General features: G+C 34.4%; 5 protein-coding genes across 7 annotated transcripts in view; 2 read left to right on the top strand and 3 right to left on the bottom strand.

Annotated features, from left to right (window-relative positions):
- Positions 1–567, top strand: part of LOC122291801 (protein SMAX1-LIKE 6-like) — a 5,797-nt gene extending 5,230 nt beyond the window's left edge. For both annotated transcript variants that reach the window (XM_043099781.1, XM_043099782.1), the window contains exon 3: positions 1–567. This exon is cut by the window's left edge and continues 1,551 nt beyond it. In XM_043099781.1, coding sequence (XP_042955715.1) covers positions 1–348 — 348 coding nt within the window. In that variant the 3' untranslated portion in view covers positions 349–567.
- A 26,165-nt stretch (positions 568–26,732) lies between these two features.
- LOC122291896 (zinc finger CCCH domain-containing protein 66) lies at positions 26,733–30,084 on the top strand. The gene is made up of 2 exons (XM_043099934.1): positions 26,733–26,992; positions 27,493–30,084. The coding sequence occupies exon 2, from the start codon at positions 27,531–27,533 to the stop codon at positions 29,634–29,636; it is 2,106 nt and encodes a 701-aa protein (XP_042955868.1). The 5' UTR covers positions 26,733–26,992; positions 27,493–27,530; the 3' UTR covers positions 29,637–30,084.
- A 2,318-nt stretch (positions 30,085–32,402) lies between these two features.
- Positions 32,403–34,224, bottom strand: LOC122291288. 2 transcript variants are annotated; one of them, XM_043098957.1, is made up of 2 exons: positions 32,949–34,224; positions 32,403–32,858 (listed from the first exon to the last, which is right to left on the bottom strand). In XM_043098957.1, the coding sequence occupies exons 1-2, from the start codon at positions 33,955–33,957 to the stop codon at positions 32,485–32,487; spliced, it is 1,383 nt and encodes a 460-aa protein (XP_042954891.1). In that variant the 5' UTR covers positions 33,958–34,224; the 3' UTR covers positions 32,403–32,484. The 2 variants fall into 2 exon arrangements, with proteins under 2 accessions (XP_042954891.1, XP_042954892.1); XM_043098958.1 differs by having other exon boundaries at positions 32,403–32,837; positions 32,949–34,176.
- Positions 34,225–38,923: 4,699 nt separating this feature from the next.
- Positions 38,924–41,354, bottom strand: LOC122290752 (omega-3 fatty acid desaturase, endoplasmic reticulum-like). Its single transcript, XM_043098375.1, has 8 exons — positions 40,840–41,354; positions 40,609–40,698; positions 40,460–40,526; positions 40,233–40,325; positions 39,937–40,122; positions 39,766–39,846; positions 39,477–39,614; positions 38,924–39,388 (listed from the first exon to the last, which is right to left on the bottom strand). Exons 1-8 carry the CDS (start codon positions 41,130–41,132, stop codon positions 39,197–39,199), a joined length of 1,140 nt encoding a protein of 379 aa, XP_042954309.1. The 5' UTR covers positions 41,133–41,354; the 3' UTR covers positions 38,924–39,196.
- A 15,118-nt stretch (positions 41,355–56,472) lies between these two features.
- LOC122292344 (U-box domain-containing protein 44-like) lies at positions 56,473–61,946 on the bottom strand. Its single transcript, XM_043100642.1, has 5 exons — positions 61,228–61,946; positions 60,302–61,117; positions 59,348–59,654; positions 58,634–59,095; positions 56,473–57,863 (listed from the first exon to the last, which is right to left on the bottom strand). Exons 1-5 carry the CDS (start codon positions 61,693–61,695, stop codon positions 56,770–56,772), a joined length of 3,147 nt encoding a protein of 1,048 aa, XP_042956576.1. The 5' UTR covers positions 61,696–61,946; the 3' UTR covers positions 56,473–56,769.
- Between the last annotated feature and the right edge of the window lie 898 nt (positions 61,947–62,844).

The following is a 62,844-nucleotide window of genomic DNA, read 5'->3' as shown; positions in this document are numbered from 1 at the left end:
GATCAAGTGGATGAAAATGTGGACTTTAAATCATTTAATTTTGATGCACTTGCTGGAAAAATAGTGAAGGATATTAGCCTAAAATGCCAGAGGAGTCTTGGGACTAAGGTTGTACTGGAGATTGATTACGAGGCTATGGTGCAAATGCTCGCAGCTGCTTGGTTATCAGACAGAAATAGAGCAGTGGAGGAATGGGTTGAGCAGGTTCTCTGCAGGAGCTTGGCTGAAGCCCGGCAGAAGTACCACCTCACTGCTCAGTCTGCTCTGAAACTAGTTACTTGTGAAGGCACTTTTGTGGAAGAGCAAGCTCCCGGAGCATGTCTTCCTGCAAGAATTAATTTGAATTAATTTTTTGCTCACCATGCTTCATGTAAGTATGTGTATACTGTAGCTCTTAGCATATAGCTTTCGGCCTTGGAAAAGCCTTTGTTTAGCTATTATCAAAATCCAAAGTAAATTTATCAGGCGACCTCTGTGCTGTACACTATCATCATATATATGTCAGCAGTAAAGGGAATGTAAACCTTAAAACTTTCTTCTTGTTCTACAAACAATCCAGTTGGTCCATCTCTCTCTCTCTCTCTCTCTCTCTCTCTCTCTCTCTCTCTTCCCTATAAAGTCAGATTTATCTAAACAAAAAAACACATTTGCGAGTGATGTATGAAAAAGTCAAATCTCAGATATTCATATAGATGAACTGGAGGCCTAAAAACCAAGCAAATAGCTGAAAGCAATGATTTCCATGGCTTCTTTTGTCCCAAATGCGAGAAATAGAAATTGCAATAGCCTGTGATCCTACAACATCGCCTGTGGCTACCATACAAGTTAAATAAAAATAAATTTGAAGTAAATAGAGTAATGGAGAAATCTCACCACGCCTTAAAACAGGATGTGATTGTATGTATTTATATTACTTTCTATTTCTTTACAAAGGAATAATTACAAGGTGAAATGTTGTAAACATGACTACTGTCACGCAAGTATTGATTACAAGACTGATTTCATAATGCTGCTATCATGCTAGAGTTTATGACAAGGATTTGGTTGAGTTGTAGTCTTGATCCTCGGTTGTGTTCGAGGAGAAATCTCAGCCACTGCATCCTCTGTTTTATCATCCCCCTCAAATTGAGCATAGTGGAGATGCACAATTTGTCACGCAAAGATTCTAAGGCAGGTCGTAGTTGTGGCTTTGTAAATATATCTGCAATCTGAAATTTTGTCGGGATGTGTTTGGTGACAAGTATGCCAAGAGAGACACATTTGCAAATGTAATGGTAATCAACTTCAATGTGCTTACTACGTGCATGAAAGACTGGATTTACTGTCATGAAAAGAGAACTCATGTTATCACAGAATAATGTTGAAACTTGAGGCAAAGGAACATGAAGGTCACGCAAGATGAATATAATCCATGTTATCTCAGCTGCTGAATATGCTGCTGCTTGAGCAAGTGCTCAATATTCAGCTTTAAAACTAGAGCGGGAGACTGTTAGTTTTTTCTTTACACACCAAGAGATAAGATTTCTTCCTAAATATGTGCAATAACCAGTTGTTGATCGTCGTGTAAGATTACAAACAACCCAATCGGAATCCGAGAACCCATAAAGATCTAGTGAACTGGAAGCTTGAATGTGAATACCCAGATGGATTGTACCTTTGACATAACATAAAATCCTTCTTACCAAAGCAAAGTGACATTCAATAGGTGCATGCATAAACTGTGACACGAAGTTCACACTATAGGAGAGGTTTGGGCATGTCAAAATCAGATATTGAATAGCACCTACTAAAGATCTGTATGCATGAGGATCAGGTTGCAGTGGAGAGTTTGGATCAAGTGTTGTCTTAGTACACATAGGAGTCTTGATAGGTTTAGACTCATGCATGCCACTGTGTTCTAATACATCCATTGCATATGTGGTTTGATGAAGAAATAAACCAGTTGGTATTGAGGAGACTTGTATCCAAATAATGAAGGGATCCAAGGTCTTTCATGGCAAACTCATGATGAAGGCTGGAGATGAATTCCTGAATAAGACTTGAAGAAGAGCCTGTGAGTATGATGTCATCAACATAAAGTAATAAGGCCAAAGTTCCTTTATCCGAATGATGAACAAACAAACTAGGATCAGTTGAGCTGCACTGGAAACTAGAGTGTAAAAGATGAGAACTAAACATGTCAAACCAAGCCCTTGGAGCTTGTTTGAGGCCATAAATGGCTTTGTTCAAATGGCAAACAGAATCTAGACAACTAGGATCTTTGAATCCAAGAGGTTGTTCCATGAAAACTTCTTCAGTTAGAGAGCCATGCAAAAAAAAGCATTCTTAACATCAAGTTGTCTAATATCCCACCCTTTAACTGTGGTAAGAGAGAGTACTAATTGAATTGTTCCTGGCTTTACAACAGGGGAGTAAGTTTCTGTGAAATCAACTCCTTGTAATTAATGGTACTCTTTAGCAACAAGCCTTACTTTGAGACGTTCTACTGTGCCGTCAGCTTTTAGTTTTACTTTGTACACCCATCGAGATCCAAAAACATTCATTGAAGATGTACGAGACACCAAATTCCATGTGTTTTGTTGAGTTAAAGCATGTAGTTAATCATGCATGGCCTTTCTTTGGCCAGAGTGAGATAGAGCGTTTTAAGAGACCGTGTTTCTTTTGGTACTGAATCATAAAAATGCAAAAGAGCATATTTAGGATTGGGTTTTTGAACCCCTACCTTACTGCGTGTGACCATGGGACGAATAGCCACTTGAGGAGTAGCCACTTGGTTCTTTTGGTACTGAATCATAAAAATGCAAAAGAGCATAGTTAGGATTGGGTTTTTGAACCCCTACCTTACTGCGTGTGACCATGGGACGAATAGCCACTTGAGGACCTGCTAAACTGGTGCTTGTAGGTGCGTTACTGTCAATAGAATTTAAGTTTGGGTCATCACAAGGCTCAATATGGGACTCATTGAAGAATGAGTATGGAAGAGAAGGAGGTTGTGAAACCAAGAGATCATTGATCTCATGACCAGTAAGCTCCTTCATAGCAATGGGTTTTGTCAAAGGCACATTTGGAGTTGGAGGATTCTCATTGTTTGCTGACTGTGTTGAAACTAACAGGAGACTCAGGTTCTGCTTGGCCACTGAGATTTCTCAGATGAGAATTTTGAATTTTAAGATTAAATATTAAAATATTATATTTTAATATTATTATTATTTTGGGATTTGAAAAAGTTAAGAAAAAATTGTATTGTTTATTATATTTTGTATGTAGATTTGAAAAAATTGTAATGATGAGATGAGAATTTTGTGTTAGAGATGAAAAATCTTGATAGCCAAACAGTAGTACCTTAGTGTGAGGAGGATTGAAATATGAATAAAATTCACGAAAGGTAGTGGGCTGTGATCCAGTTGAGAAGATAGGTGTGTTGCTGGATTGTTTGTAAGGTAAAAAATATTCATCAAATACCACATGTCGTGATATATAAAATCTTTTTGTGAAAGGAGAGTAACATCGGTAGCCTTTGTGCCTATCGCTGTAACCCATAAACACACAGGATAAGGACTTTGTTGTAATTCTAGGGTTTCTGCAAGAACACCAAATATCTCAACAAAATACCAAGATTGATTCAAGAAATATAAAACAGAAAACACAATCAGGTTATAAATAAGAAAATAGAACGAATATACCAAGAACACAAGGATTTAACATGGTTCGATCCTTTCGGATCTACATCTACAGGAGGAACTAGCCAAAGATCATCTTATTAGAACTTCCAATCGCAACAAAGGAACATGTTACAAGATTCAGGTCATAAAATGACCTTAACTCCCTCTCAATCTTCACTGATTTCAAGTTTCTCTCATAAACCCTAATTTCTTTCTTAGCCTCTTTCTCTTATACGGCTGTCTCTCTCTTCTCTCTACAGTGGCCATCACTTGGCCTTTTATACTACTAACTCATAACATGACAGAACCCTAATGCATATGATCTAAACACGTGGCCATGTAATAACCACCGGATTACAAGAATAGAATAATAAGATACAAATTACAAATATGTCTTTCTATATACAAATTATTGACATAGAACACTACAATCTCCACCTTGTCATCAATTTAACTTCAAGGTTCCCCATCTCTGGCCAGATCCCACCTTTTAGTCCCTAGTCAGCTCTCCTCCATGTTGATCAAGTCTAGGCAATGCCTGAACTTTGATCTTGGCAATGGTTTGGTCATCATGTCTGCTAGGTTTTCTTCAGTTGGCATTTTCTCCACTTTGATTGTGCCACCTACAACCACATCTGTAACAAAGTGAAGTCTAATGTTAATATGTTTTGATCTTTCATGAAAAACTTGATTTTTAGTGAGATGTATAGTGCTTTGATTATCACAGTAGACTGTGATATTACCCTCAAATAAACCTAATTCATTTGTTATACCTCTCAACCATAAAGCCTCCTTTATAGCCTCTATCATGGCTATGTATTCAGCCTCAGTTGTTGACAAAGTTACAACTGATTGTAAATTAGATTTCCCCTCACAGCACCACCAAAAGTAGTGAATACATAGCCAGTCAGGGACTTCCTTGTATCCAAGTTTCCAGCAAAATCATAATCTACAAAACCACAGATTTCTTGACCACTTAACACATTGCCACCAAAACTTAACCCTAAACTAGAGGAGCCTATTAAGTACTGAAACACCCACTTCAATGCTTGTCAGTGGGGTTTCCCATGAACCTAGTAACTAGACTAACAGCATAGGTAAGGTCTGGTCTTGAACAGACCATTGCATACATGATACTACCTACCATACTTGCATATGGTATTTTTATCATAAATTCCCTTTCATCATCAGTTTTAAGAGACTGATTTACAAAAAGTTTAAAATGCTGTCCAATTGAGGTACTCACAGATTTAGCTAAATCTATGCTAAATCTTTTAAGTACCCTTTGTAGATATGTTTTTTGTGATAAGTAGAGTAATTTCCTTTTTCTATCTCTAATTATCTCCATACCTAAGATTTTCTTAGCAGGTCCAAGGTCTTTCATTTGAAAAAAAGATTTTAAAATTTCTTTTATATGCTCAATTTTACACTTATATTTACAAGCAATGAGCATGTTATCCACATATAATAAAAGGTAAACAATGACATAATCAGAAACTTTAAAATATACACAGCTATCATAATTGCATCTTTTAAAACCATTCTCAACTATATGTGTATCAAATCTTTTATACCATTGTCTTGGGGATTGTTTTAGTCCATACAAAGATTTTTTCAACAAACACACATGGTTCTTATTGGATTCATTTATAAAGCCTTCAGGAGGCTGCATGTACAGAGCTTCTTCTAATTCACCATGTAGAAAAGCAGTTTTAACATCCAACTGTTCTAAAAACAATGTCATGATAAGCAGTGTAGGCTAACAACAATCTGATAGAACTGTGTTTTACTACAGGAGAGAAAATTTCATTGAAATCTATACCTTCTCTTTATGTAAAACCCTTTGCCACTAACCTAGCTTTGTACCAAGGTTTTTCTACCCCAGTTATACCCTATTTTTTCTTGAATATCCATTTAGACCCTATGATTTTAACTTTTTCAGGTTTTAACACAATTTCCCAAGTTTTATTCTTATAAAGAGATTCCATTTCTTCTTACATTGTAAGAAGCCAATTACTAGATTCTTTACTATGCATTGCTTCTTTATAATACATTGGTTCAGGATCTTCAATGTCTTGTGCTACAGAGAGATCATAGGCTATTATATCAACATGTGCAAATCTCAATGGTGGTCTTATAACCCTTCTTGATCTATCCCTTACAAGGTTATAAGAGTTAGTGGTTTTCCCTTCGTCACTTTCTAATCTAGACGTTGAGTCATCTCCAGACTATATAAATGTTTCTTGAGGTGGTGAGTCCAAGGACACCACCTCAAGGTGAGTCCAAGGACACCACCTCAACCTAAACCTTTTCTGGGATAGTGGCAGATTGAGTCTCAACTGAATCCAGTTGAGATCTGGTCATTTGTGACTCATTAAAAGTCACATATCTACTTATTATACACTTTTGTTTTCCAGGTTCCTCTATCCATAGCTTATAACCTTTTACTCCCTTTTACTCCTTCAGGATACTTAATAAAAATGCATTTTACAGTCCTAGGTTCCAGTTTGTCAGTTTTAACGTGTGTATAAGCAACACAGCCAAATACCCTCAGGTTACTGTAGTCTGAGGGTTTCCCAATCCATAATTATTGTGGAGTTTTACAATTAATGGTAGTGGATTGACTCCTATTTATCAAATAAACAGTAGTACTAACTGCCTCTGCCCAAAAAATTTTAAGTAATTTTGCATTGGACAACATGTACCTAACCCTCTCAACAATTGTTCTATTCATCCTTTCAGTTAGGCCATTGTTGCCCAGATGACTAACACAAGAGGGGGGTGAATTGAGTTGTATTAAAAAAATAACAATTATAAATCAGATATATAATATAAACTATAAACAAAATATGAAAGAACAATAAATATAAAGAGTAAGGGTAAGAGAGAAGCAAACTTAGTATGTTAACGAGGTTCGGCCCCACTGCCTACATCCTCGCCTCAAGCTACCCCTTGAGGATTTTCAAATTCACTATTCAACCTCCTTCAGGTGGAGATAGAAACCTATTACACATTTGAACAACACCGCTACAAAGGATCCGTGTAGAACACCCTCTACACTTGCAATCACCTTACACGTGGTGATTCAACTATTCCCCGTGTAGAATACTTTCTACACGCACAAGGGTTATACATATATTTTTTCTGATACAAGAGTTGATAGTGGGTAGGTTATCAGAAAACACTCCTCAATGAGTGAAATAAAAATAATACAGCGCAAACTATATCTCTCAAAATGAACAAGGATTAAGGCTCAATGCTTAGAGAAGAGAAAATGAAAGTTTTGAATGAATATTGTATGCTCTTGGTGTTGTGAATGTGAAGCTCTCAAATGATCTATTTATAGGTATATGAGACTTTATATTCAAATTAAAAAAGATTCACATGTCAAAGCGACATCATTCACTTTTTCAAAAAATTCAAATAAAAGGTTATTCTTTTTCAATTGTCAAAGACAACATGATTCATTTTTCAAAAACTTCAAACCTAATCTTTTACTTTTTGCATATGACAAAATGAGCACACTTTACTTTTCAAAAAAATCAAACCTAATCTTTTACTTTTTGCATATGACAAAATGAGCACACTTTACTTTTCAAATATTTCAAACCTAATCTTTTACTTTTTGCATATGACAAAATGAGCACACTTTACTTTTCAAATATTTCAAACAAAATTATCTACCTTTTGCATAAGTCAAAAAAAGCATCAATTACTTTTGAAAATATTCAAATAAAACATGCACATGTGAAATATGACAATCAATCATCTTTCATATTTTCAAAGTTCAACCCTTTAATCAAGGCATGCATATGTAAAAGATGACAATCAATCATTTTTCAAAATTTTCAAATTTAATTTTCAAAAATATTCATGCACATGTGGAAAATGTATTTTAATGCTTTATGATAAAATATTAATTTTGAGCCTTAATCCTAATTTCGAATTTTTAAGAGATTTACAACATTACTCTATAATTTTAATGTGAACTTGTTCCTTTCTTGCTCATGCTTGTTTTCTTGATGTGCTTGACTCCATTGTGTAGTCAACTTGAACTTGAAACTTTTTTATTCTTTGAATTCATTTGTTATCATCAAAATCTATATGTAGATATATAATTACACAAACTTGAAATCTTGAGTTCAACAATCTCCCTGTTGGACTTTTTGCTCCTTTGGTTAGTCCCACATGGGTGGGAAATGGGAAGGAGCAAGCTCTCAAGGCTTATAAATAAAAGGCTTAGCCTCTTATTTTAAGTGCACCAGTCAAATGCTTAGCTAGTAACTTTTGACTCTAGTTAAATTTCTCTGTTGTCCATTTTTGTAAAATGGGAAGAGGTGTGAGTTAAAGTTTTTCTAGTGGATAAAACTTTGTGGGTGTGTTTGGGGTGAGGAGAGAAATTATGTGATTGTAATAATTTTTCACATAGTGTATTTTCTTCTCTGGGTCTGGTGGTTTTTCTCCTGTTTTGGAGTTTCCACGTAAATTTCTTGTGTTGTTATTATTTCTCTATTTTTCTTATTACTCTTACAAATGGTAGATCCTAAGGGGTGAATTTGGAGGTCCAAATTCCTAACACTCCCCCTTTTTGATAATGATAAATACTTGATAGAACCTAAAACCTGTATTAATACTTAAGCTCCCCATGAGAATGTGCGTTAGTTTTTTAAGCAAAAGTATAAATATAATTCCAAGTATATATAACAAATTTAGCAATTCAAGCAATGTTAATGTTCTAGTCTAACACTTCTCCCCCTTTTGGCATCATTAAAAAGGATCTGCAACAAGTAAATGGATTGAAGAAAACGGTGCGTTAGTAGACACTGTAGATAGTTGAAAAAAAATTAGATTCGTTCGTGACCCGACATGTGTGGCTGGAGATTTGAAAAAAATCGCCTGATGTTGTTGACAAACGAGATTGAAGGTTCCGAGTTTATAAAAAAATGTCATTTTCACCGATCGGTAAAAAAAAATCACATTGCTCTTTAACTTGGATGATAGTTTGTCGTGTTCTTTATGCTATCTCTATAAAATCAGTCCTAAAGTTCATCCAATCCGCATTAAGTTTTCTTCTCATCTCTATAACTCATCTGCATTCTTTCAACATTCTCGTTTTAAGCCTTCTATTCTTTTCTCAATGGCTCATTCTTCTAACATTTCTCTAAATCCATTCATGAGACATTCTGCACCTCAACCTCCTGTTCTTTCAGCAGCTGCCATTGGTGCCATGTTGCAACAAGAAAATAATAATTTGGCTAATAAGTCAAATTCTGATGCTATCTATGACTTTGTGAGTCTTGGGACTCGCTACTCTTCCTCTATTGTTGCTTTTTTCCAGCGGCTACAAACCAAAAATCATGAAGTTGAAAAGCTCAAAGAACAAATTGTTGTATTTCAACGAATTGTTCAAGAGTCTCACATAAGGGAATGAATCATTCGGCAGAAGAATAAGCAGTTGAAATCATTATTAGATTCTTCATTCCGCTTGCCGGTTCCCATGGATAAGAATGACATATTGTATGAAGAGAATGAGCGTCTTAAACATGAGGTTAAGAATCTCAAGTTTATGTAAAAGTATTTAAAAAATCTATCTCTATTTTTATTGACTCTGGTCTATCTTTTAAGAGATATTCATAGCATTCATCATACCTATTTCTCTTCTGATCATACATAATTTATCTTTTGGTAAAGGCTTTGTGAAAATGTCTACTAACTGATCGTGTGTGTTTGTGAACTCTAGTACTATATTGCCTTTCTGCACATGATCTCGAAGAATGTTGTATTGGGTTCTTTGAAAGATTTATAGCACTTGTATTATCACATTTGATTGGAATGTGATTATACATGAGTTTAAAATCTTCAAGTTGTTGCTTCATGCAGAGAACTTGAGCACAACAATTACCCGCAGCAACATATTCTGCCTCAGCAGTAGATAGTGCAACAGAATTTTATTTTTTACTAAACCAGAAAACTAGTGCATGACCTAAGAAATGACATGCTCCACTAGTGCTTTTTCGATCTATTTTACAGCCAGCATAATCTGCATCTGTGTAACTAATTAGATCGAAAGATGTGTGCTTAGGGTACCATAACCCTAGGTTAATTGTACCACTAAGATATTTAAGAATGCGCTTAACTGCAATTAAATGTGATTCTTTTGGAGATGATTGAAAGTGTACACATAAGCACACACTAAACATAATATCTGGTCTACTAGCTGTTAAATATAATAAGCTACCAATCATACCTCGATCTTCCCTTTCGACTTGTCTCCAAATGTCACGTGTTCTTCTTCTTTAGATCTAAGATCAAAAAATTTAGTCTTGTCTCCCGTCATGTGTCTTGAACATCCACTATCTAAAAACTACTTGTTTTTGCTTGTGGATGACTTCATACATACCTATAAAAACAATTAAAATGATTTTTATTGGTACCTAAGTTCTTTGGGTCCTTTATTTATTAGTATTAAAAAAAACAAGATTTTTAGATACCCATATGACCCTAACAGTCATTGTATGATTTCTTCTAATAGGAAAAATATGATAATTATGACTATTTCTATTACAGAAATTATAAATAGCATGTGACATATATGAAGAACTTGAATGATTATAATAATATCTTTTTTTGACAAAATTATTTTTATGAAAAAAAATTTGATTATTGATCTTTGATGTAGAATGATTATCAAACAAATTTTTATAAGGTTTGTATTTTTGTTTTGGCATATATCACAAATCTGCCTTATCAAAAACACATCTTTAACTACCAAGAAGTTTTTCAAAATTTCTTTTTCCATTCGTAAAGTTTTCAACAATATTTTTTAAATCGGTTTTCTTCTTATTCAATTCAAGATTTTCATCTTTCAAAATGATACTTTCTTTTCTTAAAATATCAATTTGATTTGTTAAAGAAAAATTTTTCTTTTTCAAAGCAGTATATTTGATACCAAATTTTTCAAATTCCTCATAAATCTCTTCTAAAACATTTTGCAATTCTTCATATGAAGGATCTTCAATATTATCGAGATTTGTTACCTCAATGTCATCTTTAGCTATAAGACAAAGATTTGCTGATTCTCCATTGCTTGCTTCACTATCTGAGCTACTAGAATCATCATCCCATGTACCTTTCATTACTTTTTTGCCCTTATTTCGATCTTTCTTTAACAGAGGACAATCTGACTTGATATGACCAGGTTTATTACATTTATAACAAATTAAAGTGTCATTTCTACCTGAATCTTTCTTGGAAAACTTTTTGAAGGATTTCCTCGGAGGAGTTTTATTTTTCTTGAGGTCTCTAGCTTCAAGAATCGCTGTCACTTTTGATTTCCAGCGTTTTGTTAGAGAGTTGAGAATTTTTCTTACTATTTCCACATTGGAATAAACTTTACCAAGAGCTGTCAAGCTATTTATGATGTTAATAAAACGAGTGTGCATACTAGAAATAGATTCATCATCATTCATCTTAAACATTCCATATTTATGAGTAAGAATATAAATTTTTGATTCTTTGACTTGCGAAGTTCCTTCATAAGTAACTTCCAAGTTATCCCAAATTTCTTTTGCCGTAGCACAAATCATTATTCTATTAAACTCATTTTTATTGAGAGTATTAAATAATAAATTCATAGCAGTTAAATTCAAAGTATAAAGTCTATCATCTTCATGATCAAACTCTTATTCTTCCTTTTTGACATTTACTCAATCAAGCACTTTTGTTGGAATATAAGGTCCATTTACAATGCATTTCCAGATTTCTCGACCTTGAGTCTGAAGGAATATTCTCATTCTAACTTTCCAGAATGAGTAATTATCTCCACAAAAGAGTGGAGGCCGACTGCTAGATTGACCTTCACCAAATGAAGCTGAAATGTTAGCCATAAGATTTTAACTCAAAATGAAGCTGAAAAGATAGTTAAAAGCTAACATTTCAGCTTCATTTGTTGAAGGTCAATCTAGCAGTCGGCCTCCACTCTTTTGTGGAGATAATTACTCATTCTGGAAAGTTAGAATGAGAATATTCCTTCAGGCTCAAGGTCGAGAAATCTGGAAATGTATTGTAAATGGACCTTATATTCCAACAAAAGTGCTTGATGGAGTAAATGTCGAAAAGGAAAAAGAAGAGTTTGATCGTGAAGACGATAGACTTTATACTTTGAATTTAACTGCTATGAATTTATTATTTAATGCTCTCAATGGAAATGAATTTAATAGAATAATGACTTGTGCTACGGCAAAAGAAATTTGGGATAACTTGGAAGTTACTTATGAAGGAATTTCGCAAGTCAAGAAATCAAAAATTTATATTCTTACTCATGAATATGAAATGTTTAAGATGAATGATGATGAATCTATTTCTAGTATGCACACTCGTTTTACTAACATCATAAACAGCTTGACAGCTCTTGTCAAAGTTTATTCCAAGGTAGAGATAGTAAGAAAAATTCTCAACTCTCTACCAAAACGCTGGGAATCAAAAGTGACAGCTATTCTTTAAGTTAGAGACCTCAAGAAGTTCGAAGTGAATGAACTTATCGGGTCACTTATCACCCATGAGTACACATTGAAAAGAGGAGAAGAAGAAGGAAAGCCAAAGAAGAGCTTGGCACTTAAAGCTGTTCCTCATGAAAGTGAAAGTGATGAAGATGAGAAAAATGAAGACAAAGATGAAGAAGTTGCGATGATAATAAGAAGAATTCAGAGGCTCTTAAAGAAAAATAAAATTCCTCCGAGGAAATCTTTCAAAAAGTTTTCCAAGAAAGATTCAGGTAAAAATGACACTTTAATTTGTTATAAATGTAATAAGCCTGGTCATATCAACCCAGATTGTTCTCTGCTAAAGAAAGATCGAAACAAGGGCAAGAAAGCAATGAAAGTTACATGGGATGATAATTCAAGTAGCTCAGATAGTGAAGCAAGCAATGGAGAATCAGCAAATCTTTGTCTTATGGGTAAAAATGACATTGAGGTAACAAATCTTGATAATATTGAAGATCCTTCATATGAAGAATTGCAAAATATTTTAGAAGAGGTTTATGAGGAATTTGAAAAATTGGGTATCAAATATACTGCTTTGAAAAAGAAAAATTTTTCTTTAACAAATGAAATTGTTATTTTAAGAAAAGAAAATATCATTTTGAAAGATGAAAATCTTGAATTGAATAAGAAGAAAACCGATTTAGAAAATATTGTTGAAAACTTTACGAATGGAAAAGGAATTTTGAAAAACTTCTTGGTAGTCAAAGATGTGTTTTTGACAAGGCAAACTTGGGATATATGCCAAAACAAAAATACAAACCTTATAAAAAATTTTTTGATAATCCTTCTATATCAAAGATCAATAATCAAAATTTTTTTCATAAAAATAATTTTGTCAAAAAAAGATATTATTATAATCATTCAAGTTCTTCATATATGTCACATGCTATTTGTAATTTCTGTAATAGAAATAGTCATAATTATCATACTTGTCCTATTAGAAGAAATCATACAATGACTGTTAGGGCCATATGGGTACCTAAAAATTTTATTTTTTCTAATACTAATAAATAAAGGACCCAAAGAATTTGGGTACCAAGAAAAATCATTTTAATTGTTTTTATAGGTATGCATGAAGTCATCCACAAGTAAAAACAAGTGATTTTTAGATAGTGGATGTTCAAGACACATGACGGGAGACAAGACTAAGTTCTTTGATCTTAGATCTAAAGAATAAGGACACGTGACATTTGGAGACAACTCGAAAGGAAAGATCGTGAGAATAGGTAAAATTGGTAATGAATCTTCTCTGATAATTGAAGATGTTCTACTTGTTGAAAGTCTAAAACATAATTTTTTGAGTATAAGTTAATTATGTAATAAAGGATTTACAGTTACTTTCAAAATAGATAAGTGCATTATTTTATTAGCAAGCTTCTATCGTAACTCAGATATTTGCATGTTAAGATGATCAATCTCACTCACCCTCGCCATTAACCTCCGAGACATGATCGTAACAGAGGCAGCATATTGACTACTGAGCATTCTTGATTCTGCAATAATCTCAGAATCAGCCTTACTAGAAAAACGGTTCTCTGCTCCTATCATGGTATTGACGGCTTCAGGAGAGAAGATTGATGATTGATGCGTCAAGGGTTCCTAATTCAAGTCTGGAACATCAGTAGAAGAGAATTGCTCAGCCATTCTATCGTTGTGGAAAAACAGAACTCAGATCAAGAAGCGATGTATTTTTTTGGCATCCGATAGATGAAAATGCTCATTTTTTTATAGAAACTCATAGCCTTCAATCACGTTTGTCAACAACATCACGCGATTGTTTAAATCTCCAGTCGCACTAAATTCATAGAGTTAGGCCTTGAGATTTTACAGCATTTGTCGGGTCACGTACGACTCCTTTTTCAACTATCTACAGTGACTATTAAATGCATCGTTTTCTTCAGTCTATTTACTTGCTACCGATCCTTTTTAATGATGCCAAAAGGGGGAGAAGTTTTAGATTAGAACATTAACATTGTTTAAATTGCTAAACTTGTTATATATACTTGGAATTATATTTGTACTTTTGCTTGAAAAACTAATGCATATTTTCAGGGGGAGCTTAAGTATTAATACAGGTTTCAAGTTCTATCAAGTATTTGTCATCATAAAAAATGGGGAGATTATTGAACCCAAGGTTTCAAGTTTCATGTGATTATAAATGTACACATGGATTTTGATAATAACAAATGAATTCAAAGAATAAAGGAGTTTCAAGCTCAAGTTGTCCACACAATGAAGTCAAGCACATCAAAGAACCAAGCATGAGCCAGAAGGAAATAAGTTCACATTAAAGTCATAGAGTAATGTTGTAAATCTCTTAAAATTCGAAATTAGGATTAATGCTCAAAATTAATATTTTATCATAAAGCATTAAAATACATTTTTCACATGTGCATGAATATTTTTGAAAATTAAAATTTAAAAATTTTAAAAGATGATTGATTATCATCTTTTACATGTGCATGCCTTGATTAAAGGGTTGAACTTTGAAAATATTAAAGATGATTGATTGTCATCTTTCACATGTGCATGTTTTATTTGAATTTTTTCAAAAGTAATTGATACTTTTTTTGACTTATACAAAAGGTAGATGATTTTGTTTGAAAATTTTGAAAAGTAAAGTATGCTCCTTTTGTCATATACAAAAAGTAAAAGATTAGGTTTGAATTTTTTGAAAAGAAAAGTGTGCTCCTTTTGTCATATGTAAAAAGTAAAAGATTAGGTTTGAATTTTTTGAAAAGGAAAGTGTGCTCCTTTTGTCATATGCCAAAAGTAAAATATTAGGTTTGATTTTTTTGAAAAAGTGAATGATGTTGTCTTTGACAATTGAAAAAGAAGAACCTTTTATTTGAATTTTTTGAAAAAGTGAATGATGTTGTTTTTGACATGTGAATCTTTTTAAATTTGAATATGAAGTCTCATATGCATATAAATAGATCATTTGAGAGTTTCACATTTACAACACCAAGAGCATACAACATTCATTCAAAACTTTCATTCTCTCTTTTCTAAACATTGCACCTTAATCCTTGTTCATTTTGAGAGATATAGTTTGAGCTGTATTGTTCTTATTTCACTCATTGAGGAGTGTTTTCTGATAACTTACCCACTATCAGCCCTTGTATCAGAAAAAGGGTGTGTATAACCCTTGTGTATGTAGAAAGTATTTTACACAGGGAATAGTTGAATCACCACGTGTAAGGTGATTGCAAGTGTAGAGGGTGTTCTACACGGATCCTTTGTAGCGGTGTTGTTCAAAGGTGTAATAGGTTTCTATCTCCACCTAAAGGAGGTTGAATAGTAAATTTGGGAATTCTCAAAGGATAGTTTGAGGTGAGGACGTAGGCAGTGGAGCCGAACCTCGTTAACATACTGAGTTTGCTTCTCTCTTACCCTTACTCTTTATATTTATTGTTATTTCATATTTTGTTTATATTTTATATTATATATTTGATTTATAATTGTTATTTTTTAATACAACTCAATTCACTCCCCCTCTTGTGTTAGTCATCTGGGCAACAAAATTATTGACACAAAACACTACAGACTTGTTATCAAATTTGTTTTTCTTAGAATCTCAGATGTAAGGAAAGCAACGTGAACCAAATATTCTTCAGGAAGAGTAATCGCGATGCATTCCATATAAGTGATAAAAAGGAAAGTCCTATTGAAGTGTTGTTGTGGGAGTACGATTAAGAAGAAAAACTGATATAGTAAATGCTTCAACCCAAAATAGTTTGGGAACATTTGCATGAATTAACATGGTAATGCCTAATTCTCGGATCACACGATGTCTCATTTCAACCATTCCATTTTGCTCAGGTGTGTAAGGACATGAAAGTTGGTGAACAATTCTAGAATTTAGTAGATGATTTTTGAAATGCTGGTTTTCAAATTCTCCAACCCCATTAGTTTGAAGTTTCTTAATCACTCCATTAAATTGTCTCTTGACAAATATCTCAAAAAGAATAAAGTGATCAAAGAAATCAGACTTTTGTTTCAATGGAATTAACCACACAAACTTAGTAAAATCATCCACTAGAGCTGCATAAAATCAAAACTGATGCTTAGAAATAATTGGTGCTTGTCCCCATAAATCAATATGAATTTTTTCAAATTCAAAAGGTGTATAAATTTTAGATTCGGACAAAAGAAATGGCAACTTAGAAAGCTTTCCTAATTGACAGCTTTCACATACGGTGTTGTCCTATTGCTAGTAGTCTTTATTAATGATTGCTTGCGAAGATGAGCTACTGCAGCAGCTTGTGAATGTCCAAGGCGTTGGTGCCAGATATTTTCTGAGATTGACCAAAACCTTGTTGAGAAAAGGACCACTGGAGGTGCACGAATGGCATATAAGTTACCCCTTTTTGTTCCCCTCATCAACACCTGTTGTGTCAACTTGTCCTTAATCACAAAATCATGATTAGAAAATTCACAAGTCACTGAATAATCAGAAGCTAGTTGGCCTACAAATAGTAAGCTTCTTTCTAACTCAGGAACTAGAAGGACATCTCATAAGATAATAGACGAAGAACCAGTACCAATACTTGCATCACCAATATGAGTAACTTTCAAAAAATCTCCATTGCCTAACATAACACGATCAAAGCCATTATAAGGGCGAAGATTATCTAGGTTACCTTTATGAGAGGTCATATGTGCAGATAGGGGTGGTAATATGTTACACGACCCATTAACCCAATACGAACACGACACGATAATAGCGGGTTAGGGTTTGGTCTTAACAAGTTCGGGTCAAAACGGGTTGACCCGTTAAGACACGATTGCTTAACGGGTTGCTAACAGGTCAACCCGTTTTGACACGTTAAGAAAGTTAAAATTACAATTATACCATTCTATCCAAAAGTAAAATTGTTACAATTTTAATTTCGATATTTTTATTGTTTAGATTATAATTTTGGACTTGTAGTTAATTTTATAGTTTTTATAGATATTTTAATTTTAACATTTATAGAAAATTATGTTAAATTTAATCAAGTCAAACAGGTTAATTTCAAGCATATTCAACATATTTACATAAACAGTTTGAAACAGGTCATATTATTTCGTGTCACCCTATTTAGTAATATTAACTAATGGGTCAAAACGGGTTGACACGACACGACAAGTTATGTTAACGGGTTGGGTTAGGGTTTGAGATTTTGACACGATAAGCTTAACAAGGTCGGGTTAGAGTTTACCTATATATTATAATATACATGCTTTAACACGACACGAACACGACCCGTTAACACGATTTGACACCCCTATGTGCAGAAGCACTAGTATTTGACGTCCATTCCTCATGATATGCCTCAGGATCAATTTGCAGAGCTGTGAAAGCTTGAGGGAGATTATTTGGTTGCATTGAGTGATTAAACTTATGTCAACATCGAATGGCAGGATGGCCCTTCTTGCCACATATTTGACATGTGATATCATGGTTGCTCTCACGAGAAAATGGTGCAGAGGAGGATTCTTTGTTGAAATTTTGTTTTGATTATTAGCAGGGCAAATCCTCTACCTTTGGATGAAAAATGATTTGATGGTTTGGAATTTTTATGAGCTGGATTTCCATCATTTTTCTCTACATAGAAACAGTATATAGAGAGAAATCTGGTGTGTGAAGGTTGAGACAAGTCTCATAACTTTAAAGTAGAGGAACTACTTCATTGTAAGAGGGCATTGGTGGTTTGAGCATGGAGGTAGTGAAGGGTTCATACTGTGCACCAAGACCTGTAAGCAATGAAAAAACCTTATTTTTGTCACTAATAATGTGTCCAATAGCAGCAAGGTTATCACATACCTCCTTGAATTTATGAAGATAGTCATTGAGGGAAACTTAAGGAGTTTTCTTCATATGAGTGAGTTGTTGATTGAGCTGAAATTGTCTCTCTTGAGAGGACTGGGCATAGGCTTCCTTGAGAGCTGCCCAAACTTGTGCTGAGGTATCAAGACCAATGACATGACTGAGTGCCTCTTCTGCTAAAGTTCCAATGATCCAACCTCGAAGCAAACGATCTGCTGTTTTCCATTTTTTGTATTCAGGATTAGTGACAGGATGAGAACCATTGATTGCTGGAAGTACAGCAGCTGGACATTGACTTTCACCTGTGAGAAAGTCTGTAAGCTCTTGGCTTTCAGCAAGTGCAAGGACCTGCTCACGCCAGAGTGGGTGATTTTCAGGTTTGAGCCTAAGAGTAACGAAGTTGCTAACGTTTAGCGAAGCGGAAGACATTGTATTGCTCTGATGCCAAAAAGAAATTTGAAGAAAATAGAGTAATGGAGAAATCTCACCACACCTTAAAAGAGGATGTGATCGTATGTATTTATATAACTTTCTATCTCTTTACAAATGAATGATTACAAGGTGAAATATTATAAACATGGCTGCTGTCACGCTAGTATTGATTACAAAATTGATTTCATAATGCTGCTATCACGCTAGAGTTTATGACAAGGATTTGGTTGAGCTATAGTCTTAATCCTCAGTTGTGTATTGGTAGAAGTTACCTAAGTTTGCATCCATGATTTGAGGAGAAATTTCAGCCACTGCATCCTCTATTTTATCAAAAAACACGTTTTTTAATTTTTATATCTTGAAATTTAGTACAGCAGCAGTCCTCAATCCTCACGTTATTAAAGGCATATTTGCTTTTTATAGATTCCAAGAGGCAGAATTGTCATGCAATAACAATATAAGCACAGAATCACTCGGTGGTGGGCACTGGATATAAATATCAATATCATGCTCATAACACCAGTGGAAAATCCCCTAAATGCTTTCTCCACTGCCTCTTGCGGGCAGCACTAGCTGGCGAACTTTCCATGAAGTTTCCCCTATGGTCTCATCTTCTCTACATTAATGGTCCTCACCATGGTGCTTGCTTGACCCTAGATCACTATTATTTTATCCTCCTTTAGCACCTGGGAATTGGGATTATTACCAAATACTTCCAACCCCCAATATCCATTATTCCCCTTAAAACGCCTTTTTGTTCCTTCTCTCCATTAACGAGTCAAACATCTAAAATTCTGTTACCTATCTTTTTATCCAATTCACTTTTAATGGCACGGAGGTAAATAATGAAAAGTAATGTTAAATATAATTTTAAAGTGTAAATCTTGCATAGTCATCTAAGAGAGCCCTTATTGAGTTAAACTAGGAGTCTTCCATGGCTACTGTAGCTTTGCCCCTCATTTTGTTCCCTGAGTTTGCATTTTAATTTTTTTTCTTAATAGTTAAAAAAAGTAACAATTAATATATATTTTTTTTAAATGTTAAAAAATATTTAAAAAAATACAATTGCATTGGAGTCACGCCCTGCTGTAAATGCCGGGCGAATGAGTAGCAGCATCTTATTATATTTGATACTAATTGATGTGAAATGCTTTCATATCATGAGTGCGTGAAAAAATAAATATATAAATATATTTTCTCAAGCACAAACGATGGCGCCAATAGCTAGATTGTTATTGTAACTACTGTATCAACTAATCATTTATAGATTGTAATTGTAAGCCTTATATCAATATAAGTATTTTTTATCAAGAAATGATATTTGCAATTATACTATATGCACTCATTTTGAAAAGTGAATAAATCTAAGATTTGCATAATTAAATATTTTTTTAATGATGAACCTCATTTTTTAAAAAAGAGTAGAGTTCTTCTGGGTACAGTCACCAAATAGTAATCGTAGAGGAGTCGGCGGATGTGGCCGTTATATTAAAAATATAAAACTAAATAAAATAAAAAATAATAATAATAATAATAAAAAGCAACAACAATGGCGTTGGTGCTCTTTCTTCAGTGGTCTTTTCTTCTTTTCGGCTTCATGTTCTTCTTCTCGAGCTTGTCTTCGGCTTTGTGGTCTTCAAGTGGATTTGCGCTCTCTTTTCAAGTGGTTGAGCCCGAAAGGAGCCACTAATCTGGATCTTCAAGTCGTCTTCTTCTTCATGGAAGGGTTGTCATCTTGGTCATTTATATTGGGTCATCAAGTGGTCTTCTTCGTGGTCTATTGGGTCATCTTCGTTTGGGTCATTTCTACTTAGTGATTTCTAAGACATTTATCGTAAAGCACTTTTTTTTAATTGCTTCTGTTTTTAGATTTCTTGATTGGGTGATTTTATACTTTACTATTTCTTGAATGCAGTGGGAGAAGATGATGCCCATGGCCATTTGCACTAAGCAGTGGAGTAGTGATTCTTGTTGATTTTTCTGCAATTTTTCAATCCTTTTAATACACTGAAGCTGCATGAACCTATTTAAAAGCCAACGAAAATGACTCGTTCAACCATAGCGCCAACCCCAAACGACAGGAGCAGCTCTTCGTAACCAAAATGAAAAAGAGCATAAAACAATGCTTATCAATTTGAAAGACAGCAACCCAAATCAAGGGAAATGGGGTTGGCACTATAGTAAGATTTGGAATACAGAGAGAACTAAGAAGGAGGGAGAGTCATCTGATTTAGGAAAACGGGGAAGCATGTAAACTAATTGAAAGGGTGTCGTTTTTAGTTTTCCACGTTAGTGCCGTTTGCCCCGCGCTTGCATAATCTGACTGCATATAGCTTTTTTCCTCTTAGATACTTATAGTATCTCGTGTTTAATAAAAATAGTTGGAAGGGATATTCCATGCCCAACCCATTGGGCCTGGGTTTGAGCTATGGCCCTTTTTGATTAGACCTACCTCTCATATGGCATAACAATCGGTAAAAGGGCCCGACTCATGACTTTTGTTAGCATAAAGAGAACGCATTGGATTGTAGGAGACAGTGGATACATGCTAACCTTGACACTAGTATGCCATGATTATCGTTAAACGGTCCACGTGGCAAGTAAATGGAAGACATAGGCAACCCTCCATTCTCTGACGATGGGGGTTGGAAGCGACCACACCGATTGTCAACCATCGAGACACCATTCGGAAAGCCACACCGCATTAAAGTCTAAGACTGGAACGATTGCAGGCATGACGTAAACATATGAGACCAGGTACATGAATGTTCCCTGAAATTTCGTATAAAAACCATGACCCAAGTACGAATAAGTCTCTTTGGACTTAATTGTTCTCCCATATTTTACTTAGACATTCTACTAACTTTGGAATTGGAGGCTTTCCGAACCACCCTCGAGCCACATTCACCTCTGTGTCTGTAGGAAGGAAGACTCAGACTTAGGTTGCAGAAACCTTATCCAGGTATATGAAACGCGACGTTAACAATAGTGAAATAATGTAAATTAAGATATTTTACTAAATTTTAAGAAATGAGAGGGAAAAAGTTAAATAAAAATATTATAAATTAAAAAATTATTTGAATATATATATTTTTGAAGTTTAAAAAAGTTATATTGATTTTTATGTTTTGTTTTGAAATTTATAAAAGTTATAATGATTAGATAAAAAAAATTGATGATTTAATATAAATAAATATTTTGAATTTAAGTGATATTTGATAATAAAATTGCTCAAAAGTTCTCATAGTATCTCATTATCCAAATGTACCCAACCCAAAATTCTTAGCTAAATTGTAAGACCTAGCCTGACATCTCATTCAGCCATCGGGAGCAAATGATGTTCACCATTATCACAAGTGAAAAAGTTTTTAAGAAAATGATGCTTTTAGATCAATTGTGCAATGGCATTCATTCATTTCATAAGTGACCATTCGTATTTCAGTTGTCTAAATCAATTTGAGCTCCTATATATGCGTAATTGTTATTGTTTTTGTTTGGCTGGCAGGAAACAAAACGAGAAAGAATACAACTTAAGAAAGGGTAAACAAACACTTATGTCCATCAAGTTCTATTCTAAACGTGACAGAAGTTTGTCTTTGGCGGAATAGAATCATTCGAAAATCTATTCATATAACTTTATTATAGGATATCCCCTCGATCGTTCATCTTTGTCTGTCGATCGATAGCGAAGGAATCTGTCCATTTGATGACCTTTTCATTTATTTGGTTTAAACAATTTGCTTTGAATTGTCTATAACCCATTTAATATTTTTTTTTTTTTTTTTGTAAGAAAGGAAGACTAACCAAACACTTTCTATTTACCTAATATTTAAGGAAGAGTTTGGTTTACATTTAATAAAAAAAAATTATTAAATGTGTTTTGTTAAGTAAATGAATGGACATCAATTGTGATAAATAAATAAATAATTGTATTTTTTATTTTATTTTATGGAACTTCACATAACTCTTCTATTGAGCCCAGATAGGGAGAAAATGTGCTATGAATCCGTGGATATAAAATAATATAATTTGTAACGTTTTAATTAATTTTTTTCTAAATATTTTATTATTAGACTAAATAATTTCATTTTAAATAAAAGCACGGCTATCAAGACAAGACAAGTCATTTAACATCAATTCTTAATTGTTATCATCCCAAGTCATACTTTTGACGTGGTTTCATTAAAATAGATACCATGGCTAATATAAAATATCATTTAAAATGTGACATTAAGACAAAGCATAGTATTATTCTTTAAAATTATTAATAATCAAGTAAATTATCCTCTCAAAATAAAATTTGAATTGTCAACTTTCTCAAAAAATAAATGATAGTTACAGTCATGAAAATGTAAATATCGTATAATCATTTTAAAAAAATAAATAAATATAAGATTTATATGAAAAGAAATTAATTTTTTAATAATAAATTTTATTTTTTTAAAGTAACTTAATAATATTTTGTATAACATTAGTATTATCAAAATAATCATCTTCAGTTTTATTTTATCCAAACTCGATTTAAAAATGAGTTTAAAACCTTTTCAATACCGCCGAGTCGATGACACAACGTTTGAACATAAAATGGCCATTTTCCATAGGTGAACAGAACATAAAAAATGTCTATATATAAATGCATGTGTTGTTTTCATGGGTCCCACCGCAATGTCGTTTAGGTCTTTTTGTGGGGTCAGATATGATGGCACGTCGTGGACATTTCTCAAACTTGACGGATTCAGAGTCAATTGGCCTTTTGTGTGGTGAAATCTGAGGCGTTCAAAATGTTTGACCCATCTCATATACGGGACGGTGACTGCTGAACTGAGCCCTCCTTATCCATATATAGTGTTTTCTCTGAGAGCTAGACAATTCAAATCCGTCTCTCCTATGTGAGGACTAGGATTGGTTTAAGATTCAAATAAATCGGCTGTGCAGGTTTCATTCCATGTATCAAAAATTTTATGTACAGTCATTTTTATGAATTTCTTTATCCACTTCAGTAATATAATTAATTGTATATTAAAAAAAATTAATTCAGTCAATCATATTAATAAAATGTATAAAAAGTATACAAAAATAACTGTATATATCCTTACTCATCAGCTAATATCGTCTTATTCAAGTGCGTCACCTCCTTCTCTGGCTACCACTGATTACAGAAAAGAACCTTGCTTTACTTTTTTTCTCGCGAGAAAGCCTGTACAGTACTACAGTCTGTCAGTGTTTACTTTTCGCGTATTTTAAAAAAATTTATCACGTAAATTATAAATTTATTATTTTTTAAAAATAAATATACAAAAATTATATATTTTAATACTGTAAATATCAATTTTCTTTCTTCAAATTTAATCTTATGCATGCAAAGATTCGTGCACTTTATTTGAAAAGTAATAGAGTATATTATTTAAAAATTAATTTTTTTATATAAATTTTATATTTATTTATTTTTTATAAAAAAATTATATAAGACTTATACACTCTAAAACTATAAATATTATTTTTCTTTACTGTTCTCTATCTACGTTTTCTTACATTTTGCCATATACTCGAACCCCACCACACAACTCGGGTGGGCCACCCCCTATTCCCCTTGCCATCCGGCCGCCTTCAACCACCCAATTCTTGTAATTTTCCAAGTGACACATAAGCCACACACATCATGTTCATTCTTCTACTAAATCAACTCCCAACTCCATCTAAACACTGGACTTGTTGGTCTTTGTTTAATTGTTACTCTTGTGTAAGTAGTTGGAAGCTTATCTGCAATCATGTTGGAAATGGGTAGCCCTCCAACCACTTTACAAGAGTATGTTGGCAAATCATTTTGTCAGGGACTGACTTTTTGTCCACCTATCTTTATCTGATAATTGCAAATTAGGAAGAGAATTTTGAGATTGTCAATCACCATTTTAACATAGTCGATCGGAATGTTTATTTGTATTGATTAATTGAAAATAAATTATAAAATAATTATAAATATATTATTTATTACCCTACTAGGTATACCATAGACCATGGTGCTTGTTCGACTCTCCACCTTTTATTTTTATATATTTATTTTTAATTTTAATGAAATAATATTCATTTAACAAAAATAAAATTCAAAGTGTCCAAACCCGAAAATTAACCGACCTACACTACAGTGAGTTCTTGTCTTCACGCACAGGTGTCATAGTTGTAATTGATTTGATATAACATACGCTCATTTAAAATTATTGAGAATCATTAAACTTTTCACCGTTAGGACGTTATTAAGGTTTGCATATTACAATGATGCTCAATTTGACTCAAGACTCTGCAAACGGATTATTTAAAGAGAAATATTTAGTTATAATTTTTTTTATAAAAATAAATTTCTAAATTAATATAATTTAATATGTCATATTAAATTATAAAATAATATTTTATTATAAAATAGATCTAATATATTATACATAGACGTGTCAAATTTTGAATTTATTTTTATAAAATATTTTATAATTTATCTTATTTAAATTGAAAAATATTTTATCAAATTAAATGATAAAAATAATCACGGAAGATCAGTGTAATTTTTTTTAATATATTTTTTAATGATTTAAATATATATTTTAAATAATTTATAACATCGTCAAAAAATATTTTTTTAATTCTTAAATAAAGAAATACAATACGATTCCTATTAGAAAAAATTCATGCGTCTTTAACATTTTATAAAATAAAATAAGATAAATTAGGAGGCAGACGTTTATATATATATATATATATATATAATACAAAAATACAGAGACGACAAGAAACGTAGCACAAGAATTCTAGAAATCATCGCAGGCTGTCTTGTTAGGTCGATGGCTTCAAAGAATTCCTCGGTCCCCGTTGCCCAAAAATATCCAATTCATAACTGATACCTTAACGGGCCATAAACTTTCCCCATATGACGGACAAATAACTATCCCAAACGTGGTCCCTCTTAACAAAAACATAACTTGCCTTCAATGTAATAGATCAATGTATTTCCTTTTAAAGAAATTATTTTTTCCACAAAACTGACCACATTTCTACGTAATGAACGTTGAAAAATATTTTATTAAACTAACTTTAATGTAAAGTGTCAGATATACTTTATAATAAAAATTATTTTATAATCTATCATATCATATTAACCACAACAATTTATAACTGTCTTATCAAATATTATTATATAGACTATACGGTTCTTCTCTTAATTTTTTTAGTCTTTTTCTCTTTGTTAAGGAGATGTTTGAAAATTTTTTTTATTTCATTTCATTCTCTCATTTCATTCTATTTTATTTTCTTTTCAAACATTATTCAAACATAAGTATTTTCAAACTAATTATTATAATTTAAAAAATCTTTCAAATAAAAAGTAATTCAATTTTTTTAAATTTTAAACAAAAATAATATTATAATAATATTATAATTTTATAATATTTTTTATTTTACTTTTTCTCTTTCCTTTTATAAAATCTAATAAATACTTAACTCAAATTATCTCATTACAATTTAAAAATCATTTTATTACTATTCATAAAATTCTCATATCATATTATTCTCTAAGCATTTTCTAAAAAGCATCCTCTTTTATTTATAAAAAAGAGTTTACAAGAATTCCTAAATTTAAATTAATATATATATATATATATATATGAATTACTTAAATAGTTGTCACTTAAACACGACCATTCAGCATAAATATCGTTTATATCTAATTGCACTTATTAACATCATATATGCCATATAATATGTACGATAGAGATAATAAAATCTCACATGAATAGCCAACATAAATGTTTAAAAAGGATATACTGATATAAAAATAAATATTAAAATTATTTTAGAAAGATACATATTTCCTGCACGATAGTCGGATACTACCACTAGCGTTTTTTTTTTTTTTTTTTTGTTCATTTTGAAAATGTTTTAAAAAGTTATTTCTATAAAGGCTTTAAAAGACGGAGGTGCGTGACAGCCCAGTGAGGATAGAAGCATTTGGTAAAGAATTACTTTTAATTAATTAATTGTTTTTTTTTTAAAATGACAAGCATGCTGACGATGCAGGTGCGTCCACGTCATCCACCAGGCAAAAGCAACGAGAAAAGCGTGACAATCCCGGAATCTACCCTTCGGTCGTTTCCACTGGACTACCGGCACGTGGACGTTCTTCGATGGCTGGCGGATTAAGATATTAAATCCGCCGGGTGGGGCCCCCACCGGCCTTGAACTTTGTTTGGTTTCGTTCGCATTTCGGTTTCATTTGGAATTGCATTTTGAGTTTCATTTTCCTCGGCGGAAAGGAAAATGGGAATGGGAAAGGAGCGTGGTAGCTTCGTACAACTTACTTTTTGACCCAACACCATAAAAAAGAGGGAGGTCGTGGGGGAGAGAGAGTGGAAAAGTCTTTTTGCCCCGTTCGTTCTTTCTCTCTACTTTTATCTCCTCTGTCTGGGTTCGTGTAGTTTAAAAGGGAAGAAGGAAAGACTCGAGTCTTAAACCGGTTTGGGTTTTCAGCTCTTCGCTCCTTCTGCAATTTCTGTATTATAAAGGTACTATCTCTCTCAACTTTCTTTTATTTTGTGGATTTTTTGGTAACTTTCTGTTTGGTTGATATGGAAACTGTGAAGAAAATGGCGTAATTTGAATTTTGGGTCTTTTGGTTTTTTGTGGTCGTAGTGGGTTTTGAGTTTTGTGAGAAAATGTTTAGCTGTCTTTGCTGGGATTGCAACAGATTTTTGTTTTATATCGGCACTGAATTTGGGTAATGGTTTTATGGCTTATGGCTATGAGAATAAGAGATTGAAAATCTGGTAATGTACTGAATATCGGGTACGGCCTATTGGTGTATCTTTTAAACGAAAGATTGAAGCTCTCTCTCTCTCACCCCCCCCCCCCCCCCCCCCCCCCCCCCCCCCCAACCCCCCCGTGTGTTTATGTTTATATGAGTGCTTTCTCTTTCCTTCCAATCTTAGTCTTATTTCTTTCTCTTTTCTTTTGTAAATTCTGGAATAAACATTTATGAGAACTATCTCTGTTCTTAATCTTGTAGAAACAAACTTTGGAGGTCTGAGAAGAGGGGGGACTTCCATGTGCAGTGGTTCCGAAAGGAAACCTTCTCAAACGGGTTTCGTCATGGAGGGTGAATTTGGGAGGAAAGAAGGCCTTCAACCTAGCTTTTCGGTTTTGCTTGAATTATCCGCCTCCGACGATATAATCGGTTTCAAAAGGGCCGTGGAAGAAGAAGGTTACGATGTTGATGAGGCAAGCTTGTGGTATGGGAGGAGAATCGGGTCAAAGATGATGGGGTTTGAAGAGAGAACACCCCTCATGATTGCTGCCATGTTTGGAAGCAAGGGTGTGTTGAATTATATACTTGGGACTGGTCTTGTTGATATTAACAGGGCTTCTCGTTCGGATAAGGCCACGGTGCTTCATTGTGCTGCTGCCGGTGGCTCCGATGCTTCAGCTGAGGTTGTTAAGCTCTTGCTTGATGCTTCTGCTGATGTTAATGCTCTCGATGCTAATGGGAAACGCCCCGGTGACTTGATTGCCCTGGGTTTGACTTCAGCCTCTAATCTTATGAAGAAAAAATTGGAGGTCATGCTGAAGGGCTTTAGTGGTATTGATGATCCCTTTGATATGTATGACCAAATGGAAGGACAAGAACAACAAGAGGCTTCAACACCACTGGTCTTTAAGGATGGAACAGAAAAGAAAGAGTATCCTGTCGATCTCTCTCTTCCGGATATCAAGAATGGAATTTATAGCACAGATGAGTTTAGAATGTATACTTTCAAGGTCAAGCCATGCTCAAGGGCTTACTCGCATGACTGGACAGAGTGCCCATTTGTTCATCCTGGGGAAAATGCCAGGCGGCGTGATCCAAGGAAATACCATTATAGTTGTGTCCCTTGTCCAGAGTTCAGGAAGGGCACTTGCAGGCAAGGAGATGCTTGTGAGTATGCGCATGGTATTTTTGAGTGTTGGCTTCACCCTGCTCAGTATCGAACCCGACTCTGCAAGGATGAGACAGGATGCACCAGAAGGGTCTGTTTCTTCGCTCACAAACCGGAAGAGCTTCGCCCTCTGTATGCTTCCACGGGTTCTGCAGTGCCTTCTCCAAGATCTTTTTCGGCCAATAATCCTGGTCTGGACATGGGATCGATCAGTCCACGTGCCCTTGGATCTCCATCAGTGTTGATACCATCAAGCTCAACACCACCCATGACTCCCTCTGGAGCCACTTCCCCAATGGGTGGTGGAACCATGTGGCAGAACCAGTCTAGTATTGTGGCCCCGTCCTTGCAGCTTCCTGGTAGTCGATTGAAAACTGCCCTAAGTGCTAGAGATCTGGATCTAGACATTGAATTTCTTGGGCTTGAAAATCATCGTCGCAGGCAACAACAGTTGTTGGATGAGATATCTGGTCTCTCATCACCATCTGGCTGGAAGAGTTCCTTGGCTGTCACCTTGGGTGATCGAGTTGGGGAATTGAATAGGCTTGGACTAGTGAAGCCTACTAACCTTGATGATATTTTTGGATCTCTGGATCCTGCCCTTTTGCCTCAATTCCAGGGACTTGCACTGGATGTCTCAGCACCCCAGTTGCAATCTCCTACTGGGATGAAGGTTCGCCAGAACATGAACCAGCAGCTCCGGTCAAGCTACGGTACTGGCCTTTCATCCTCTCCTGTGAGGGCATCATCACCATTTGGTGTTGACCCAAATGGTGCAGCTGCGGCCACTGCTTTGAAGTCAAGGTCAGCTGCTTTTGCTATGCGGAGCCAGAGCTTCATTGAGCGAAGTGCTGCAAAATCTCATTCTGGCCTTTCTTCACCTGGTGGTTCTGTTTCTGTCATGCCTTCTGCCCTTTCAGATTGGGGTTCCCCAGATGGAAAATTGGACTGGCGACTCCAGGGAGAAGAGTTGAACAAGCTTAGGAAATCTGCTTCTTTTGGGTTCCGAAGCAATGGCAGCAGTTATGCAACAAGTGCAGCCTCGATGCCAGCTACTCTCAATGAGCCGGATGTCTCTTGGGTTCAGCCCCTGGTGAAGGATGCCCCTCCTGTGAAACATGGGCAGTTAGGTTATGAGAAGGAGCAGCAGCAGTGTCATCTTGACTCTGGAGGCTCAGAGATGCTCCCGGCTTGGGTGGAGCAATTGTATATGGAACAGGAGCAGATGGTGGCATAAAGCATATTCAACCCCAGAATTGCTTCTATTTTAACCTTTTAACTAGTTATTTACTATTTTTTGAATCTTTATTGAGATTTATCATGTTTACTTAGTGGGAACTGGAGGGGGTTGTTGGAAGAGGAATATATTATATAACCCCAGGGAAGAAAACGATGTTGGGCAGGGGAAAGTTTTCTGCTCATACAATCATTAGGTTCTTCGAAATAATAGGCTTTAGTTCCATTTTTTCTTGATTTGGTTCTTGTCTTCATTTTAGTTTCTGTTTTCATCCTAAATGGAAAGATAGCAGGATGATCTTTCCTGGGTGAGACTGGAGATGCTGATCAATTTAAACTTCATATTTTGTCTCTGGTATTGGAAATCGTAGTCATACCAATTTGTTGAGCTGTATTCTGTCATTGGGGTTGTATACATAATATATGTCTCAAGCAATTACTTTGATCAATTAGTCACGTTTCTCGTATCAATTTGATTATAATGCATTCTCTCTCTCTCTCTCTCTCTCTCTCTCTCTCTCTCCAATGCTTTCACATTCTTGACACCAGTGAATTAACCTTTCGTATTGTTATGTGGATGGCTCGTGCGGCTAATCATATGTTGCAGGTTGTTCAGCATTTCCAGCTTGATTGCATAAATCTAGAAGTATTTTTTTCCTATAAAAAGTACACAATTTTCATCTGCAATAACTAGCTGGAACCAATTGAAAGTGGACGTTAGTTTCCTCTAAAGTTTATAGGTGGAGCTTGATATGTTTTCCACCTCCAATTTCTATCCTCTCTGTCGTCTGTCTCTGTTGCCCATCTATTACTTTCCTGAATTTTTGCGTATTGCTTTCGGCTTGTAAAAGGTGAGATTCAGTGCTTCCGTAACTTTCCATGGTGGTGATCATTAAGCATTAAGAAAAAGGCAATTCCGGAACCTAACTTTGTATCACTAAATCAACTCTTACCTTTGTATCACTAAATCAACTCTTGTGCTTGTGCCTGTGCTCGAGTATTATACGATGGAAAAGTATAGTTATAAGTATAATTGTGCACTAATATATGCATCAATATAATGTGATTGGTCAAAAAGTAGATTTTATTAAAAATAGTATTAATTTAAATTTTAAGTATGAATAAATCAGTATTGGTGCGTGACTGTATTTATATATAGTAAAACTCTTATATGATAAAGCGACATAAGCATCGGACGAACATAGACACAAGTAAAATGTCATCTGGGCATCCCATCTTTCACAAAATTTCGTATTTCTTCCGACCAAATCACCTTTTTAGGTTTCTACTTTCTGCCGGCTTTGCCAATACTATCAGTTGAGCATATGTATATAATTTTACAACGGCAAACATGATTTATACATTAAACTATTATTTATCAGTGGGACTCACTTTTTAGCAAATGATTTGTATAAGACTTGTCTATTTGGAGCTTGTGTATAACATTACTCGTCATAAAAAAAATTTTACAAGAATAAACTCACAAATTGATGTCTTCACGTGATACGTTAAATTATAAAATCACTTTTATTATAAAGTAGAAAATCATGTAAATTTCTATATTTACGTTTTTGAAATCTATTTGCAGATGTAATATTTGATTTTATTAGGATGTAGGTTGGATTCCTGTACAGGGTAACGTTTTGAAAATATTAGATAAAATAGCTCATTCTCACCTATTCGGTTTCCTCCAATAGAGACAAACTACCTAGCAGGCATACATAACCAATGGTAACAAGCTGAAAGTGTTTGTTCTCCAGATAAAGTAGACTCGGTAACTTATTTGAATCTTGCAAAGAAGTTGCTTGCAAGGCGGGAGAAAAACGAAAAGATAAATAGTATCTATTTTTTAGATTTTATTGTCTCTAATTATAGTTATTATTAATATAATATTTTTAATTAATTTGATGTATCTAAAACTAAAATAATTAAGACGAAAAAAATAATATTTACAATTGCAACTTTGTAAAAGAGTCCTTACTCGTAATCAATGATAGGTTTGGTGAAGCATTCCTTTCTAATTTGGTGACCTAAAAACAAAAATGGTTTCTTAAAGATAACTAGTACGAGGATTAGAGTTGGTGTTAGAACGGGATTAGATAAAGAAAAAATAATTTAGCTACAAAGAGATTACATAAAAGTAAACTCATAAACTGATGTGATATGATGCAGTACGTTATATTATAAAGTTGCTCTTATTATAAAGTAGATATAATAGATCACGTGAAATTATGTTAGTTTATGAGTTTATTTTTACGTAATCTCTTTATGTATGTAGCACTTTTCTTAGATAAAATTACTATGGTTTGGTTGGTGTAATATGTTTCAAATGAATTGTGGTTTGATGGTGGGAAGATGAGGAGGCCACTACCAATTAATTGCCCATTCCTTATTGGTAAAGCCTTATCACGACAATAAAGTATTGCTGCAAGTTTATGAAATAATTTAATCACACATTTAACTTCAAAGTCTGTCTCTTTAATCACACATGTTATGTGTCATATTTTACGTGGCTATTACTTCAGCGGTTGCCTAAAATGAGAGGTTGTCTAAAATGAGTGGTTTAAGCTGTGTTTGGATAATGAGATCACTTTATTATTATTTAATATTTTATTATTAATTTGTTACTAATTTTTTTTATTACTATTTACAGATTATTTGAGATTACTTCACTATCCAAACGTAGCGTTTTAATGACAAAGATATAGTAGAATGAAGGGGCTACCATTACTCAATTTAAAATGAGGTGAGAAAAGCGTAACAACAATTAGAAAGAAAAAAACATTCTTTGTAAAGTTTATTGTAAATTAGAATTTACAAAGGTTGTTTGTCTTACAAAGTTCAAAATTTCATGGAAGTCCAGCTAGTTGACCAACCACCTCATCTAGCAATTGATCAAGAATGCCCACCTCAAAATTTACACCAATACCTTCAAAATCTTCATGCTTCCATGTTTCCCTGCATACCCAATTTGATACGACCAACTCCGCTCCTGTCAACCTGAGAATTTCACCCCACAAATTCTCGTAGTTTAGACTCTGACACTCTTTTTGCTTTGTTCCATCATATTGGCCTTCGATTTTCTGTGTCCTTTGCTCATCACCGATCAAATTATTGTCTTTTCGTGGAGATTGTCTGTAATTCTCGAGCCCCGATGACAACTTCCTTCGTGACTTTGATTCAGCCAAACAAGAGTCTTCTTCTGTCGATCGATAAACAATGTCTATCAACAATTGATAAAATTTAAATTCTTAAGTTGCTAGATTTGATCAAGCAAAAAGGCTTTTAGATAAAAAAAGACCAGGTTACGAACCTGATGTTGGAATTACACGATCAGTAAGGAAATGACCAAAATCAAGGACAGAAACCGGGCTCGAGTCTTCGGAGCTACACTCGGGTTCCGCCTTTTGAACCACACAAGGACTTATTTTCTTCTTCTTCTTCTTCCTAGGTTTCCCTCCATTTATGACTTCCCCGTGGTTACTGGATATGGACGTTTTGACTGTTTCAACGGCAATTTGTCGTTTTTCATTGGTTCTTTTTGAAGGAGGAGTAATAGTTGAGCCTTCAGCTTTGCCATTATTCCCTGCCTTCTCAATAGCCTTATCAGAGATACTCTTACTCCTCTTTTCCTGTTCATTCAAATTATCTAAGACCTTCTCGTCTTCTTGATCTTCTTTGTTGTTGTCGATCTTCTTCTTCGTCTTCTTCTTTTGTGACACCCCCTCTGTTTTATTTTCCATTTTTTTACATCTTTCTGCTCTTCTCTGAGTCGATTCTCCAAAACCCAGATCGGATCTCCTCCCTCTTGATCTTAACTCAGTACTTCTACCTCCATTTTCGAAACTGAGTACAAGAAATTTTTCGTTTTCCAGCTCGAGGAAGGTCGGCATCTCTCTGAAGGACAACGTGGATTTGACCCGTCGATGCTGCTCCTGCATTGGATCAAATCCCGCCAAGTGATCAGCAGAATTCATGGATCGGCTACGCGAAATTGAATCTGGGTTTGAACGTGAATTCATCCAGTTGATCTCTGGCATCGACTCCAAACCCATCAGCCTTGCCACTATCCCAGGCGTGGCAGCAGTCTCAATCTTATCCTTGTCCTTGAATTCTCGATCCTTTTCGTATACTACTACCGAGTCAGCTTCTACGATCTGATCTGAAGGGTGTGTGGGAAGATTACCAGAGCAGAGAATTCGGCGCAGGATGCCCGCTAGACACCCGGCAGTGGCACTCTTTGAATTGCACATAGTTGCATCAAAAGTTGTTGTGGTGGATGATGATGATGAGTAAGAAGGAGAATAAGATAACAACCTCATGTTGGAGCAACAAATAAGAAAGAAAGAATTTTGAAAGGCGACAGAGTTTGGAATTTCAAGTTTCAACTTGCAAAAGGAAAAGGATGTTCACAAATCACAAGAATAAAAGAAAAAAGAAAAAGTAATGGGGAAAAAGAGAGTGCCCTAAAAAGAGTGTTAAGAGGTGGCGGGCTTTGCATTTGAATATGGAAACTGGCCAAATAGTCATGGGAAATGCTTAGTCATAGGCAGTGTTCAGGAATATGTTTCCACGCGCGCTGTAAAGTCAGTTTGAGCAAATTTGTTGTTTTGTGCTGATGGCTCGACATGCAGCAAGGTCTCGGGGCGCTTTATCATCTTAAAAGGAAAAGACTGTCCAGTAGATATTGTTTTGCCTCGTCCTATATGCAGTAGGTCTGCTTGTTTGTGAGATGGACAATGGATGGTCACATTATACAGTGAAAACTCCTGCGGTCCATTTGAAGAAAAAAGTAGAGCACACTGAATCATTTTTAAAAATTTTTCAGTAGACTCAATTTTGTTTTTAAAACAACTAGTTTTTACACCTAGATGTATTTAGCATTCCTCTACTTTCATGCGATACGGGGAAGAGACAATGATGGAGATGTCAATGAAGTGTTGCCAGACAGCCACAGAGGAATTGGTACGGCCGGTGGCAGGTTGAATTTTTTTGGGGTTTGGCTCTTTTGACATTTGCATTGTTGCAGCCGAAGAAACTGACTCTTTGGTGGCTGTTCACACTGTTTGATCTTTTAGGTTATGCAATGCTCTCCACCGACCAACTATGCTGTCATCTGACTTACAGCAAAGTATTAAAAGGAGTGAACTTGCGTCTCTTTTGTGCAAAGTTTGTTAGTTATTGTGTTGTGAGTTGTGACGACATACACATTTTGGTACCCTATATTAAACTATTTCATTATTATCTTTGAGTTCCTAAAAGAACCAAAAACTGTGACTTGGATGAGTTCTTCCTGCACCCTTTTATGTTCAAAATGACTGCAACAACTGTTCCTTAGATGCCCAATACATATGCTGTTCGTTCTTTCTTGGTGATTGAATTTCTATACTCTATTGCTGGGGATCCCAAAAGAAGAAGAAATGGAGAAACAAAGAAAGCTTTAGATGCCCAAACTGTATGCAAAAAAGAAAGAGGAATTAAAGAGAGAGAGAGAGAGAGAGAGAGAGAGAGAGAGAGAGAAAGCTTTGTCTTTTTATGTGTTTCGCATCATCATAGATGCACAATTTGTATGGGAAAAAGGAATATGACGCATGTGAGAGGAAAGAAAATATATAATAAACTACTGTGTTGGCTTTGACTTGGGGGAACAAAACTGAAACCAAATTCAGTCTGCTCCTTTACCCTATCCTTTATCCACAAGTGTAGTAACCATGCTTGTCTCTTGAGCGGATCCAGAAAGTAGGATTTTTTTTAATATTATTTTTATTTTAAATTTTGAAGAAGTTAAATATTTTATTATATTATAAATAAAAATTTAAAAAAAATTATAATGATTAGATAAAATGAGACGAGAGATTTACTTCCTTTTATCTTTCAATTCATTAATCTGTAGATTATACTACAATAGGAAGAAAAATAATTTAGGCAATCTTAAAATGTGCTATCCTCGCATGTATTAATGGCTAAAGTTTCAATACAAGGAATTCTTTATATGTGGGCTGGAAAAAATAAAATTGAAAGCATAATTTCAACCTAAAAACAAATATTAAACTAGGGTTGTCAAGTTTATTCTTATCATGTACTCAATGATTTTCATATGTTAATTGCCAAATACGCTTTTTATTTTATTTTATTTTTTTATGTCAAAATAACCCTATTGAGCAAACTCAAAAGTTACAAATAGGGTATTCTAAAGCTGTTGGTAGAAACGGACTGCTTATTTCTTGTGAATATATTGAATTCAGCTGAGAATATTTTGACAAATTTTGATATTAAAAGATTAATGCAGGGCTTTCAAGAGGTACAATTTTTGCATGTCAAAATAACCCTATTGAGCAAACTCAAAAGTTACAAATGATTATAAGTCCATATGACTTGATGAATAAAATCTGGAAATGATTCCCACCATACATTGATATCTTCCACATTCTAAGCATATCTAGCAAGCTTATGAGCTACTTCATTATTCATTTAGTTCACATGTTGAATGTTGCATCTCGAGAAGCTCTGCATTAGTTCCTGTATGTCTTAGGTAATTGCCCATCAGTGATCTTGATGTGCTAGTCTCTTGAAGTTCTTGAATCATTAGAAGAGAGTCGCTCTCTATTATAAGCTCATGTAGTCTCGTAGGAAGGCTCAATTGTAAGCCTCTTAAGTATATCTATTAGTTCAATATCTGAAGCCTCTATGTACAGCCACTTCCTTAATCTTGAATGATTAAGGAAGTAACTATTGTATGTGGCACAATTTAAATAGTTGCCATTTAAGCAATTTTAACTTCTATATGTAAATTTATTTAAAATATATCACATATTGAGTTATCAAGATTTAAGCGAAAGAATATCATAGCTCTTGAAAAAAAGAAACCTTATTTTTCATAATAGATTTTGTCAATTAAAGTAATTAACGCATAAAATAATTTAGAATGTGTTAATAGGCAAGAATGATAATATTTAGATGAAAAAGAATGTTGTACTAAGGCGTAAAGCATCACTCTCATAGGCTTTTCTTCACATAAAAAAAATAAATAAAAAATAGAAAAAAAAAAGAAAAGAAAAAAAGAGGAGAAGTTTTTAGATTTCTGAACTAGAGATGAGGAAGTTGGGACCTAAATGGGCTTCATGTTGGAGTTATTTTAATCCCCTTAACTTGGGCTAGTGCTCATATGGATCCATGATTGTATATGAGATATTTGTTGGGCTAGCCTGCCCGACCAGAAGAATTTTGTGGGTTGGCTTGGTTGACCATAGGCATCGCTAGACGCTGGGATGTCCCTCTGGATCATATAATATGATAGAATGGTTCGAACAATACTAATACTCTTCTTGCTTAGTGTTTTCGAGCCATAAAAAGAGCCAACTTGAGCATCCCAACCTAGAATCATTTTGTTGTTTTCAGGAGGAGCTACTCTACTTTCAAGGCTGGGCTCATGCGTTAGGATTTGTATTAACAATGGGAAAACATCTAATAATTTCTATCTAAATGTCGATGTCTATGTCCTTCTGAATTCGACTATCTAATTGGAGCAATAATTCAAATGATTTCTATTTTTTTTTTACCCTAAACAAGCATTTCATAGATAAATTAAGTAGTTACAAGATATTAGATTCAATAGAGTGGGAGCATTCAACAATCATCTCAAAACATATAAATGCAACATAAAACAAATAAAGAAGAGAGATTTGGAGTCAAAAATTTAGGTTCCCACCCATTTCGTACAAAGGGAAAGTCACTTTAAGCGATTTTTGTATAGTTTGATAAATAAACTATAAAACTATAACTACAAGTCATAGTGGATTGTTGTATAATTCATTTTGTTGGTCTGGATTGGCTGAATGAGACTTTCACAACCACTTTATCTTGATCATTAGTTAAGGAAAGTGGAAATATAGGAAAGTAACTATTGGAAGATGAGTCAATTCACTGGCAAAAAATCGTTACTGGCTGTAGAGTTGCATGTGGTTCACGCGCCACTCTTGGAAAGAAGGCAAAGGTAGGATCTCAGCTATCTGAAACCTCTGATCTCGATGGTGTTGCGTGTGATAGTGACAAATTCCTCCTAGTGTGGCAACACGTGAGCCATACACCCCGCTTTTTTGGTTAGTTTTCTTCCACTATCTAATAAATTGGCGGTTGGAGAGTCTGTTGGTGAGGCTCATGGCGGTTATAAGAGACCAATAGGCGGTAGATTGGCGCATCTTAGTGCTTCGGAATGAAAATTATAGAAAAATTGAAAAAAAAATGAATAGTTTTGACATTGGCTGGACAAAAAAAGTGAGGGAGGAGCCGAAACTCCCATCCTCTACCACCCCTTTTGGACGGAAAGGATGAGATTTTTGATGACTGTTAGAGAGAAAAAAGGCATGTGGAGAGAGAACCGAAAAAATCAAGCAATCTTGAACTTCCAAATGATTTCTATTTGCTTAATTATTATGTATATGTGGTTGTATTAATTGGAAAGAATACTGTAGAAGGTCCAATTTGAGCCCTTCATTTCAAGAGAGAGGTTAGTAATATGTTGTTATCGCATTAAATTATAAATCCACCATTTCCATAACTTTTGTCAATAATGTGAAGGTTCTACTATTTTCCGTTTAGAGAAAGAAAAAGAAACAAAACCCGTAGAGAAAAAGGTAACTGAATTACAATGACCTCATCTGTCAGATATCATTACTAGTAAGGTTATTAAGCGGGCTAAATCATAGCCTATTAAGCAAGTAAATATATTTTCGGAATTCATAGTCTGCCTCTTCCAAATCACCGCTTATCAATTTAAATTTTTTTTATTTAATAATTAAGAAAATAACTTTTAATATTTGATATTTTTTTAAAAAAAAATATTTAAATATATTTAAAAAATACGAAAAAAAATAATATAAAAATAAAAACTCACAATTGTACTAGATGGCCAGCCTAGCACGATATATTTTTGTAATGCTGGGCCGCAGTTATTGCTGGGCTGCATATGACTCGTATATTTTTGTAATGATTTTATACACTGTTTGAGATTTCAACTTTTGGGTAAGCCCTTTCAAGAATAACAGCACTGTATAGGAGGATGGCACAGTGGTGGGTTTTGAGTCACGATTGAGCTAAGGCCTAAGTGAGGATCATCGAGAGATGAAGACTGCAAGGGAGAGAAAGATACTTACAACGGCAACAATGGCAATGGTAACAACAGGTTGGCGGCAGATACAATGACAAAATAAGAGATGAAGAGAGGATGAGTGTGAACAGAAGAGTAATTTCAAAATGAAGGAAGATGAGAAGGATTGGGAAGTCAATTAGTTTTGAGTAGCCAATTCAAGCCTTAACATTATTCAGAAAGATAACCTTTTACAAAAGTTTAGATTACATCATAAAACTACTGCATCCATCCTTCTTCCCTTGTTCTGAAAAGGATAAGGGTCTTGGAAACGAAAAAAAAATAAGAAAACATAAGTGCCCCCCCACCGCCCCTATCTATCTAGACAGCAATTGTCCAGTTCTTTAGGATCAGAAAGAGAGTTTAAGCTAGTACTAAAGCCACATCCCCCGTTGGATTGAACCCTGACATGAGGATCAGATAGCCTTGCTCTTCAAAGATTTATACAACTCAGGGTCAGTCTGATAGTAGACGATCTCTCCACTGTCATCGACATAGTGGTCTTCAGTAATGCTTCTTACTAGACTCTCGATCAAGTGAAGGGGAATTGGCCCAGATTTCTTTGGCTCCCGATAGTACTTTCCCAGCACTGGTTTTGCTGCCTTAGTCTGCAGGATTAATTGTTAAAACCATTCAGAAACTGCTCTTATATTTTGTTACTCAATGCAATTTGCTCAGGAGATTGAGAAAAAGTACCGCTTCCACTAGATGGTAGTGTGGGATTTGAGGGAAGAGATGGTGTATAACATGGGTGCCGATATCATGGTGGATGTTATTAAAAATTCCATAATCACGATCAACTGTTGTAAGCCCTCCTCGTAGATAACTCCATTCCTGTCAAAAATACACACACAACAAGATAGTAAATTATATAATTCAGCTTTAAATGCTTCGATAACCAAAATATCTTGTGTTTTACACTAAATAGATACGAGGATCCTGTCTTTTCAGAGGTTTTCGATTAATATAGACAACTTATCAGGACCTTGCCGCGGTACCAAGGAAGTTTCTGCTCATAACCATGGTGATGTAAATAGGTCACAAAGTCCAGCCACATTACGAAAGTCTGCAAATAACAGTGGATTCAGAGAAATAAATAACGACTGAAGTATAAAATATATTGATAAGTTTTACAAGGAAAAGAAAATTTACTCACCAAGTGAGGAACACCGTAAAGCTTTAGCATTAGGATAGGACCTACTGCAAAGGATAGGTAGATAAGCAGAGCAGCCATTAGAGACCAGCACAGAGTAGAAGTTATCACATCTTTCCTCTCATTTGGGGCGAACAAGTTGCTGTATGGGTTGAAGTGAGAGCCTTCCTTTCCTGGACTTCTGCTCCACTGCAATGTAATCCATCAGGAAAACAAAAATCAGCTTCTTTTAGACCATCACAAGCAACATGGTTTGAATTTACAGAATGATAAGGTGAGTAAAAGATAAGCTCTCTCACCAGATAAAAAGGATATGCAAACAGGGGGAAAGGCACTGTGAATCTTAGCTTCCGGGTACCCTGATCCAAACTCTTGTACAACTTCTCTGTTAACTGGTAAAGATGAAACAAGACTAGTTGCTAAAAGTTCAAGGATGGCAATTTTTGCTCCATATATTGGCTATTTTCGTATTGTTCAAGGTTAATTAACAAGCGTAATTCCTTAAATAATAGAACAGGCATAATACCGGAACCCATGACTCGTCATTCTCAACATTCCCATGGTTCTGGTGGTGCGTTCTGTGGCTGATTCTCCTGTAACATTCAAGAGCTGTGTGATTCATCCAAAATCATTGAACATGTCTGAATTATAAAACAACGTTATCAACAAACCCACCAGCCGTTGTAGGGAACGAGAATTGCAGAATGTAAGAGATGCCCCATCAAACTATTCAGCAGGGTACTGTTGGAAAAGCTTCCATGGCCACTGTTCAATCCAAAATACAAAACAAAAAAGAAATAAAATTAAAAAAAAAAAAACTAAAAATCCCTAAAATATTATACGAATCCAAGTCCAATGCCAAACAATAAGTTATGAAAGACAGAGAATGCAGAAGAACGAGATTACCAATCATGTCCAAGGACAAATATAGCCCAGAACATTGTTCCCTGAGCAGCCCAGTAAAGCGGCCAAAAGATCCAAGTATTGAGGTAGATTGCAGCCGCTGCCAATGCAAAGACCATAAAGACATCCCTGAGAACGTAACTCAAGGACCTCCATGGATTCTTGATCCAGCAATGCTTGGGAATGGCGGCTCGGATCTCAGCTATCCTAAATGGAGGCGGCGCACTTGGGTCGAAATCATCGTCCTTGTGGTCAAGACCACGACCAAAATCATTTGCATTCTCTCCTTTCTCCATTTCCTAAACAACTGGTTTCTTGGTTGGCAGGGCAGAGCAGGGGCTTAGCTTTGGTTCCCAATCTCTTTCTGCAAACACAGTAGAGAAATGGACAGGAGGCCTGCTGAACTCTATTGAGGTGAAGAGTTAGAGGGGTTTATGCCATGATAACCTATATAAGGCAGCAAACGATACGCGCTTGTAAAGACTAGAGACACATTTTTGGGGTAAAAAAAAAATGAAGAATGAAAAAGAAAAAGAGAAACCATATAAAAGAGACAAAGAAGAATCTATCTCTGGATGCGCCCTAGTTGCCGTATAAGTTGTAAGACGAAGAACCGGATGCACCCATGACTAGCACGCCAGGCAGGTTGTTTCGGATATTTTTAAGGAGCGGCTCGCACCACATCCAGCCTCTGAGCCGTTCGTATTCTTAGGTTCGATTTTGTGTCCAGTCAATTTTTTTAGTATAGAATTATTTACGTCAATTTCAAATGTAATTCTTTTGATTAAATGAGTTATATTTATTGCAATAATATGAAATTTTTAAATAACGGTTGACATGACACGATTCTCATACTTATTTCATAACAAATTTTATAGATTTGACGTAAAAATATTTCTTTTAAGTTGTTCAGTATAAAATGACTCAGTTGATTCAGGTTATTTGATATGACTTGATTAATACCACTAAATTTAAGATCAAATCAACATTTATAACCATAATCATTAAATATAATCTATCACGACGGTTAGCATTATAATATCAAAACAACCGAATTTCCAATTAGCTCTATTGCACGAGTTATTGTATTGCGAAAAATGCATCGTTAACTAACTTCCCTTAATTATGGTTATTCGATATGACTTGTTCAACACAAATTTATATCTAATAGAAAAATTATATTGATGATGCATAATCATATATAAATTCAAGATAAAATTAACATTCATATTCATAATCAAAAGATATAACCTAACTTCTATAGAGAATCTCTGGTGTAAAATGGAAGTCGTCTCATGTCATCGTCACCAAGTTAGAACCATGCAAATGTGAGCCAAGTAGTTAGCACATGACTAACATCAAAACAACAAAATTTCCAATTAGCTTATCACATGGGATATTTTTCACATGCTACTCTGCCCTGTGCTTTCCCTTTTGTACTTTAGGGAGTGGTTTGGCTTTCGGTGCCTTTTGAAGTGGATTGATTCATGGGCATAAGAGTGAAAATTTAAAGCTTGGTATATTATTTCTGAGTTTTGCTACTCTTCACGTATTATACATTTTTTTAAAACTTTTTTAAAATTTTTTTTTTAGTTTAATATTCTTAAACTAATTGAATTTTTCTATTTATTATCTGTGTATCAAATATTTGATAAAAAAAAAAGAATTGGTAAGTAGTATGCAAGATGATGAATATAATTTTTTTTTTCTCATTATTTGTATACCTTTTCTATGTATTTTGATTTATTATACCTTATTTTATCAATTTAAATGGCATAAAAAGCATATTCTTACCAAGTGAAATAACAAAAAATGGGGACATATGCATAGTACAGTGACATGTCAAGCAAAAAAAATAAAAATAAAAAATCTTTAAAGTTGAAGATATTTGGATCCGCATGGCCATTATTGCAGCCTTTATCTCATAACTACGAACCATCACGGACTCCAAAGTTACAAAAGTGCATCGCGATAAAGCAAGAAACTGGAAAATAAAATTTTGAGTAATTTTATTCGACGAAATTATATTTAAATTTGTTTTCCTACTTCTACTTCTCCATATGTTCAAAAGAAGATAAAAAACAGCTTCATATCATGACTGTGTTTAAAGGTTGCGTGAAGAATCTAATTTATACTGTCTCTTTAAAATTTTCTGAGCAGATACAGCCCATTTGTTTTGTATTTTTTAATAGAAATAACAAAGAGAATCAACAGTTATAAAGAAAAAAAAAATTCATAACAATAAATTCATTATTAATTATTTTTTATAATACGTTAGATCTGTTTGATAATAAAAATAATTTTACAATTTAATATATCATATTAAATTACGTCAAACTTCCACATTGATCGAACAACTGATTATGGTAACTTCCACATATTTTTCCTCTCCGAAAAAATTAAAAGGTGAGTACTGAAAGTTGCTTTGGTAATTTGCATTATTTTGGCAAATCTGCATCACCTGATTGGCCCATTCATTATTGTTTTCTGGGGTAGCTAGCCAGAAGAATTTCATCAAATGTCCGACGTGCGCACATAAATGCAATATGCTGTATGGCACGTACTCACGAGGAAATAAAACCTTAACCCACCAAAAATAGTGACACGAAAAAGAAAGATGTCTTATAATTATTAATTACCATGTCATTGATTATATATATATTATTAGAAATGGTGCCTGTCACTGCGAAAAAGTTGTGTAAAATAAAGTTCCACGACAACCATTTACGATTAACAAGAACAGTGCCATATATTCTACAGGACAGGATCGAAACCATGCATGTGCATTATGCTATTTCTAAATTTGGGATTTTAACCCCTATTGGGTACTCGGTATATGTAGTACGAATTAATATAAGAGTAATATTATATAAAATTACTTTTGTGTATTTTCTACACACTCTATTGATATGATTGACTGTATCAATTTTTTTTTTTAATATACAATCACTCACATCAGTAGAGTGCATAAAAAAATACACAAAATAACTGTACATAAAATTTTTGTTAATATAGGAATGTGCAATTTTGAACTTGTAAGAGGGAAAATAATATTAAAATTTTTTAGAGCAGTAATGATGAATGAATGAGTCTTGATGACTGTCTTTCTTGTATATCATTTATTTATCAAGAAAGGGATTAGATCTACCAAATAGATCTTATTAAAAGAAGTTTATAAACTTATGTGATTTAGTGTACATGATGCATCAAATATATTTACTTTATAATAAATAAAATTTTACAATCTGACGTATCATATATTAAGCTACATGCATTGTTCTTAAATTTAAAGCTGAAATTAAGAGCCAGCGAGTGTGTGTTTGTGTGCATGAGAGAGATCAGATCAGTTTCTCTGTCAAACTCAAACATGCATTTCCATACAGATCAAGCTAGGACAAATAAATAAATAGGGCTTAGGAGACACATTATAATATGCATATATAAAGTTATCTATTTAATATAGTTTTTAAATAAGATAATCCATTTTGAACCCCAAAAAAAAAAAAAAATAGATAGTCCATATAGTTGGGAGTATTGGGTACTGTCTAAGCATAGAATATGGACAAAGGAAAACGTCAAACGAATATCAAAATAGTGATATCAGAGAATAGATGGTAAATGTAATGTAGATCTCAAGACAATGGAGACGTAGTTAACGATAATAAAACTGTTGTATTGCTTTTACTGATCTTTCCTTGCGTGGGGGAAAAACAAAGATCGACAGAAAAAAAATGGAAGATCATTATATTAATTATTTGTATGTCGGAATGTTGTAAAAAGGAACAACCTCGATGCAAGAATAACTTTTCATTGTTATGATAATCGATATTTACTCTTTTACTCATTACATTTATATATATAATTTTATATTTTTAATTATGTTAATCTTGCAAACTGGATAAAGGTGACAGCCAAGCCCCGAAAGAAGAAATATATAGAGAAAACAAAAATAATCATATATATATATATAAATTATAGTTACAATCCTGAGTATGTAAATACTACGTAATTATTTTAAAAAATTGAATAAATATGAAACTCACATGAAAAAAATTAATTATTTAATAATAAATTTCACTCTTTTTTAAAATGATTTTACGATATTTATATATTTCACAACTGTATATATATAACTATATATATTTATATACATAGGGGTCACACGATTATTTTTTTCAAAGAAGGGATATACAATTTACGAGAATGCGCGGGTATTGGAAAAGACACAGAAAAAAGAAAAAAAAAAAAAAAAACAGAACTTTGTCGCGCGATTAGTCGATGAAGATGATGATCTATACTTCTTCTTGTTGTGAAAAGTAGTACTTTTATGTTCTCGAATAGCGACAAACATAAGACGTGGATGTCATTATGCATGATCAATTGGCCGGGCGCTGTCTTTTTCTTAAATCAAGTGGCTGAAACTTAACTGTTATTGACGTCTGACTGACTAAGGTCGTAATGGTTATAATGATCATAGAGTGTATTTGTTTTATTTTGTTTAAATAGCTAGTTGATATTATGAGCTTAGTTATTTGAATATATGTATATGAATATTGATAAATCTCAAACTTATATATATATATGTGTGTGTGTGTGTATGGTGGCTTGCTAGAAGGAGGGGTCTACCGCGGCGTGGCCTCCTGATCCCTCACAACAAAATAACAGCCTCTATCACACATAAAGAATGCGCATGATTTTACTTAATTCTTATAATAATATTATATACAATCACTTTTATTTATATTTTATATATTTTATTGATGTGATTAGTTTTATTAATTTTTTTAATACTCAACTAATTATATAAGTAGAGTATGTAAAAGAATACACAAAAATAACTATACATAAAATTTTTGTAATTATTATATTTATTATTTCATTTCAAAGAAGTGACCATTAATAGATTTATGATATACCTGATCTATTTAAGTTAACTTATATATGAACTTAATTTTATAAAATTTCTATATACACTAAGCATCTCTCTTTCTTTCGTATAATTAAGCATTTATTATAGAAGTAAAGTACTTGCAAAGGTCAGCAACCATGCATGTATTGGGGAAGCAATCATGACTCTTGGCAAATTTTGAGTAGGTTTGTTGAAACTACAATCAGGTACGTGTCGAGTTCATGCGGCAACTTAATAAAGTTAGCGACTTTTCATAATATTATTGAGTATCGATTTCCTTCATAAAAGAAGGAAGCTAGCGGCCGGCAATGACTCTTGGCATGCAATATTCGAGTAGATTTGTTGTAACCGCGGCAATATTCTCGTGTCCACATTACTGTGACTCAATAAATGTAAGAGTTTTCTGTTTTCATAATACTTAATGCCATTCCTTGGATAGGGTCTTTTAGCTTTCAATGAAGATTGGCTTTATTTCAGTAGTTAAGATTGCGACACTTGAAAAGAAGGGAAAAGAAGGGGAAGAAGGAAGATAACCAAGTTTCATTAATTAACGTACGTAAGAGGCCGGAAGGCCTTTTCTTCCAATGCATACACGTACGTGTGTATATCTGTGTGTACTGTACCCATGCCCACATGCAAACGCCATGTGTTGAGCATGCACGCAGTGATTCGATAAAAGCAATGACTCTTGGCAATTTTTGCATGTACGCATCACCCGTAGGCCGATTCGTCGTGGTGATAATAACACGTACCATTTTCTTTTATATATAAAGCAAAAATATCTCCCGTGAAGATTAGAATCTATAATTCTAAGAAACGGTGTGTGCTTTAGAATTACACCCTTTTCATGATGATGGTTTTTGTAAGGGATTTTTTTTTTCCTCTCGGGTTAGATGCCCATAGCACAGGTTCAAATACAAGAGAAAGCTCAAGTCAACCGAACAACCAGTCTGCCTATTAGAGGACCCCAAACTTGAACCAGGAGTTGGCCTATGGCATCAAATGCCCGGGAAACCCATTGTAACGAAAAGGAAGGGGGGAACACTACCTCGATGGAGCTTAATCCTATGTAACTCTGAGCAAACAAGTGTGCGTGGATAGTAGAGTCATTGATGCTTTGACGAATGGGTAGTGAAGAGCTTAATAGCGTGTATTCATAAGATGAACGGAACAGAGAGTCACACGGCATTAAATGAGCTTGACTGAATAAACTATTGGGAGGACACACCCCCTGACATAAGGCATGGGCATCCGGCCCTAGAGATCGGGTATAAAAAGCAATTCTCAAATATTATGAGCTCTTTATGAACTCTCTATTCTCTTGTACTAAGCTCTAAGATGATAGTGACTTTGGCACCAAAGACTCTTTGGCCACCACCACGACCCCTGTCTCATAGTGTTTTCTTTGTGTTTTTGGCCCGAGACTAAAGACTTGAGTATCTGAGAGTTCGGCCAAAAAGCGTGTGAAACACGACGTTAACAGTTCCCATAGAGGATGATGGTTGAGGAAATGTTAAGAAATACAACCCTTTGATTTAGTCAAGAGGTTATGTGACTTGTTAATAGTTGTTCCATTTGCCAACTATTGTCTTACCAATGATTGTTCCCCTTGTCATCTAGTGTCTCATGGTCTATAAATATGGATCATTTATGCACAATGAAGACACTTAATTTCCTATTTTTCATTACAACTTGTAGGACAAATACTTTCATGGAAATGTTACTATATTGTTGAATCTCTGTCCAATTTTCGTTCATCTTCGTTCTCCATAATTCTACATAATCCACCATATATATCACCCTCATATAGACGAAAAAGTGTTGAACATGCTTTTAAAATACCAAAATTTGCACTTAACAAACACTGCTTATCTTCCTGATTAGCACTAAGAAGGAAAAAAAAATAAAGCATATTCTAACCACAAAATGAAGGCTTTTTATTTTTATTTTTCTGTATTCCTATACATATATATAGGCGCGCATGTGAGCTTACAAAGCTAGAAAACCTTTCACTTTTCACGAGTGCGTTGTTTCTTTTAGTCAGCTATTCATTTAAAAAAAAAAAAAAAAGCTTTAATTATCATCACCTTTAGAGAAAAACAAGAAAAATCTTCAACACCTAATTAAGTAACTTGTATTTCTAATAATGGAAGTGGTTTTATTTATTAGATATTTCCTTTGTCTTTCTAATTTATAATAAATAACAAGTTTTTCATAATGATCAGTAGGACCATTGTCTTCATTCACGGCCCCTTTTATTTTTATGGTCGGTTTGGTTTTGTTTTTTTTACCTATTCATCTTCGGTCCGATTAATAGAATGTAATTTTGAAATGATGAGAGGTTCACTGAGGCTATCGTAAAAGATAAATAATTTTTGCACGAAAACTACAAAGACCAATATAAGAAAAACAAAATTCTATGTGCAGTTATTTTTGTGGATTCCTTTATGCACTCCAGTGATATGATTGGTTGTGTATTAAAAAAAAATTAATCCAGCCAATCATATCAGTAGAGTGCGTAGGGAGTACGCAAAAATGACTGTACGTAGCATTACTTTAAGAAAAATGCTATTTATGTGAATAAAAATAACTCATTGGAGACACGAGATCTAATTAATTTTTTTGCTCCTATGTAATTAAGACCAAACGTTTTTTAAAAAGCAAAAGTGTTCAGCTCCTATCTCTACTTATTATCACTTGTAATCCTATTTAATTGTCTCATTAAATTGAATCTATACTTCGAGAATAGATAGACACAAATTTAATGACTTATACGGGATCTATAAAATTCAAATATCAGACACATACAATATTAAATATTCTTAGACTCACGGCTGAGGGGGCTTCTCCCTGGGAAGGGCCTAGGCTCGACAGGATCGGGCTGCAAGGCACAAGAAGGCCTTGGGCCCATTGAGCAGGAGCGGGATCGTGCTAGGGACTTGAAATAGGAAACTCGAGTGTCGAGCCCATGACATGCTAACCCATCTAGAGAGACTTGAGAGCGGGGCCCAACCCTGCTGAAGGGCCCGCCATGAACGATGATCACTTGAGATCCAAGTGATCGAGAGTCCTGCGAGAAAGGGCAAGATAGACGCCTACCCTAGAGCCCGGACGACTGGGTATGTCCGGTAACGGGCACACCTGGGAGGAGGTACGCCGCATTAAATGGAATGCATAAGAGCACGCCACCACCAGAGAAAATGCCACATTCAATACATGTCAGAAAGGCTGCACACGCAACAACGTACTGCCTTAGGTGCCATAGGACGGCATGACCTTGACCTCATACACGACAGCTTGGCAAGGATGCTAATGGCAAGTCTGACCCTAGCACGACCTAACATCCCACTATCTACCTCGATGACTGTGCCCTAAGCAAGTTATAAATACACTAGTCCCACCAAAGGCGAACGGTCTGAACTCTTATTCTACTTGATTCTCTTAGTTCACTTACAAAAGCCTCTATCTGACTTTGACATCGGAGGGACCCCGGATCTCACTGGAGCCCATCTTTCTTCTTTGTTGTAGGCTTTGACGATAGTCCATCATGGTATTACTTAGGTTACCAAACACGGCATTAACATCATGTAATATATTTATCCCACTTTAATATTATTTAAATCATATAATATGATCTCTATTACATTAAGACTTTATTTAGATGTTAAGGGCATATCAAATTATTTATGAATATTAGTGAAATGGTTTATAAATAATAATAAAATAACAGTAAATAATTTATAAATAATATCAAATTATTTAAAAATAGTAATAAAATAGTTTAAAAATATCTAAAAATATAATTATGTTTCCAAACAGGATTTTAATAACAAGTACGGTACCGAGTTAACCTAAAATAAAAATTTCTGAATTATTTGAAAGAGGGGATTAACCAAATTATATATGAAGTTAATAATTCTGAAAATTCCTGACAATTTAGCATATTTTCGCATACTCTGAAAGTTTGTTCGCTCAGCTTTAGGCATCAATGGGGTATTAGCTAGGCAGTGACTTTAATGCAGGAAGCAACATTCTTCTTTTTTGGGTGGCCGTCCAGAGAACCTAATATTCCTCTCTTTATAGTCTAATATTACAGGAGCCATTATTGATAATTATAGAGGTGTGATTTTGCTCTTTTTACTGCACGCTATAATCTATATAGCGTACCTAAATATCAGTTGTCTAAGTTCACAAATTTCGAGAGATTTGATTTTAATTCAGTTTTGTTGAATTTTAAATTAAATTTAATATTTAAATTTTAAAATTTTAAATTATTAAATTTATTTCAATTCAAAATTTTATAATACGGGAGATTCATAATTTTTTTTAATTCAATATATTTATATATGTAGAACTTATAACTTTTTTTAATTTTTTATATATAGTATTAAATTCATCTTAATATTCAAATACATATAAATTCATTTTAAATGAGCTTCACATAATTTACTTTATATATTTAATGTATTACTATTAATAAAGAAATCAATTCAAATCAACATCTAAATGCAGCCCTAAAATCCTTCATTGAGCTAACTAAAAGGTAAAACGTGGGACTTTGAGCTAAGGTGAATGGAAGGCAAAAGTCATATTCGGTGGAACAATGCTACGTATAGTCCCCATCTGGGAACTGCAATGTAGATTTAAATAATTTTATTTTTAAAATTTTTTAAAATTATAAAAATATCCCTTCTAAAATGATATATATATTTTTTTCATTTAATAAAGAACTTACACATGCCGTCCCCAAGTATGAATTATAAATAGAATTTCTCTATTTCGCATCTACTAGCCAAATGTATATTTTATTCAATTAAAATTATTAATTGTTTCTCTATTTTGTATCGGGTAATTTATTTTTGGTTTCTTATCTCAGTTCAAAGTTAAATTATTAATTAACGTATGGTTACTATAATTACAAAATATAAAAAAAATAATTTGGAAAAAAATTATTATTATAAAAAAAATAATATTTTATTATTATTTTGACTAATAAATAAATAATTCAACGTGAAAAACTCTCATGAATGGCAAAGATAAAGGAAAAAATATGTGATTTTAGCCAAATTTTATCTTTGTCTTGACGTACACCATTGCTAGTGCTCTTAATTTACAATCAAGCTATATCATAAAACCCTCTTGTAACAAAGTCTGCAACACCATAACGATCCTCTTCTATCAATACTAATGATGTTCTTGGGGAATATCTCAGTAATTCCTCTATAAATGTAGCTTTTTTTAAAAAAAAATTATAACATGGGATTATTTTGATAAAATAATCAAAATGCTTAGACGAGCAAGAAAAATAGCTGCATTATACAGTGAGAGAAATGTTTTAGACCCAAAAGAATTTTACAAAATTTAACTCATATACTGACATGGCTTATACAATAAATCCACTGGATGAAGTGAGTTTTGATGGATTTTTGTATTAATATAATCTCATAATCCTTTTTTTTTTTTAAATGACAACTAGAGCAAACACAAAAGTTAATTTCTTGTGCAAACAAGGAAAAAATTAAGAGAAAAAAAAAATGAAACAAACACAAGCTTAATTGAGTACTTAGCAAAAAAAAAAAAAAGTATTTAGTTTAAGATGAAATGTACTTTCTTCAGACCATATAATTCTGTTGTTTGTCACATTCAATGCATCTTAAAAAGCTTAAAAGAAGAAGCTGTTTTTGTCATAGAAATTATGAAGCTTTGAACTTGTGGTTTTGGCCTCTCTTTACCAATATATTCTAATTATTCTGCCCAAATTACCTGTGTTATCTTTCCAAAGAACTCCCAATAGAAAAATGTCTGCATCCAAAATAGCTAAAAGCGATCAACTAGGTAACAAATATCCTGCTCCTTCTAAATTAATATATGATTTAAGCCTGAGAAATCTTCATCAAACACTACTCTTTCTATTATAAGTATTTAAGTTTGAGTAATGTTTAATACAATATTTTTAAAACTTGTAAATTTTGAGCAGTCCTTTTAAAAAAAAATGAGATCTACTATTAAAAAAATTAATTTTTTTTGTGAATATTAAATTTACTTGCTTTTTATAAATAGAGTGCACCAAACTTATATATTTTAAAACTACAAATAACATTCTAGTTCATAATTATAACTGTTTTTTATGAAATCACCACTTGTTCCCAAATTTAAACTGATGAAACGATGTAAATTTTATTATTTATTTTATATTTTAACACTTACTTTTACGTGTGAGTTAGACTTTTCCTCAATAGATAACCCAACACGTAAAATATTTAATTAAATGTAATAAAATATAGAGTTAGGGTTCGAATTTAGAACATGACTATAATACTATATAAAATCACTACTTATTTTAAAAGTTTAAACTTATAAAAAAAGATCGATTTAATTATTTGCATTATACTTTTTAACATTTTCTAATGGTTAATTTTTTTTTTAATTTATTTGTCAATATTGTATAAAAATGCATAGTATTTCTGTCCTATTTCATCATTAGATAATTTGTTTAAAATATTTTAAATTAAAAAATTAAGAAAATGAAAAAAAAATAGTTATAAGTAAAACTACGTATTAATAATTAGTTAAAAAATAAATTTTATTTAAAATAATATTAATTTATTAAAAATAGTATTAATTAAAAATAAATTAATATTAATATAAATTTTAAATATAAAAAAATTAATATTAATATATAAATGAGCACGTAATTAACAAAATTCGGTAAAAAAGAAGGAAGGGAAAATCTGTCACCGCCCCCATCGAGAAAAAGTCACTCCGAGAGGCTTTAACACTCAACCGTCCGTATTTGTGTCTTTCAAACCACAGTAATTATTCTCTCGTGACAACTGACAAGGGATCTGCTTAACTGGTGTGATGTTTTGAGAAGAGATGTCACTTGAGGCAGAATGCGTACGGCATCCCTGTCCTTTGCTCCACTTTTCACTTTTAACTAATAATACAATTAAAAAGACATGAAACATAAATTCATCTGATTCAATGGTGATTTCCTTTCTAATTAATTCACTCTGTAGGCTTAAAATTGTGAATTACCATTTATACCCCCTAATTGAAACATAGAAGCCATAATTGGCTATTATTACAGCTAGGATGGTGGTGGACATTGACAACGATCTGCTCTGCACACTGACCTGCTTTATGAGAGGGAGGTAGGGCCGTAGGGGTGGTAAAGGGAGAGGAAGAGTCTAATAATGGGCTATAAGGAGAGGGTGGAAAGTTCTCCATGTGGCCCACAATAAGCTGCCCTCAGTGGGCCACCCAAATCCACCACAACAGACGGCCCTCCTCATGCCAAGGGAGAACATCCATCGTTCCCTTCCAAATGGCACGTGAGATCTCTCCGACCCCACGTTAAGTTAGAAATGGAGGAGCTTCACCTCGGGATGGGGTGGGTTGCTTGAAATCGAGAGCACTCTTTTTACGAGACTCATCACAACCCATTGATGGCTAATGCAAAAGGCTCTCCTCTTCCCACATCGATTGCGAACATAATAATGAAATCCCAATAAGGTAATCTCAAAAGACTGTTTCTACAGCTAATTTTAAAAGCATTAATTCCCTTCACTCTTTTTCTCCCACCCAACATCTGGAATAGACTGTCAGCAAGATTTCCGCGGGTTGTAATCTTGCTCATATAAAAAAGAAAAAAAAATCCAAAATCACTGGTGATTTCACACGTAGCACAATGATTGTGATAATTTGTAATTGTTGAGCAGATAGGGACAACCTTGCATTGGATTGAAAAGTATGCTTCTTTCTTTAACTACAGCTAAAAAACCACAATGATGTCTTGTCCTCGCCCTTTATTTAGTACATAATACACACTCAACTAAAGCCACCGCCTTCTTCGGATTGCCAAGTTTCGTTACTCCACAAAGTGTTTACATTTTGAGGCCAAGTTGTCAAAAATGTTTACCATGTGTTTGCTTTCAGAGAACATATAAGAGAGGTAAAAAAACAGGGGAACGGACAACATTATTATTATCAGCCGCCTTCTTTGGATTGCCAAGTTTGCACGACTTCGTAAAGTGGGCAATACAATTTCAAGCCAAGCGGTCGGGAAAGTTTTCCTAGTGTTTGATTTCAGAGAACATGCGAGAGAAAGAGAAAGGGACAAACATTTATGGGACTCCAAGATCGAATCGTGAAAATGACAGTAAAAAAACTGTTTTTTTTTTCCAATGAAAACTGTGCAAAAGTCGGTGTCATTCTGCCGACTGACCATTTTAGTATGTCCAGAATTGTCATGCAAATTGAGATGAGATTGCATGAAGAAATGCCAGGTCTTAAACATGTCTGTGACTGTCATCGCAGCACACGCGTCCCGCTGTGTCCTCCATCCTCTTCCTCCTCTTCAATCCTGAACGTTTACCTCGTCTCACTGTAACTTCGGCCCCGCCCCTTTCATCTGAGAGACCGAAAAGAACGACGTGGGTCTGGCAGATAAATGGGGTGACAGCCAGGGGCGGAACTACATGTAAGTTAGGGGGCCAGTATATAATTAAAATTCATATAGTATATAAATATATATAATTAAAATGGATAATGCTAGGGATCCTGCTAACTTGTCCTGCTAACCTCTTTTTTTTTTTTTTTTGAATTTTTTTTTACAGAAAGATTAAGAAAATTATATTTAATTATATTGTGAATTTTATTTATTTTTTTAAAATATTTAAAAGTGTTAAAAAATGATATGAAAAAAGTAAAAAAAAAAATACTTTTAAATATTTTTTTCATATCATTTTTTTAACACTTTTAAATATTTTGAAAAAATGAATAAAATTCACAATATAATTAAATATAATTTTCTTAATCTTTCTGTAAAACAAAATTAAAAAAAAAGGAGAGCGAGACAAGCTAGTTAGCAGGATCTGCCAGCGGGATCCTTATCATTTTCCAATTAAAATTGCCCACTAGATTATCAAAAATAAAAAAATTGCCCCCCAATCTTTAGGCCTATAAAATTTTTATTAAAATTATTCTCTCAAATCTCAATACTTATCTAGTTTCACTCTAACTTTTTACTTTATTGATATCCAAATCTTCAACTTACTAATAAATCTCGAGAATGAGTTTGAAAAACCTGCTGCCGCAACTTGTAGTGCTAGAAACGAGACCTCGAACAAATTGCATACGTAAATAAAAGATGAGTTTCTTGCAAATCATTTGTTAATGTATATTGAAAAAGAAATTGTCAAGAATTTCACTTCAAAGATAATAGTGGATGAATTTTACTTCATGAAAGATCGCTGTCGAGTTTAATTTGAAGGGAAAATCTTAAGTTGATATTTTATTTTATTTTTCTTTTTGTAGTAGTCTCTAGCAAACTATGAAAATTTTAAAGAAAATTATCTTATAAGATAATTTATAGATATTTATTTTTTTATATAATTTTATGACGTATAATTATTATTTTTTATATAATTACGTGTAAAAAATATATATTACTTATATTCACACGTATCACACACTTTTTCAATCATCCTCCAAACACTAAATCTTAGTTCCGCGCATGGTGACAGCTTTGATGCTTTTAAGGTGATAAAAAAAAAAAAAAAAAAAAAGAACAGTGATTTGAGTAAAAAGAATGGTGCCTTTTATAGCAAGAGAAATATTTGAGCAACTTGCAAAATAATCTTACAAAATAACATAATTTGATAGAGAAATGATATTTACAATTATGGTTGTGCAAGCGACGGGCAGTCGCTTTGAAAAAAATAGATTAATATGAGACCCATATGAAAAAAAATTAACATTTTAATCATGGACCACTCTTTTTCAAAGCGATTGTGCGGCGTTTGCAATTCCATGACTGTATATAACATTACTCAATTTGATACGATATATCAGATTATAAAATTATTTTTAACTTAAAATATATTTAATAGATTATATAAAATTATTAATATTTTATGAGTTTACTTTTATATAATTTTATAAAATTTTAAGTTATGTTTAGTGGTCCTTTGTTGGGCAATTTGGACATTGGCGGCTGCTGTATCTTGGCATGTTTAGGTGTTAATGTGTTATCATAACTTTCGCATTTATTCTTTTTATCTTCTTTCTGAACGCTTGGCCACTCATCTCCCTTTCTCTTTTGCTCTGTCTCATTATCGAGATGAGTTTTCGCTTGAAAAGCATGTACCTAGGCCCGTTGCCCACTCGTCTCTTGGGCTTTTTGGGCCCCCTCTTCATGGGCTCTCAATTCTGATGGGCCGTTTACCCTAACATCTGAGCAATAATAATCTCAAAAGTTGGTACAGATTATTAAGATCTCATTTGATTACAGATGAGATGAGAGTTGTATAAAATATTGTTAGAATATTATTTTTTAATATTATTTTTATTTTAAGATTTGATAAGATTAAATTATTTATTATATTTTATTTAGAAGTTTAAAAAAATTGTAATGATTAAATGAGATGAGATGGTTTGTGTAAATAAACGAGGGTTAAAACTTCATTCAATAAGAAAAAAATTTAATTGATATTTCAATTAAAGCACTAGAAACACTGTTCATCATCAACCTAATTAATGAAATGTTTCCATTTATGTCGAAGATAGGCGAAACATATCCAATGATGAAAAATTATACTCATTATCTTTACACCATACATGATTTTTTATCGTTTTATTTTTTATTTTATTTTATTTTTCATTTAACAAATATGTGGTGTATAGTTGATGAGAAGAAAAATTCAATTAGTTTAGTAAGAATAAAATAAAATAAAATAAAAATAAGTATGATGTATGGAATGATTAGTAGCAAATCTCAATGATATCACAAGATAGGAAGCTACCTCATCTGTAGAGTGTAGCCTTAGAATTTGAGTCCATCCTATCTTAGGTAATTGTAACTAATCTCAGATGAGAAAAATCCTTCGGTTGATGTATCAAGCTGTTGATTGAGAAAGAACTAAAAACACTAAACAGATTTCTTGCAACAATGAATGCAATGAATAATAAATATCCACACGATAAAAGTGTATAACAGCCCTTTTCATATTGGCAAGTGGCAACTACCTCGGTGCCCCAGCTTGGCTAGAGGCATTTCCACTAATACCAGATATTTGCTTTAGGTTGGTAAGCGCATCCTGAGAATGCCTCTTTGTGTTGGCACCACCATGTTTAAAGGCTTCCACCAATGCCCTAACCAGAGCCTGATTGAACGCGAGCCGCTGACTCTGGCTTTCCACTCTCAATATCCTCTCTATCATCCAAACTGCTCTCTCTTGAAGCTCTCCGGGTCGAACTTCTATGAAAAGTTTGATCAGGGCATCAACCACGCCCTGGTGTGAAAGCTCATCAACTACTCTCTTGAAATTGTTAGAGGTGTCCAAAACAAGTGTGGAAAGTGTCTCTACTGCAGCAATTTGAACACCAGTGTCCTCATATGTGAGAAGATCAACCAGGGGTTTGATGCAGTTGCTCTTGAGCAAGCACAGCTGACTCTCTTCTTCACACGCAGCATTATGAATAGGACATGTAGAAGGTTTATTAGCAGCCCCCCCACACATGCAAACTAAGGAAGAGCAGAATCCATTGAGACGGATTGGTTGTGAGTCCCCAGCAGCAACTGACATTCCACATTCTGACAAATTCTTCAATCCAAGGGCAGCGAGTTGCTTCACTCTTGGGTTTGAAGGAAAACCAAGCTGCTCACAGAAAATGGTCATAAGGTTATGCTCTCTGACAATACTAAGAGTCTGCAAATCATGGCTCCTTGTAAAGTGAATTAAAAGCCCAAGAAGACCCTCTGCCATGCATGACGCAGGATTAGAGGTACGCCTCTGGTTTTTGAGAGTAGTAACGGTCCATCTCACAAAACTGTCTCCCAGGAGCGTTTTCACTTCTTCTTCTGATAGGGAAAGGTTAGCAAGTATACATGCAGCATCAGATTGCTCACCCTCTGTAGATTGGCTGCCTAAAAGTTTATCTTTGAACAAGGGAAGCTTGTCAGGTCTTAGCTCACTTGTTAGATCTTCACCAAACCTTTCTGAGAGTATTCTTGTGAGCCTGAAAGCATAAATTCTGTGTTCATCTTCTGAATGTTCAAGAAAGGATATAATTGTTTTGATGCCATCCCCAGATTTTATATGAGAAGTCACCGACTCTGCAAAACATAAGCCATGGCTTACTGTTATTATGCTTTAAGATATTGGAATCTCCATTCTTTAAGCTATTGTTATCAAAAGTAATGAGACAGTCAATCCCCCAACTATGATTAAGACAGAATCGTTTCCATTTTATGGTTACATTCAACAAGCCCCATGGTATTTATCATGTAAATAAGAAACCGAGTTTACAAAAAGTTAACCTAATTACCTGCTTATGTTTGGTCTACCATGCAAACAGCTAACCCACAATATGATTAGTACTAAGATGTAGCAATCATAATAGTAAGTTAATAATGAAGTTAACTATAGGATTTAAGGAAAAGAATCCCAGCTCCAAAGCCTACAAGGACATCTGAGAAAAAAAACCTTGAACACTGATTTCGTAATGGTTACAGCGGAAGACTTGAGTATTTTAGTTAAATTCTCTACTTTTAAAATGGACAGTGGTCATTATGAAAGGCCACTTTTGACGAGGTATCACAGCAGCCCTATTCATATAACACGTACGGACAGTTTTCAAATCCTAGTATGATCATCACACCGACATAATGCCCTTCTAACAGCATCGGCTACATCTTTACCCAAGTTTCATTTCCTATAAATCGAAACCCAAGAAATAAAAGTCTGAAAATTCTAGGCAGCCGCAGGCATCACATAAACAAATTAACCATATAAAGATTTAGTAAGATATATATATACAGAAAGGGATGCCATGGCGACAAAAATATAATCACTTTAAACATAATTTTTTTCAACGAGGACACACCTGATGCCTGGGGAGACAACGCAACTCCATACAGGATATGGAGAATAGAGCCTTGGCATCGAGGGGATACAATAGATAGAAGGCCCAACAGACTACATATAAACGACTCCGACCGCATTGAATGTCCTCTCTTGTCAATAGATGCCAATTCCCAGTTCCCTGGTTTTGAAACAATTTTGGCAATTGTGGATGCTGCCAATTCCTTCAAATCAGGTGAAGTGTCCTGAATAAGCAGAATATCTGTAAGAGCTGGAAGCACAGCAGAATCAACAAGGATGATTGCATTGTCATCCAGCCCAGACAAGTTATACAATGCTTGCAAGCTTGGTGCCCTTCCTTCTGGCTTATATAGAAGTTTAACTAGGATGTTAGCACTTTGCCTGGCAATTTGTTCTTTACTGCTATTCGTGAAGGTCATCCTTCCCACAATAGAAGCCATCTCTATTTTAACATCATCAGAACCTGTTCCAATGAAAGGTCCATATAAATCTATGATCATGAAAATATGCTACTGATATAAGGAAGACAAATATCTCAGAAGATTCCTGTTTTCTGCTTACCATGCTACAACTCTATGTAGAAACAAATAGTAATCACAAAGTTGTTCTCTCTTATAAACTGACTAACGTGGTGTGACATTTGAAAAATCACCACATACGCAATGTCGCATAAATAACTTATGGACAATGGAAACAGAAACCTCAGAAGGCGTACCTTCACAGAGCCGACTAATTAAGGGTTCAAATCTTCCAGCTTCTGCCAAAGGTTGAACATTATCCTCCACCCTCTCCATCTGTTTAAAGACCTCCTCAGCTAGATTGGATAGCGTAGGATGCTCCAGATTTCCTGCCATACTTGAGAGAAGAACTAATGCACCTTTTTCAGATGCAATTTTTATGCAACAAGCTTCATCCCTAGAGAACTCAAGTAATAATTTCACAGCAAACTCTCTCTCTTTCTCGGAGCTCCCAATAAGACTATGTATGGCCAGTCTAGTGACACCATCTTCAAGCATTCTTTTCTGAAATATTTCACACATATCCTCAGAAACTAGAAAGTAGTAAGGGCCTAACAGTCAACAGAGAATATATACGGAAAGAAAACAGATTTTTTGGAAGTGTACCCAATGAAAGAAACACGAAAAGAAGTGCCTCAATAGGAAAATTGTTGAGGAAAGAACAGAGTTAAGAATTAACAAATTAGAATTGCACCTCTGTTGATATATAACAGCCTTGCTATTCTCTCTAAGCAAAACAACTTGCTTGCTGACTATACTCACGGTTTTCCATTTTGACCCAAGATCATGCTAATAAATTATTTAGCAACATTTTAAAGCTATTTCCTTCGCATATTTGTCGTGTTTGTAACTTGTGCACTTCGTTGGAGGTGACTGTGATGTTAGGATCTGACATAGTCTAAAATCCTTGACGTGGAACTCTGACCAGATTACACAGTTAGATGACTGTGTCTTCAAGGTCAAACTAGTCCTTATCGTCGACTCCATGTTTTTTTATTCATACATATGTAAGCACCTCGACATGCAATTTGATACAACCAACCCAGTTCAACAAATTCTCAATCTCCTTGAACCCATAGATTTTGAGGTGTGCTACACATGTAATGTTGCAAAAACACAAAGCAAAGATTGACATAAACTCTCTCACTCACCTTGCTTTCTTCATCTTTGGCCATGCTAAGTAAAGCCATGAGCGCCATGCTTCTCAACTGCGTTCCAACACTCTTGGAGCTATTTCTGAGCAACTTAACAAGGAGCGCAACAATGCCAGCATTCCTCACTCTATATCTATTAGTGGGATACTCCTCGGAAATCTTGTAAAGAAAATCAAGCACCTTCTCAATACTATGGTTATCGACCGAAATATGCTCCTCACTTAGCCACTTCGCTGCAGAGTTAACCTGAACCTCGATATTCCGATTAACCCACTCCTCGATTGCCCCGGCTAACCCAATATTTGGCTTCAGCTCCAGCGACTTGAGCACCTGCCCGGTCACCGGGCAAGTCGGGTCGCGAGCGTCCTCTATGCACCGCTCGAACCAATATTCAATGGCGGTGCGCTCGTAATTCTGAGACGTCTCCAGCACCACAGGCTCCTTCATGACCTCCTTTGTCAGCGGACAGAGGAAGTTCTTGAACGGCGAGGACATCTGCGGTGCTGCCGAAGCGGCGTCGTACTCTTCGAAATCCACATGCAGTTTCTGTGTGATGATGTCGGGTTGGACGAGGAGGTTGCTGAGAATACTCTGAAGAGAGACCACAATCCGCCTCTCCGACAGCGAATTGGAGTTCGTTAAATCGGTCTGGAAGAGATTGACCTGTTCGGATAACTCGGAAAGGTTATCAGGATCGATTCCTAGAGCTCGCGCTAAGTCCATGATTATAGCACTCTGCACTGCTTTAGTCGTTCGTCTCCCTTGTCCCTCTTTCTCTAGCGTACAATGCACTCTCTCTTCGTTCTCTGTTACCTGCGAAATTCGAAATCGAGCCGCCATAACGGCAACAAGTTAGAGAAAATGCCAAGTGTATGCACTATGCAATGCATACATATAGAAAGGGAGGTGAAAGAGAAAGTTACGATGAATTGAGCTTGCTTCATGTCTCGGGAGAGATCGGAGATCTTTTTGCGGAGGTCGGGGAGGTCGTGGAGAGCGGAGTCGAGCAAGGCGAGCCAATCAGCTATTGCCAAGGTGCTTTCCTGGAGGGAGGAACGGAGGGAATGGCAGTGGACGAGCACGAAGATCTTGCTGCGCTTGATGTAGACCGACACCGTTTCGAAGGCCACGGAGAGATCGGCTGCCACGCCCTTGATGGCGGTGACAGCAGCGGCTGGGAGGGAATCCGGCGAGGGGAACGAGCGGAGGAGCTGGTGGAGAAGGAGCTGGAGTCGGTTCGCGAAGGCGGAGAAGCGGCGTGGGTTCTCGAACGAGAAGCGCCGCCGCTGGTGGTGGGGGTCGTCAGAGACGACGCAGAGGTCGGAGAGTGAACTCTGGATGGATTCTATAGCCTCAGACACCGAAGAAGACACCGGCGTTGCTGACGCCATCTCACAGCGAGTTTGGCATGTGGGAAGTCAATCCACCGGGCAGCTAGAGTGGATTGAAGCTTTCGGTAGTTTGTTAGCTTCTGTGCGCGTGCGTCGGTCTCCGTAGAACAGGGTTGAGTCCGCTTGTTGGAAATTTCGGAGAAGGAAGAGTCAGATGTTTGACCCAGAAATCAGAAGCGCAGACTTTTCTGGACGGAGGAGGAGTTAGTTGAACTCCTGATTTTTCGAAAGGGCAGTAATACGGACACCGAAGGTGGTAGACAGAAATATCAAATAATAATAATTTAATGCATTTTTTAATATTAGAAAAGACACCTATGGATGCAAATGCTCGGTAGACCATGGTCAAAAGTAGCATTTATCTTTTCGAAAACGGGGAGGTAACGAACCCTATCGATTCTTCAAACGGATTCTGATCGAATTATGTTTTATATGCATGTATATTATATTCTTATTTATCTTTTATGTTATATTATTTAATATTTATTAATAATTAGATCAAATAGCATTATTTAAAATATAAATTTAAAAATTATTAAATAGTGAAATACTATTTAAAATAGAAAAATTTTACTCATTATCTTAATACTACCCATCATACATAATTTTTTACTTTTTAATTTTTTTCTTTTACTAAATATATAATACATGGATGATGAGTAAAAGAAATTAATTAATTTAGAAATAATAAAAATAAATAAATATGACGCGTAGTGTATAAAAATAATGAGTAGCAAAACTTTTTAAAATAAGAATAAAAAGTGAGTTTAATATGAAAATTGATAATAACTTAACCCATTCTACAGTTACTTTTACAATCATATATTAAATAAAATAATTATAAAAAAAGTCATTATTCTATAAAAATTTATTCTTGGAGAAAATCGGATCAGGAGGATAACTTCATAATAAATTATGTTCAAAACATCACTCAAAATAATTGTTTTATTCTCAAGTTTATATTATTTAAATGATAAAATTTAATTTATATAATTTAAAATTTTTCTTATAAATTAAATTATGAGAAATAAATATTCTACTAAATATAGTCTAACTGAATAATATAATATATATTTTTTCCCCTAAAAGACAGTTATGTCCAAAGCCATGGAGCGGTAGTTGGAGAAGTCAACAGAGAGGGGAAAATCG

Source organism: Carya illinoinensis, chromosome 13, assembly GCF_018687715.1.
Source record: "Carya illinoinensis cultivar Pawnee chromosome 13, C.illinoinensisPawnee_v1, whole genome shotgun sequence".
NCBI lineage: Eukaryota > Viridiplantae > Streptophyta > Magnoliopsida > Fagales > Juglandaceae > Carya > Carya illinoinensis.
Note: the sequence above shows the minus strand (reverse complement) of the source record. Positions and strands in the feature narration are given on the sequence as shown.

Excerpts from the sequence above, each read along its gene's own strand:
- LOC122291896 (XM_043099934.1), top strand. The coding sequence starts at position 27,531 with ATGTGCAGTGGTTCCGAAAGGAAACCTTCTCAAACGGGTTTCGTCATG.
- LOC122292344 (XM_043100642.1), bottom strand. The coding sequence starts at position 61,695 with ATGGCGTCAGCAACGCCGGTGTCTTCTTCGGTGTCTGAGGCTATAGAA. Across the intron at positions 61,118-61,227 it reads TGAAGCAAGCTCAATTCATC|GTAACAGAGAACGAAGAGAG; the intron begins GTAACTTTCTCT and ends CGAATTTCGCAG. Across the intron at positions 59,096-59,347 it reads AATTAGTCGGCTCTGTGAAG|GTTCTGATGATGTTAAAATA; the intron begins GTACGCCTTCTG and ends TCATTGGAACAG.
- LOC122290752 (XM_043098375.1), bottom strand. The coding sequence starts at position 41,132 with ATGGAGAAAGGAGAGAATGCAAATGATTTTGGTCGTGGTCTTGACCAC. Across the intron at positions 40,699-40,839 it reads TTTGTCCTTGGACATGATTG|TGGCCATGGAAGCTTTTCCA; the intron begins GTAATCTCGTTC and ends TGGATTGAACAG. Across the intron at positions 39,389-39,476 it reads ACTACCATCTAGTGGAAGCG|ACTAAGGCAGCAAAACCAGT; the intron begins GTACTTTTTCTC and ends TTAATCCTGCAG.
- LOC122291288 (XM_043098957.1), bottom strand. The coding sequence starts at position 33,957 with ATGAGGTTGTTATCTTATTCTCCTTCTTACTCATCATCATCATCCACC. Across the intron at positions 32,859-32,948 it reads TCGTGTAATTCCAACATCAG|ACATTGTTTATCGATCGACA; the intron begins GTTCGTAACCTG and ends AATTGTTGATAG.